The sequence below is a fragment of the Sinohyriopsis cumingii genome, chromosome 8 (assembly GCF_028554795.1).
Source record: "Sinohyriopsis cumingii isolate HCF-2022 chromosome 8, ASM2855479v2, whole genome shotgun sequence".
Classification (NCBI taxonomy): domain Eukaryota; kingdom Metazoa; phylum Mollusca; class Bivalvia; order Unionida; family Unionidae; genus Sinohyriopsis; species Sinohyriopsis cumingii.
In genome coordinates this window covers 6,102,991-6,175,079 of record NC_142968.1, presented here as the reverse complement: position 1 = coordinate 6,175,079, position 72,089 = coordinate 6,102,991, and the positions used below count along the sequence as shown (strand labels likewise).

The window sequence follows — 72,089 nt, the reverse complement described above, 5'->3', positions numbered from 1 at the left end:
ACTGTGTCGATAAACGTGCCTACACCTGCCGTGTCAAGTTTCCATAACACGCAAGCATCCAGATGAGTATTCTTGGCTTCTTTTCCGTACGTCAAGAGATTTTCCAGGTAGGCACGATATGGATAAATATCCATGCTGCTGATGACCAGTTTGTTATTCAAGTACAAGTCCACTTCGCTGAAGAAGGAATGCTTGAAATTGTTGACAGGAGCTACTCTAGCATCGCCTCCTGGATTGGTGTTGTCCGTTTTGATCACTTTGACTTTCAAGTACAGGTAACTGCTATTCAGATCGATGTAATCTTCGGGCTGTCCTTTGATTTCAAACTCGATGGGAGCGGAATCCGTCAAAGAGGAGACGGGATGAAATTCCACCCACTGGGATTCTTGCATGGTCATCATAGTGGGGGGCATGGCAAACAGATCCAGTTCCGACCTGGAACAAGCGCAAGACTCTTGGTGCATCATTTTTTTCTCTTTCTCAATAATCGAAAACGTCTAAGTCTCGAACGGTTCTTCTTTTCTTTGCCTTTCTAGCTTTAGACGTGTGAAGTCTGGTGTAAAGGTGTTTTCTTCGTCGTCTCTTTCTGCCTTGTCCTTGCTGAATGCTTGAATCGGTAGCGCGCAGGGCATTTATAGGTGTGTCTCGTCGGCCCAAAAGGTCTTTGTACGTTTGCAGCAAGACATTTTTGCCTGCCCTCATGAAGGCTCCTCTAGGATTTTGTTTGTCGATGATGACATTTTGGAGAAATTCTTTGCTTTGTGTCAGTGCCGCATCTTTCAAGGCGTGCAATCCGCGTGTCACCATCGGTTTCAACACCGGGGCCACCGAACGAAAGGCCAATTTTAGCATACCTCCTAAACCGTGCCCTCGCTGTTGAGCAACCCCTCGGTACACTGGATACATGACTTACGAATCGTGAGAGAACCGTTTTCGAAAATGGAGTTTCACCGTGACTTTTCCTTTGGTGAATGGAATATTTTGTCCCAGATCTCCTTTTATAGCAATGTTGACCGTGTCCAATACGACTTGCTGACAGGCAAATAGTGGGGATGTACAAATTCGCGGTGAACGTGGTAAGTGTTTCCACCTTCCTCGTCAGTTGTCGTGGCAGAATCCATTTTGAAAGGAATGACACGCAGTAACGCCACAGATGTGTGTCCCACCACGTTGTACTCCACCACATCGGAGTACACAAACATCAAATTGAGTCACTGGTTCAGTTCTACCGGGGCACGAAATAACTTGCTAAAAGACTCGTTGTCGTAAATGATTGGTAATTCGTTTTTCTTGAGCATGGCCTTTCTCATGTCCATGTCTCCGCCCAACATGTCAAACAATTCAGGACAAAATAAAATGGACACGATTTTACCCCCGTCAAATTTCATCAAGAAGCGACGAGCTGCTTTGTGGTATTCCATGGTGACACTTTCCAAAGCTTTCAGAAACACGACATTAAACCTGGAGGTTATGGTGCTCACCAAATGTTGACCACTAAAATAATAGCCTTGGGGAACGAACAAGTGATAGGTGGTGTACTTTTGATTTTGTGTGCCAGGGTTTTTGATGTTATATTTGCCATGGGTATCCAAGTACAGCTGCATTTGCTCGTCATAAACTTCCATATCAAAAGAATTTTGATTGGGAAGGACATTGAGGACTTGGGTCGGGTGAATGATTTCTGCTAAAGCCACTTCCCAATGGGCTTCGTGATCTAATGGGATGGTCTGAAGTAATTTAGCCGTGTAACAGCACAACGTGTTCTTGGGAAACACCTCCATGGAACTGTCACTGGGTAAGGTTAAGTAAAATTGGTTTTGGTGACTCATAATTCCAGAGTTCTGTGGCTGTCCGAGGGGTTACTGGACGTCAGAGGCGTGTCTCCGCCCATAATAGGGTTGTGGTTGTTGTTGTTATTGGAGTGGTAACTGACACTGGCACTGGACACAAGGTTCCCCTGGTTCCCGTTCGAGGAGAATTTCAGGGAGGGATTGGGAAGCAGGTAACCGATGCAACTGCTCAATAAAATGGTCCACAATTGTTTGTCTCCTCGTTGCAAACTTAAATTGGCGATGGCTGCCCCGATGACACAATACACCACGAAGATTTGACAGAAAAAGACGATTTGCGTTTTAGGCACACGTTCTCCACACCACACCCACAAGGGTTGTTTCTGTAAATCTTGCAGAGAAGAACTGGGTGAAGGCGTGGTCGACGTGGCTGCGTCTGTGTGAAAGGGCATGATGGTCAATTCTTTTTATAGTCGATGACTTGCGAAGCGTCGATCCAAGAATCAAAACTGGGTGGATATCCTTTCCAACGTACTTTGACTTCTTTGACACATCGTTTACCCACTTTACGGGTTCTGCGTTCGAGAATGCTTTCGATGTCGTACACGTCGTCTTCTTTTTTGGTGACACGTTGTAACTCGGGTAAGTAAAACGTTCCTTTCAGCACTTCTCCGTTCATGTCGTCCAGTTTATAGACGGCAGGATGACGGCCATGCACTCGTCCAGTGACACGAAACAATTCGGTCGTCCAGTTAGGTAAGTGACCTTTGTCGAAAGTGCGTACCCAATCTCCTACGGTCAACAGTCCACTTTTCTTGGGGGCAGCCCTCGTCGGGGACGTACCAAACAGGCGCTCAAACACAAGCACTTCGTTCTCGGGAGTCACTTCTTGCGGGGCACGTCCGATGCTTCGATGGTAAGATTGGTTGTACGCTTGCACCAGGTGCGGTAAGATGTCGATGTACTTCAGAGTGTGGTGATGCGTAAAATATTTCCACATACGTTCTTTCAAAGTGCGTTGAAAACGTTCCACGATGCTGGCTTTGGTTTCGGGATTCTCGGTGGTAAAAAAATGAATGTCACGTTTCTTTAATTCCTTTTGGAAAGCTTGGTTCAGAAATTCGGTGCCTTTGTCCGTTTGCCATCGAAGAGGGTGACGACCGCTTTGTTTCAACACTCGTTGCAGGGCTCGCACTAACTCGCTGCTCGATTTGGAAGTCAAGGGCACGACCCAGGCAAATTTGGAAAAGACGTCGATGACACAAAACAAATATTTGTAGCCACGATTGTAGCTGGCCAAATGAGAAACATCGGCTAAATCGGCTTGCCATTGATGATCGATGCCTTCCACTCGGGTGCGACTTCTGGCAAACTTGCGTCGAATGGGTTTGTGTAAAGTGTACGTAGCTTGTTCTTGTAACCATCGTTGCACTTGAGGTAAACGGAGACTTTTCAGTCGCATTTTGGCAGCACGATACAATTTGTGAACTCCTGCGTAACCTGCAGGATGCGAGGGATCGTAGTAAATGCTGGCTAACACTTTTTCCATTTTGTGTTTGTGTGTTAATAAGGCACCCACTCTTGGAAGATGCTACTCTTTTCCTCTTGGGGTACTTTCTTGGATTGCAATGCTTTGCGTGTGCGACCAGCAATAGGTGTCGCAGAGGAGGATGTCGGAACAGGGGATATCGATTCTTGTTTCACTTCTGTCTTCACTTTCTTTTTCTCTTGTGATGAAGAAGGGGTGGTCATCATCTTTTTAATCCATCCAATTCTGGAGGTAGGTGGTGTTGTTAACTTGTGTACTTTTTCTGGTGGAGTTTGCAACCCTTCTTCTTCTTCTTCTTTTTCTGCCTTGGTCACTGGTAGTGGTGGTACTGGTGATGGTGCTGGACTTTTCATCAAGGTCTTAAAATCTTTCAGAGTGAGTAGAGCTGTTTCGTCTAGAGCTTTCTGGTGAAAAAGTTGTGGTCGTTGCAAGAGTTGACCGTACTTTTGCGATTTTTCTGTTTCGGACAAATCTTGGCGATCCATCAAGGACTGCAATTCGTGTTGTAACTGGGACATTTCGCTCAAATGGGGATTAGGAGGTAAATGCGGGGTGCGTTGTCCTTGCCAACGATGGTATTCCATCCATCGTTTGTAAGGCACTAAAGCTAGTTTTCGTCCTTCCATGGGGTTGTCAAGGGTCGATTCTGAGATCTTGGGACTTCAGAGGGCCTTTTTATCTTGCTCCCACCAGTCCTCCCAACATTGTTCCCAAGACTTCTTTCAGCAATGGGCCTAACAAGTGGGGTAAAATGCCTCCACGTTGGACCAGCATCTTCTTCTTTTGACGAAGGGGGATTTTCTTTTGAACCATTTGGCGAAGAACGTGACAATGTTTGCCTAAGCATTGTTTCTGGTGTTTGGACAAAGGGATCGTACCTTTCAAGACGTTCAAACAACATTCGCACACGGTATCGATGACCTCTCAGGAAGCTGATTGAATGAGTTTTTTCTGGAAGGGGTGAAGAAGCTTCGGATAGGACAGATAACATGTCCCCATGTTTGACTAAACGTGGTGGCAGTCCTTTCCTTTTCTTTCCTTGGGGTTGTTTAGAAGAGGGATGTTTTCTGGAGGGTGACATCTTCAGGAGCACCACAACACTGATACCCCGACTTGGTCACACACCTTTTTTATACTGAAACGCGTCGCCACTGATTGTCTTTACGTCGTATCAACTTCAGGACAGGCATGACACGTCGTGCAGAGGTACGCAACGGACTAAATCGAGCCAGTTCTTGCTTGGACAAATCCAGTAAACTTTGTAACATTCCCGATCTTTCTTGGACTTTGATTTTGGGAGCAGATACTTTGTGAGCAGCAGCCACAGCCACTAAATTGGAGGGTCCTGCCACTGGGGAAGTTCTTGGGGTCATCATCGGAGAAGTTCTTGGTGTGATCAACGTCTCCAAGTACTTCTCAGTTCTTGGTGTCATCAACGGAGAAGTGGATGAACTTGAGGCTGCCGGAGACGCAGTCACCGCCGTGGCAGGTCGTGGTTTGCGAGTGTAAGGTTGCGTCCTAGCCGAAGTACCTCTCTTGCGACTAGTTTTCTTCTGTGGACTTTTCTTTTTCTGGGGGCTTTTTCTCTGTTTCTTTTTCTGGGGGCTTCTTTTCCTTTTACGGGGTGGTGTCTGGTAAGAGGAAGGTCCCGCCACTGGATAAGTTCTTGGAGACACGGGTCTCCTTGGGGACCTGGTCTTTTTCTTCTTCTTGGAACTTCGTTTGACTTTTTTCTTGGGGAGAACTTTGGGGGAATTAGGATCCCATCTTAAGAGAGAGCGAATGATGACCCCTCTTAGAGTACCGCTCCCTCCAGGTTTCAAAATTATTTGATTTTTGGTTTGAGTGTCGATGCGGGGATCGGCCAGTTGGGTCAAAGAGACTTTGTTTCGATCAAAAAAGCGTTTGGTTTGATGAGGAATCTGAATGATCCCTTGTAGTAATTGACGTGCCGTCACCGTGAACCATCGTAAGACTTCTTTGAGACTAGCTTCTAAGACACGAGCTCGTATTTGTGGATTTTTTTCTCGACTGATGCCATACAAGGCACGAATCAATTTGACGGGAAGATGCGACTTAAGGGACGTCATGTTCAAAATGTGTGTGAGACAGACGAAAAGAATCTGAGGTTTTTATAGATTTTTTTTGTGGAATGAAGTTAAGTCGAGGACGGAGACGTGTACAGGACAGGCCCTCCGTCTTGGCACCAGTGGTGAAACAAGTGGGTACGAAATCGCAAATCATCGGGGGTCGTAGGTTTCAAATCGACGAGGAAATAGGCGTGTGGAGTTTGAGTGGCATCGTCGTACGCCTGAGTCAGCCAAGGTGTCCCTAACTGTTTGGCTAAGACTTGCACTTGCGATTTATCTCGAGGGCTTTTAAACAAGACCACGTAATGCGCATTGAGACTGATGGTGCGATGGGCTTTACTTTGTTGAAACAAATTTTGAGTGATGTAAACGACACTGGCATTACGATGATGCCCTTTGCGCGTGAACCACAGTTTAATTTCTTCTTCGTCTTCTCCTAACATGTCGTCAAAAATGATCAAATGGGGTTGACGGGAGTCAGAGACGATGCCGTCGTCTTCATTAGGAATGCCTTCCACAAACACGATGGAATCGCCTTGACTTTCTCTCAAGAGGCTGTACGCCGATTGCCACTCTTTGTAACACCACACGATGCGTTGAGGTGGACGATCGATGAAATGTTGCTTATGTTCGATCAAGCGTTTGACGAATTCGGTTTTGCCTGAACCGCTAGGTCCAGCAATGAGCATGTTAAAAGGATGGCGAAGATACAAAGCCTCCCAAATGGCACGATCTAAGTGTTCGTCGATGACTTTGACAGTGGAGGAAGAGGGAACAGAGACAGCAGAGGTAGCCATAGTGTCAGGAATGTCACTTGTGACACGAAAACAAACAAGACGAGAGTTTATATACTTTTTTCAGGACACGTTTATTGACTCTTTTAAACATGAATACGAAAGACAAAAATATATAAAAGCCAAAGGCTTAAGTACAACGATAAAAGGCACATGATAACCATCAACGTGGAATAAAAACAAGTGTCTGTACAACATGTTTTGGGTAATGTTCTGACCAATTCTATAAGGGGTAAGGTCACACAAGTGTCCTCCCGAAAGGGTCTTTCAGAGATATCCACGACAGTCCTGTCCTGGGTCACGGGTTCTTCTGGTACTGTCACTAACACATGTTGAAAAGTCGCAAGGCTCACAATCGCATTCCACTTCAGAAGGCCCAAACTTGAATTGTGCCTTTCTAGACTTGTTTTGTGTTTCTCTGAAAGTATTCATCTTGTTCACTTGGTCTTGGTAGTCGCAATGAACTATCGATCTCGCCTAGGGTTCCTTTTTATATACAGACCAATACCGGCGTGTCCATACGGCAAGGTGAAATGATTGGGAAGTCGAACTCGCTTCTGGTACACGATTTGATAGACTTTTTCCAAGGGTAGACTGACGATTTGGTGAGTGGGTAAACGTACAATCTTGTTGGGTTGATAGGTGGTCACATTAAAGTGTTCATCCTCTCCAGATTGCAAGGCTTCTTTCAATACCCCAAAGGTGACCACACGACTGGTACGATAATTCAGAGTCAATCCTTTCACTTTACACTTCGTGTGCACTTCTCCTTGTGGGTCCCGGTATTCGTAATTTTTTGGACCGCCACTGACGAAACTTAGAATCTTGTCGTCGGGATGCTCGTCTGTCCAGGCTCCTAAACGGTCTCCTTCGATGTCAGGGTGCTGTTGACTCGGGTGATGGATGTAAATGCAACTGTCCGTGTCAAAGTACAGGACGCGTTCCCCTAACAGTTCTAAAGCTTCGCACAATTTTAAGCGAGCATGAGCTGTCACGTAAGCCGCAATGATGACATTTCCAAAAGGGTCGTCTTGTACAAAGTTCAGATCTTCTTCGGAATTGACTAAGATCAAATCCTCGCGAACGACGTCCACGTGTTTCATGAATTTGGTTTTGTCGTGAATCATCTGAAAGTAGCGGGAAGGTTCTGTCAAATACTCCGTCTTGGGTAAACACGGACGTTGTGCCATTTTAGCCCACAAGCAATTTAACATCACTTTGGCAAACGATCGCCTGCCTTCGTTTTTCTCGATGTGATCTAAAGTAATGCCTTCTTGTGCCCAGTATTTCTCTTTGAATGTCTTTTGGTCTTCGGGAGTGTGACACCAGGAAGGATAGCCACTGGCTTCTTGTTTCAATTTCAAAAAGGCATCCACGTAGTCGGCGAAAATGCCTTTCTACGTGGGGTCACCCTTGTGGTATTGTTGTGTCTTGGGAAAGTGACAAATTTCGTACACTACTAACAGTCGATATCCCATGTCCAGAGCTTTGAACAATTCTACGCTAACCCAGGTTCCCGTCAAAGCCCGTTCTTCCTGGGTGTGCTGACAAGGTTGGTCTTGGTTGCACGTTTCGGCACAAGTACGGCACAAAGGAAACATCAGTTTGCCTTGGCAATGGTGAGGTAAGACGGGATGGTACAAGTCCTTGGGAGGCAAAAGTTTGCACTTGATCAAGCGTTCGTATTGTCGAATGTTTTTCAGGACGATTTGTTCCGTGAACAATTGCGGGTGCCCAACAGGAAAATGACAATATCTGTACACGAAAGGATACAGCGAACACACGTCCAAGTATTTGATTTCTTCTCTTTTCTCTTCGTCGGCTTGGTATAGCAAACAGGTGGCATTGGTCCTTCCTCCGTACAAACTATCCCTCGGGTTCAGGGGGTCCATGAACTGGTAACTTTCCACGAGCGTTTAGATTCGGGATCAGTTTTCAAACGGTGATCGTATTCGTGTTCCCACATTTCCACCACTTGGTATCCTTGCTGTTCTAACTTTAGGCGTCGCTGACAAGTGGCCTGGTACAAGTCTTCCATGGTTCGTTGTAAAAACTGATTTTTAGTGCCACGGTCAGGGTAACAGACGGGACATCCGTGAAATAAGCAACCGTTAAACTCGTACACGATCTTGGGGTTTTCTAAGTCCCAGCCATCGACCAAATGCGTTCCAATGGTCTTTTCGCCCCCTCCGTTGCGGGCATGCTGAATCCATTTGTTTTCCTTTTCACACAAGTAATGTAACCAGCGTAGGGCTTTGACCGAGTATTGACGTTTGACATAGTTGGTCGGTTGAGGACTGATGACAGCCACGGTGTTTTCAGGCATGAATCGTTGCCGGTACACTAAGGAACACGCTTTGGCAATGGTGCAAGCTTCTTTCAAAGCATCGACCCCTCCGTGTTCCGTGAACAGTTCTCGAAATTTTCCACAGTAACGTCGTAAAATGTCTACGTCGGAACGACAATACTGTAACATTTTTTCCTGAAAGTCGAAAGGGTCGGAGGCGTGAGCCTGGTACCAAGCGTAGAAAGCTTCTCGTTGTTCGATACGCATGTTGTCGGGGTCGTAATAGTGAGCCTCAGGTAAATGGGGTCGAACGGCATGTTGATTGGCTTCCGTATTGAAAAAGTGTGGAAAGTACCCTTTAGCCATTTCTGTCATTCCAAACGTTTTAGGCATTCGGCTCAAAAGAATGGCCAAGTAACTCATCGAATCTTTAAACTGTACTTGTCCCACTTGCATGAAAATGATTTTGGCTCCGTTCAAAGTGACTTTAGGACACTCGGTGCCTTGTTCCGTATAGTATCTCAAAAGAAACTGTCCATCGTATCCGGATAAATTGTGAGCCATCACTGTGGCATGACGATGACAATCTCGGTAACGTTCAATGTCCTCTTGGCTCCACGTCTTGTCGATGGGGTCTAAGACCCATTGTGCAAAATCGGCTAACGTGTTCGGTCCTCGAAAGATTTTTTCACGCCCTCCGGGAATCTTACTGCAGTGAGGGCAATGGCTGAAGATAGGTTCCTGAATGCACTTCTCGCACGCTCGATGAGCCACGCAGAAATTAGGAATGTGAATACCGGTCTCTTGCATGCATTCGAAATCGAAAAAGATGAAATTGCCTTTCTTCTTCTTGTGACCATCCTCTTTCTCTTGTTGGGGTTGGTATTTTTGCATGTAGCATTGATGTTCCAAGTCCACGATGTGGTGACAAATGTGACATTTTTTTCTTTCCTCGACATATGTGTGCCTTGGCAGTATTGGTACATAGGCCTTGTCCACACGTGGGGCACAATCTCAGCAGTTGACAAGCACATTTCTGCTGTGAACCTTGCATCTTCAAATGTTGTTGGTAACAGGTAGGGCTGACAAACGTGCGCAGACAAGCTGAACAATGCACTGGTCCTTCGCTCTGACAGGGTGGAGAGGCTAAACATCCTGAGCATTTCGATCCGCAATGCTTGTGTTGCTCTCGATTTTTATAGCCATAGTCACATTTCTCACAGTAATAACCGTATCCCAGGAATTTAGTGATACTGGTAATGGTATCGAAATGGTCATCGTGATGATAGACGTGAATGTATTTTCCATCCTTAAAGTCTTTCCCTCGAAACAACAGAGGCCCACGCATTTCTTGATAATGCACTTTCAAGGTGTAGCGTGGAGCTAGGGCATCTTGCAATTTTTGCATTTCAGGAATGACACAGGGTTTGTCTTTGGGCAAGCCAGCTTGCTGTAACAGGAGTTCTGCTTCGTTTCGTTGTTTGGCTCGATCCGATTGCGAATAGTTTTCCAGGCTTTTTCCATTCTACCGTGTCGTTCTTGTTGACACAGGTTCGTCCCACCACGATGGCCCTGGCTAAACACATCTGGTCTTGAGGGTTGTGAATTTGGATGAGACTTGTTTTGGTGCTGCGAAGCTCGTCCACCAATAACATCTTTTTGCGTCCAATCCCTTGAGGAGGAGAGACGTGGGTCATGTCCAGTGGGGCTTTACCAAACTGGTCATTGGATTGTTGTACGTGTTGAATTTTGTCCATGACTTTGGAAGCAGTCAATTCTGCAGGGGTGCTAAACTCGATCCAAACAGGGGATTTCAAACCGTCGGGATGCATGGAAAGTCTCAAGCGATCGTCTTCTTTGGGTTGACATTGTCACTTGAGTGTGGTGAGGAAAGAATCCCATACCCCGGTGATGAACCCTTCTGCTTTCTCTAACGGTACTTCGGACTTGAAATCTTTAAAATTCACCGTGTATTTGTAAGCCGTGGTTCTAAATTTTCTAGAGGAGCGCTTTTCTGTTTCTCGAATGGAATAGTACTTTTCAGGGTTAACTAAGGGTGGTGAACTTTGTTTAGAGGGTTCGGATTCTGGTTCACTCATGTCCTCTTCAAAATCACTGGCATGAATTTGTGCCAAGACTTCAACTCTGGTACGAGGCGATAGATCACGTTTCTGCCTCTTACTTTCTTCTTCTTTCTTCTCAAATGATTTGGATCGTTTCATCTTGAGTGAAAAAAGTCAAATGACTAAAATTTAAACACCATGGACTAATTTATAGTCCTAGCAGACCAGTGTATATAAAGGGTATGTGTCTTGTCCTTTCACTATTCATTTCACTCTCAAACCGAGCACAACGATGGAAGAGACTACCCAGATGGAACGTTTCATCAGAGCGTTGCGAGGGGTCATTAGAAAATTTTCTTCAGACCAGCCGACGGACTAGTCTCCTTCCTTTCGAGATAAAAGCGAAGACACTTGCTATATCTGTCAGAAGAAAGGGCGTTGGTCTTCAGAGTGTCCAGACCGTCAAAAAAGAAAAACGGGTTAAAAGAGACAAAAGTCAAGATACCTGTTATTATTGTCAAGAAAAAGGACATTGGTCTCCAGATTGCCCAAAAATGAAACAAGAGGAGTCAGAAGAAGAGAGGGATTCTTCAGAGGAAGAAGAGGAGGAAGATAGTAGACAGGTGAAGAAAAAGAAACAGGAGAAGAAAAGAAGAAGGGAAGAAAGTGAGGACGAAGAGGAGGAAAAAACTGTGACGGTGAAGAAATTTAAAAAACAGAGAGACTAAACAGTGAGACAGAAGAAGTGAATGTACTTTTTAAAGTGCTCTGTTGTGAATTGTGAATTGGATTGTAACTATTTATAAAAGAACAAATTAGGTATAAAAAGGTAAGTGTCTTTGAGTTTTGATTTTAAATAAGAAGCTACACTCACGCACTCATATACATGTACTATAGGGGTAAAATGTTTATTTTTTGTTTTTTTTGAGTTATTGGCAATTGAAAGTCTATCTCTTTTCGAGAGAAGTGGGTGGCCCTGAAAAGGGCCTTTGGTTTTTGGTGTAGGGGTGAGTTTAAGCAATCAACTTTAACTGCCTTAAGCCTTTGCCGCGGCTGAGGCCTACTTCTGATGATGATTGGGTGGAAATCACTAAGGGTGGTACGGTAGGCTTAGTCACAGGGTTGGCGTGTTTAGCTCGGGAAGGTCGTATTCTCTTCGGTCATGATAAAGAAGTCTGATACATTTGTTTCAGACTTCTTAACTCTGCTAAAATGTCTAACAGTACCGTGACTGTTTGATTTTCACCCTCTTGTTTCTTTGCTGCTGCTTCTTGTTGTTGTTGTTGCTTTTATCTTACCTCTTCTTGCTGTTGTTGCTGTAAAAGAAAAGCTTGTTCCGCTTCCTTTTGTCGTTGTATAAATTTCTCCAGTTCTTCTTTCTGTCTCTGTCTAAAATTCGCCACATGTGGTAATGAAGGTGACGAAGTTTCCGGAACAAATCCTTGCGAGGTAAGAAAATCCACAAAATCCCAATTCACCTCTTCTGAAAGTAAGTCTGGGTTCCCTTGTGTAGTCTCCACTGCTGGTACACCCCAATGGATCATTTTCTGAGTTTCCGTCATGTTGAATCACTGTCTCGCATCAATTGACTGCACACAGGCGGTAGCGAATCTATATAGACCACGTGACGTCACAGACTGTTCTCTTCAGATTGGATGCGAGCTGACTAAATTTTGTAACGCGTGTTTGGATTGGTGAATGAACTCAATCCGTTTCAATCCTTCCTCTACCTATAAATAAGCACAGTTCACTGCATTGATTTACCTGTTCTCGCCTCAGCATGTGGACTAACGTTGAATCTTCCACCCTTGTGTCAACGATGATGTTCAGGACGGACATACCGATGTATGTCCGATCCGAATGGACAGTTGTCCATAGGACAGCCAGCAACCTATGGATACGTAGGATTTACATGGAGAGGCAAGGATGCCTCAAAAGAGTCCTGATTTATGGTCCTACAGTGAGACGAAGCCCAAGGACAAGAAGAAGTCACAGATGCCCTTCATGTTAAGGGCATATATAAATCCAAAGGCCCTTTTCAGGGCCACCCACATCTCTCGAAAAGAGATAGACTTTCAATTGCAATCCCCTTTTTTTTTAATATATGTGTGTGTGTGTGTGTGTTCTATCCCTCTCCCCTGTTCCCTTTCCATAGACCCCTCAGGGTCCCGACCCTGTTCCATTTTGTCGCTCAACAGACCCACAATCTATTCCCATGTTAAATTTACACAGTCCCCAGATTGTCCCTTGATTTTTCCCCATGTTAAATTTACATAGTCCCCAGATTGTCCCATGATTTTTCCCCATGTTAAATTTACATAGTCCCCAGATTGTCCCATGGGGTCCTGTAATGGTAATTCCCATTGAGGCTAGAGTTGCCCAAGACTTTTTCCCATGTTAAATTCCCCTTGAGGCTAGAGTGCCGGGCTTGTATTCCTCATGTTAAATTTCCATTGAGGCTAGAGTGCTGGGACCCTGTCTGTAATGCTAATTCCCATTGAGGCTAGGGTGCCCCAATTAACAGGTGGCATTGGTCCTTCCTCCGTACAAACTATCCCTCGGGTTCAGGGGGTCCATGAACTGGTAACTTTCCACGAGCGTTTAGATTCGGGATCAGTTTTCAAACGGTGATCGTATTCGTGTTCCCACATTTCCACCACTTGGTATCCTTGCTGTTCTAACTTTAGGCGTCGCTGACAAGTGGCCTGGTACAAGTCTTCCATGGTTCGTTGTAAAAACTGATTTTTTACTAACAATGCTAGATTGTCAATTTGACAATGACATAATCAGGTACTCCACTGCATTTAAGAGAGATAACTCTACTGGAACTAGACAGGGGTAAGAGTTATCTAGTCACAACAAGCACATTTTCAGCCATGTGTACCATATTTTAAAAAAATCATAAAAAATACAAAATATGATCTAGATAGAAATTAACACAAACTCACATGTTGCCAAGAGGCTCAACTTTTTGAAAGCCAAACACAAAATACAACTCTTACATAATGCACCAATCACAGCTAGTGTTGTTCTTTAATTCTGAATACAATGTTCCCTACACCTTAAGCTCCGCCCACCTGGACTTGCGCAATTGGTACCGTTATACCTATAGGAAACCTTAATTTTTCCAATAATCTGTGAAATAGTTCAGGGCTGTATAGGTAACAAATATACTTAGTCTCACTTGTGAAAAACAATTTGATGAGGTACTAACCTATGTCTTATATGAATGTGTATAGAAATGTCATTGAGCTGTTTGAACTATTGTTTTCATACTTTTGCTTCACTACCAAATCATCTTTTGAAATAAAATGAATTTTTTCAACTATGAGTTGTATCTTATTCGTATCAGCACTTATTGAACTTCACATGGGTGATACGAGATAAATCACATTATGCCGTATTATGTAATAACTAGGTCAAAGGTCAATGTACCCAATAGTATGTACCTGTCCTACTTCAAAATGAACAAGTCACCTAAAAGAAAGGAATTTATATTTGTTTGGTAGGTGCAGAACTTAACATCGGAGACAGGTGGACATGACCCAATCTTATTATAAAGTACAAGCTTTGAACACTTTACACTGTCTGCAGATACATGTGGTCACTAACCACCAGTCCTCACACAAAGGTCCACCTACCCATCCTCTTTGTAACACAAATAGTAAGCTTTCCTACTTTGTAATGTGAATAAAATTGTTTCAATAAGCCAATCAGTCACCAAATATAGTAAATCACAGCTTCTAAGTGGTTATGTTACTTTGGGGGGTGAAATTAGGGGAATAAAATACAGAAAAATGCCAAATATAAACACTATGTATAGCACATCAAATGGAGTTAAAAACAGGAGGAAAGTCTATATCTAAAATGGAGAGGTAGCTTATGATAAAGGAATTAAAGGAGGCAAAATCAGCAATGCGAAAAAATGAGAAGTGAAAGTTTGATGACCTTACCTTGGACAAATATATGGGGCAGGGACCAACAGGTCCAAGGACAGCCCAAAGGCAACTGTGCTATAACATCCCTTACAGGTACCCAAATTTCAGGTGAAGTTGTCTTCATTTCCATCTAATATAAAAGGGTGAATAATTTAGATAATATAGATACATATAAAGTACATTTCTTCTACATAAGAATTTAATAATAATTGGCCTAAGATAGACAGGAACTTATCTCAGAACCAAACAGAACACACCTTATCGGTTTTTAAACTTGTAAACTTTACTGTGAGAAATTATTAAATTGCTTCTACTTACATCTGCATGAATATTGAGGGCTAATATAATACTTCACAAATCTCTTTATTTTCATAACCAGTCACTAAAAATTTGAGATTTTATTTCCTTGAAAAATTATGATGGGTGTAAGGGAGATAACTGAATGATATACATAAAGTGTGGTAACCTCTAATACATTATCCATGTAATATAGATGAGTTCAAGAACAACCTGTATTAACTTCATTGCAATTAAATTATCTCAAAATACATTACTGATAAAGTGGGAACCTAACATTCAGACTTCTATATTTAGTGGAGACCTCAAAAGTCATGTAATTTTAATTTCTAAGATGATGCAGCTCTTTCATATCACATAGTTCATATTTTCTACAATGCCAGCATGCAGAGTGCAGCCTTTCATAACCATGCAGATATGATCTCATGCCAATTTGGATTCTTGTGATGGGATGCAAAGTTTCAAGAACAGTGTGGATTTGAATGGAATGGATGCGCACTGTGTGACTAAAATGGTTATCATTCTGTAATGTTGGACCAAACATGGAAATTCCACAAGAAAAGCTTGACAGACAGAAGTAAATAGAATTAATTGAAAGTCAGTAGTAGATTATAATTGGGCTTATACAAGTGCCAATGGGAAATGCTGACTTAAAGAAGCTGTTCTTGTTTGTTGGTATTCACTGCTACTTCAACAAAAGGGAATGCAAGAAAACTGAACTAACTACATGAACAATTTCAAAGCAGGAAAGTATATAAAAAAAATGGACAATTAGAGCAGGACAATTCAAATCAAAGTGGGAAGGAATACCATATCTTTAATAAATTACCTAAAATTACTCATGCCAGAACATCCTACATGGTACAAGTGATCTATCTACAAGTGTACTTAGTGTTCTCTATCCTGGTTTATGGCATGCCTTACAAGAACAAGATAGCTGTTTTTGTACACATGATTTTTCATCTTTTGCAGTTAAAATAGGCAATATTTGGCCAAAATCAACTATATTATGTTTACATAACTTATTTTGTTGCATGTATTCCAATCTAGGAGGTAACAGCACATACATAAAGGCATCATGTAACACTAGTCTATATCTATCATAGCTATAATTATCCAATGTCCCCATCCAAAGCCAACTTGTGCTATTTTCTGAAGATTTCATACATTTTATTCTTAAAGAACTTTCAATATTTGACCAAAACTGTTCAGCACACATTTGTTTTCCTACATCAAACTAGTATAGTTCATCAATGCCGCCCACATGTATGCATTTCAATGGATACACTGTGAGGCCATTCTTTCCTTTAGCAAACCTTAATTTTTCCAATAATCTGTGAAATAGTTCAGGACTGTATAACTAACAAATATACTTAGTCTCACTTGTGAAAATCAATTTGATGAGGTACTAACCTATGTCTTATATGAATGTGTATAGAAATGTCATTGAGCTGTTTGAACTATTGTTTTCATACTTTTGCTTCACTGCCAAAATCATCTTTTGAAATAAAATGAATTTTTTTCAACTATGAGTTGTGACTTATTCATATCAGCACTTATTGAACTTCACATGGGTGATATGAGATAAATCACATTATGTCATATTATGTAATAACTAGGTCAAAGGTCAATGTACCCAATAGTATGTACCTGTCCTACTTCAAAATGTACAATTCACCTAAAAGAAAGGAATTTATATTTGTTTGGTAGGTGCAGAACTTAACATCAGAGACAGGTGAACATGACCCAATCTTATTATAAAGTATAAGCGTTGAACACTTTACACTGTCTGCAGATACATGTGGTCACTAACCACCAGTCCTCACACAAAGGTCCACCTACCCATCCTCTTTGTAACACAAATAGTAAGCTTTCCTCCTTTGTAATGTGAATAAAATTGTTTCAATAAGCCAATCAGTCACCAAATATAGCAAATCACAGCTTCTAAGTGGTTATGTTACTTTGGGGGGTGAAATTAGGGGAATAAAATACAGAAAAATGCCAAATATAAACACTATGTATAGCACATCAAATGGAGTTAAAAACAGGAGGAAAGTCTATATCTAAAATGGAGAGGTAGCTTATGATAAAGGAATTAAAGGAGGCAAAATCAGCAATGCGAAAAAATGAGAAGTGAAAGTTTGATGACCTTACCTTGGACAAATATATGGGGCAGGGCCCAACAGGTCCAAGGACAGCCCAAAGGCAACTGTGCTATAACATCCCTTACAGGTACCCAAATTTCAGGTGAAGTTGTCTTCATTTCCATCTAATATAAAAGGGTGAATAATTTAGATAATATAGATACATATAAAGTACATTTCTTCTACATAAGAATTTAATAATAATTGGCCTAAGATAGAGAGGAATTTATCTCAGAACCAAACAGAACATACCTTATCAGTTTTTAAACTTGTAAACTTTACTGTGAGAAATTATTAAATTGTTTCTACTTACATCTGCATCAATACTGAAGGCTAATATAATACTTCACAAATCTCTTTATTTTCATAACCAGTCAATAAAAATGTGAGATTTTATTTCCTTGAAATGTTATGCTGGTGTAAGGGAGATAACTGAATGATATACATAAGGTGTGGTAACCTCAAATACATTATCCATATAATATAGATGAGTTCAAGAACAACCTGTATTAACTTCATTGCAATTAAATTATCTCAAAATACATTACTGATAAAGTGAGAACCTAACATTCAGACTTCTATATTTAGTGGAGACCTCAAGAGTCATGCAATTTTAATTTCTAAGATGACGCAGCTCTTTCAAATCACATAGTTCATATTTTCTACAATGCCAGCATGTAGAGTGCAGCCTTCCATAACCATGCAGATATGATCTCATGTCAATTTGGATTCTTGTGATGGGATGTAAAGTTTCAAGAACAGTGTGGATTTGAATGGAATGGATGCGCACTGTGTGACTAAAATGGTTATCATTCTGTAATGTTGGACCAAACATGGAAATTCCACAAGAACAGCTTGACAGAAAGAAATAGAATTATTTGAAAGTCAATAGCAGATTATAATTGGGCTTATACAGGTGCGAATGGGAAATGCTGACTTAAAGAAACTGTTCTTGTTTGTTGGTATTCACTGCTACTTCAACAAAAGGGAATGCAAGAGAACTGAACTAACTACATGAACAATTTCAAAGCAGGAAAGTGTAAAAAACAATGGACAATTAGAGCAGGACAATTCAAATCAAAGTGGGAAGGAATACCATATCTTTAATAAATTACCTAAAATTACTCATGCCAGAACATCCTACATGGTACAAGTGATCTATCTACAAGTGTACTTAGTGTTCTCTATCCTGGTTTATGGCATGCCTTACAAGAACAAGATAGCTGTTTTTGTACACATGATTTTTCATCTTTTGCAGTTAAAATAGGCAATATTTGGCCAAAATCAACTATATTATGTTTACATAACTTATTTTGTTGCATGTATTCCAGTCTAGGATGTAACAGCACATACATAAAGGCATCAGGTAACACAAGTCTATATCTATCATAGCTATAATTATCCAAAGTCCCCATCCAACGCCAACTTGTGCTATTTTCTGAAGATTCCATACATTTTTTCTTAAAGGACTTTCAATATTTGACCAGAACTGTTCAGCACACATTTGTTTTCCTACTTCAGACTAGTATAGTTCATAAATGCTGCCCACATGTATGCATTTCAATGGATACACTGTGAGGCCATTCTTTCCTTTAGCAAACCTTAATTTTTCCAATAATCTGTGAAATAGTTCGGGACTGTATAAGTAACAAATATACTTAGTCTCACTTGTGATAAACAATTTGATGAGGTACTAACCTATGTCTTATATGAATGTGTATAGAAATGTCATTGAGCTGTTTGAACTATTATTTTCATACTTTTCCTTCACTACCAAAATCATCTTTTGAAATAAAATGAATTTTTTTCAACTATGAGTTGTATCTTATTCATATCAGCACTTATTGAACTTCACATGGGTGATATGGGATAAATCATATATTATGTACTAACTAGGTCAAAGGTCAATGTACCCAATAGTATGTAACTGTCTTACTTCAAAATGTACAATTCACCTAAAAGAAAGGAATTTATATTTGTTTTGTAGGTGCAGAACTTATCATCAGAGACAGATGGACATGACCCAATCTTATTATAAAGTATAAGCTTTGAACACTTTACACTGTCTGCAGATACATGTGGCCACTAACCACCAGTCCTCACACAAAGGTCTATCTACCCATCCTCTTTGTAACACAAATAGTAAGCTTTCCTCCTTTGTAATGTGAATAAAATTGTTTCAATAAGCCAATCAGTCACCAAATATAGCAAATCACAGCTTCTAAGTGGTTATGTTACTTTGGGGGGTGAAATTAGGGGAATAAAATACACAAAAATGCCAAATATAAACACTATGTATAGCACATCAAATGGAGTTAAAAACAGGAGGAAAGTCTATATCTAAAATGGAGAGGTAGCTTATGATAAAGGAATTAAAGGAGGCAAAATCAGCAATGCAAAAAAATGAGAAGTGAAAGTTTGATGACCTTACCTTGGACAAATATATGGGGCAGGGCCCAACAGGTCCAAGGACAGCCCAAAAGCAACTGTGCTATAACATCCCTTACAGGTACCCAAATTTCAGGTGAAGTTGTCTTCATTTCCATCTAATATAAAAGGGTGAATAATTTAGATAATATAGATACATATAAAGTACATTTCTTCTACATAAGAATTTAATAATAATTGGCCTAAGATAGAGAGGAACTTATCTCAGAACGAAACAGAACATACCTTATCAATTTTTAAACTTGTAAACTTTACTGTGAGAAATTATTAAACTGCTTCTACTTACATCTGCATCAATATTGAGGGCTAATATGATACTTCACAAATCTCTTTATTTTCATAACCAGTCACTAAAAATGTAAGATTTTATTTCCTTGAAATGTTATGTCTGGTGTAAGAGAGATAACTGAATGATATACATAAAGTGTGGTAACCTCTAATACATTATCCATGTAATATAGATGAGTTCAAGAACAACCTGTATTAACTTCATTGCAATTAAATTATCTCAAAATACATTACTGATAAAGTGAGAACCTAACATTCAGACTTCTATATTTAGTGGAGACCTCAAAAGTCATGTAATTTTAATTTCTAAGATGACGCAGCTCTTTCATATCACATAGTTCATATTTTCTACAATGCCAGCATGCAGAGTGCAGCCTTTCATAACCATGCAGATATGATCTCATGCCAATTTGGATTCTTGTGATGGGATGCAAAGTTTCAAGAACAGTGTGGATTTGAATGGAATGGATGTGCACTGTGTGACTAAAATGGTTATCATTCTGTAATGTTGGACCTAACATGGAAATTCCACAAGAAAAACTTGACAGACAGAAATAAATAGAATTAATTGAAAGTCAGTAGTAGATTATAATTGGGCTTATACAAGTGCCAATGGGAAATGCTGACTTAAAGAAGCTGTTCTTGTTTGTTGGTATTCACTGCTACTTCAACAAAAGGGAATGCAAGAAAACTGAACTAACTACATGAACAATTTCAAAGCAGGAAAGTATATAAAAAAAATGGACAATTAGAGCAGGACAATTCAAATCAAAGTGGGAAGGAATACCATATCTTTAATAAATTACCTAAAATTACTCATGCCAGAACATCCTACATGGTACAAGTGATCTATCTACAAGTGTACTTAGTGTTCTCTATCCTGGTTTATGGCATGCCTTACAAGAACAAGATAGCTGTTTTTGTACACATGATTTTTCATCTTTTGCAGTTAAAATAGGCAATATTTGGCCAAAATCAACTATATTATGTTTACATAACTTATTTTGTTGCATGTATTCCAGTCTAGGAGGTAACAGCACATACATAAAGGCATCATGTAACACTAGTCTATATCTATCATAGCTATAATTATCCAATGTCCCCATCCAAAGCCAACTTGTGCTATTTTCTGAAGATTTCATACATTTTATTCTTAAAGAACTTTCAATATTTGACCAAAACTGTTCAGCACACATTTGTTTTCCTACATCAAACTAGTATAGTTCATCAATGCCGCCCACATGTATGCGTTTCAATGGATACACTGTGAGGCCATTCTTTCCTTTAGCAAACCTTAATTTTTCCAATAATCTGTGAAATAGTTCAGGACTGTATAACTAACAAATATACTTAGTCTCACTTGTGAAAATCAATTTGATGAGGTACTAACCTATGTCTTATATGAATGTGTATAGAAATGTCATTGAGCTGTTTGAACTATTGTTTTCATACTTTTGCTTCACTGCCAAAATCATCTTTTGAAATAAAATGAATTTTTTTCAACTATGAGTTGTGACTTATTCATATCAGCACTTATTGAACTTCACATGGGTGATATGAGATAAATCACATTATGTCATATTATGTAATAACTAGGTCAAATGTCAATGTACCCAATAGTATGTACCTGTCCTACTTCAAAATGTACAATTCACCTAAAAGAAAGGAATTTATATTTGTTTGGTAGGTGCAGAACTTAACATCAGAGACAGGTGAACATGACCCAATCTTATTATAAAGTATAAGCGTTGAACACTTTACACTGTCTGCAGATACATGTGGTCACTAACCACCAGTCCTCACACAAAGGTCCACCTACCCATCCTCTTTGTAACACAAATAGTAAGCTTTCCTCCTTTGTAATGTGAATAAAATTGTTTCAATAAGCCAATCAGTCACCAAATATAGCAAATCACAGCTTCTAAGTGGTTATGTTACTTTGGGGGGTGAAATTAGGGGAATAAAATACACAAAAATGCCAAATATAAACACTATGTATAGCACATCAAATGGAGTTAAAAACAGGAGGAAAGTCTATATCTAAAATGGAGAGGTAGCTTATGATAAAGGAATTAAAGGAGGCAAAATCAGCAATGCGAAAAAATGAGACGTGAAAGTTTGATGACCTTACCTTGGACAAATATATGGGGCAGGGCCCAACAGGTCCAAGGACAGCCCAAAGGCAACTGTGCTATAACATCCCTTACAGGTACCCAAATTTCAGGTGAAGTTGTCTTCATTTCCATCTAATATAAAAGGGTGAATAATTTAGATAATATAGATACATATAAAGTACATTTCTTCTACATAAGAATTTAATAATAATTGGCCTAAGATAGAGAGGAATTTATCTCAGAACCAAACAGAACATACCTTATCAGTTTTTAAACTTGTAAACTTTACTGTGAGAAATTATTAAATTGCTTCTACTTACATCTGCATCAATACTGAAGGCTAATATAATACTTCACAAATCTCTTTATTTTCATAACCAGTCAATAAAAATGTGAGATTTTATTTCCTTGAAATGTTATGCTGGTGTAAGGGAGATAACTGAATGATATACATAAGGTGTGGTAACCTCAAATACATTATCCATATAATATAGATGAGTTCAAGAACAACCTGTATTAACTTCATTGCAATTAAATTATCTCAAAATACATTACTGATAAAGTGAGAACCTAACATTCAGACTTCTATATTTAGTGGAGACCTCAAAAGTCATGCAATTTTAATTTCTAAGATGACGCAGCTCTTTCAAATCACATAGTTCATATTTTCTACAATGCCAGCATGTAGAGTGCAGCCTTCCATAACCATGCAGATATGATCTCATGTCAATTTGGATTCTTGTGATGGGATGTAAAGTTTCAAGAACAGTGTGGATTTGAATGGAATGGATGCGCACTGTGTGACTAAAATGGTTATCATTCTGTAATGTTGGACCAAACATGGAAATTCCACAAGAACAGCTTGACAGAAAGAAATAGAATTATTTGAAAGTCAATAGCAGATTATAATTGGGCTTATACAGGTGCGAATGGGAAATGCTGACTTAAAGAAACTGTTCTTGTTTGTTGGTATTCACTGCTACTTCAACAAAAGGGAATGCAAGAGAACTGAACTAACTACATGAACAATTTCAAAGCAGGAAAGTGTAAAAAAAAATGGACAATTAGAGCAGGACAATTCAAATCAAAGTGGGAAGGAATACCATATCTTTAATAAATTACCTAAAATTACTCATGCCAGAACATCCTACATGGTACAAGTGATCTATCTACAAGTGTACTTAGTGTTCTCTATCCTGGTTTATGGCATGCCTTACAAGAACAAGATAGCTGTTTTTGTACACATGATTTTTCATCTTTTGCAGTTAAAATAGGCAATATTTGGCCAAAATCAACTATATTATGTTTACATAACTTATTTTGTTGCATGTATTCCAGTCTAGGATGTAACAGCACATACATAAAGGCATCAGGTAACACAAGTCTATATCTATCATAGCTATAATTATCCAAAGTCCCCATCCAACACCAACTTGTGCTATTTTCTGAAGATTCCATACATTTTTTCTTAAAGGACTTTCAATATTTGACCAGAACTGTTCAGCACACATTTGTTTTCCTACTTCAGACTAGTATAGTTCATAAATGCTGCCCACATGTATGCATTTCAATGGATACACTGTGAGGCCATTCTTTCCTTTAGCAAACCTTAATTTTTCCAATAATCTGTGAAATAGTTCGGGACTGTATAAGTAACAAATATACTTAGTCTCACTTGTGATAAACAATTTGATGAGGTACTAACCTATGTCTTATATGAATGTATATAGAAATGTCATTGAGCTGTTTGAACTATTATTTTCATACTTTTCCTTCACTACCAAAATCATCTTTTGAAATAAAATGAATTTTTTTCAACTATGAGTTGTATCTTATTCATATCAGCACTTATTGAACTTCACATGGGTGATATGGGATAAATCATATATTATGTAATAACTAGGTCAAAGGTCAATGTACCCAATAGTATGTAACTGTCTTACTTCAAAATGTACAATTCCCCTAAAAGAAAGGAATTTATATTTGTTTTGTAGGTGCAGAACTTATCATCAGAGACAGATGGACATGACCCAATCTTATTATAAAGTATAAGCTTTGAACACTTTACACTGTCTGCAGATACATGTGGCCATTAACCACCAGTCCTCACACAAAGGTCTATCTACCCATCCTCTTTGTAACACAAATAGTAAGCTTTCCTCCTTTGTAATGTGAATAAAATTGTTTCAATAAGCCAATCAGTCACCAAATATAGCAAATCACAGCTTCTAAGTGGTTATGTTACTTTGGGGGGTGAAATTAGGGGAATAAAATACACAAAAATGCCAAATATAAACACTATGTATAGCACATCAAATGGAGTTAAAAACAGGAGGAAAGTCTATATCTAAAATGGAGAGGTAGCTTATGATAAAGGAATTAAAGGAGGCAAAATCAGCAATGCGAAAAAATGAGACGTGAAAGTTTGGTGACCTTCCATTGGACAAATATATGGGGCAGGGCCCAACAGGTCCAAGGACAGCCCAAAAGCAACTGTGCTATAACATCCCTTACAGGTACCCAAATTTCAGGTGAAGTTGTCTTCATTTCCATCTAATATAAAAGGGTGAATAATTTAGATAATATAGATACATATAAAGTACATTTCTTCTACATAAGAATTTAATAATAATTGGCCTAAGATAGAGAGGAACTTATCTCAGAACGAAACAGAACATACCTTATCAATTTTTAAACTTGTAAACTTTACTGTGAGAAATTATTAAACTGCTTCTACTTACATCTGCATCAATATTGAGGGCTAATATGATACTTCACAAATCTCTTTATTTTCATAACCAGTCACTAAAAATGTAAGATTTTATTTCCTTGAAATGTTATGTCTGGTGTAAGAGAGATAACTGAATGATATACATAAAGTGTGGTAACCTCTAATACATTATCCATGTAATATAGATGAGTTCAAGAACAACCTGTATTAACTTCATTGCAATTAAATTATCTCAAAATACATTACTGATAAAGTGAGAACCTAACATTCAGACTTCTATATTTAGTGGAGACCTCAAAAGTCATGTAATTTTAATTTCTAAGATGACGCAGCTCTTTCATATCACATAGTTCATATTTTCTACAATGCCAGCATGCAGAGTGCAGCCTTTCATAACCATGCAGATATGATCTCATGCCAATTTGGATTCTTGTGATGGGATGCAAAGTTTCAAGAACAGTGTGGATTTGAATGGAATGGATGCGCACTGTGTGACTAAAATGGTTATCATTCTGTAATGTTGGACCTAACATGGAAATTCCACAAGAAAAGCTTGACAGACAGAAATAAATAGAATTAATTAAAAGTCAGTAGTAGATTATAATTGGGCTTATACAAGTGCCAATGGGAAATGCTGACTTAAAGAAGCTGTTCTTGTTTGTTGGTATTCACTGCTACTTCAACAAAAGGGAATGCAAGAAAACTGAACTAACTACATGAACAATTTCAAAGCAGGAAAGTATATAAAAAAAATGGACAATTAGAGCAGGACAATTCAAATCAAAGTGGGAAGGAATACCATATCTTTAATAAATTACCTAAAATTACTCATGCCAGAACATCCTACATGGTACAAGTGATCTAAGTACAACTTAGTGTTCTCTATCCTGGTTTATGGCATGCCTTACAAGAACAAGATAGCTGTTTTTGTACACATGATTTTTCATCTTTTGCAGTTAAAATAGGCAATATTTGGCCAAAATCAACTATATTATGTTTACATAACTTATTTTGATGCATGTATTCCAATCTAGGAGGTAACAGCACATACATAAAGGCATCATGTAACACTAGTCTATATCTATCATAGCTATAATTATCCAATGTCCCCATCCAAAGCCAACTTGTGCTATTTTCTGAAGATTTCATACATTTTATTCTTAAAGAACTTTCAATATTTGACCAAAACTGTTCAGCACACATTTGTTTTCCTACATCAAACTAGTATAGTTCATCAATGCCGCCCACATGTATGCGTTTCAATGGATACACTGTGAGGCCATTCTTTCCTTTAGCAAACCTTAATTTTTCCAATAATCTGTGAAATAGTTCAGGACTGTATAACTAACAAATATACTTAGTCTCACTTGTGAAAATCGATTTGATGAGGTACTAACCTATGTCTTATATGAATGTGTATAGAAATGTCATTGAGCTGTTTGAACTATTGTTTTCATACTTTTGCTTCACTGCCAAAATCATCTTTTGAAATAAAATGAATTTTTTTCAACTATGAGTTGTGACTTATTCATATCAGCACTTATTGAACTTCACATGGGTGATATGAGATAAATCACATTATGTCATATTATGTAATAACTAGGTCAAAGGTCAATGTACCCAATAGTATGTACCTGTCCTACTTCAAAATGTACAATTCACCTAAAAGAAAGGAATTTATATTTGTTTGGTAGGTGCAGAACTTAACATCAGAGACAGGTGAACATGACCCAATCTTATTATAAAGTATAAGCGTTGAACACTTTACACTGTCTGCAGATACATGTGGTCACTAACCACCAGTCCTCACACAAAGGTCCACCTACCCATCCTCTTTGTAACACAAATAGTAAGCTTTCCTCCTTTGTAATGTGAATAAAATTGTTTCAATAAGCCAATCAGTCACCAAATATAGCAAATCACAGCTTCTAAGTGGTTATGTTACTTTGGGGGGTGAAATTAGGGGAATAAAATACACAAAAATGCCAAATATAAACACTATGTATAGCACATCAAATGGAGTTAAAAACAGGAGGAAAGTCTATATCTAAAATGGAGAGGTAGCTTATGATAAAGGAATTAAAGGAGGCAAAATCAGCAATGCAAAAAAATGAGACGTGAAAGTTTGATGACCTTACCTTGGACAAATATATGGGGCAGGGCCCAACAGGTCCAAGGACAGCCCAAAGGCAACTGTGCTATAACATCATTTACAGGTACCCAAATTTCAGGTGAAGTTGTCTTCATTTCCATCTAATATAAAAGGGTGAATAATTTAGATAGTATAGATACATATAAAGTACATTTCTTCTACATAAGAATTTAATAATAATTGGCCTAAGATAGAGAGGAATTTATCTCAGAACCAAACAGAACATACCTTATCAGTTTTTAAACTTGTAAACTTTACTGTGAGAAATTATTAAATTGCTTCTACTTACATCTGCATCAATACTGAAGGCTAATATAATACTTCACAAATCTCTTTATTTTCATAACCAGTCAATAAAAATGTGAGATTTTATTTCCTTGAAATGTTATGCTGGTGTAAGGGAGATAACTGAATGATATACATAAGGTGTGGTAACCTCAAATACATTATCCATATAATATAGATGAGTTCAAGAACAACCTGTATTAACTTCATTGCAATTAAATTATCTCAAAATACATCACTGATAAAGTGAGAACCTAACATTCAGACTTCTATATCACTGGACAACAAATTTTTACAAAAGTCATGTTACTGAAATAAAATTAGTGAATTCTTATCAATTTTTATGTGCTGAACACGAATATGACAGTCAAATTGCAAAATTGGCTCTAGTTTTTTTGTAATCTGCAAGAAATTAATGTTTACATAACGAAATGCATTCCAATAGTAAAAGGTCAACTGTAATAGCCTACCTATAAAAAATCAAGTCATTGACTACATCTTAGATTTCTTCGCCTGTCTCTTGTACAGCTGTTCGGGAGCATCTCTGAGGAGTGTCCAGCAGTAGTCAGCCAGCATTGTAGTGGACCATTTTGCCTGGTATCTTTGTTCCATTGTTGCGATATCTTGATGAAAACGTTCGCCGTGTTCATCACTAACAATACCACAGTTGCTAGGAAAGAAATCCAAATGGGAATGAAGGAAGTGAATCTTTAGAGACATATTGCAGCCAAGTTTCTTATACTTCATCAACATGTCTTCTACTAGTTCCTTATAGTTTTCTGCCCTAACATTTCCGAGGAAGTTTGTAGAAACTAGGCGAAAAGCATTCCATGCTTGTTTCGCGTCACCTTCCAGCAAGTTGTTGAACCGGTCATCTTTGAAAAGCTCTCGAACCTGAGGACCCACAAAAACTCCCTCTTTAATCTTTGTTTCGCTGAGTCGAGGGAATTTTTCATGCAGGTATCGGAATGCTGGCAAAGTCCGGTCAATGGCTTTCACGAAGTTCTTCATCAAACCTAGTTTGATGTGAAGGGGTGGTAGCAAGATTTTCTGAGCCTCAACCAGAGCTGGGTGTTGGATATTCTTCTCTCCAATGGCTACATTCTGCCTGTGAGTCCATTCCTTCCTCATGTAGTGCATTTCCCTTGCTCGGCTATCCCACTCGCATAAGAAACACATGTATTTTGTATATCCTTGCTGCAGTCCCATTAAAAGGGCAACTACCTTCAAATCACCACAGAGGTGCCAGCTGTACTTGTTATACTCAATGGAATTCAGTAGCTGCCTTAAGTTATCGTATGTCTCTTTCATGTGGACAGCATACGCTACTGGAATAGATGGAAGAATGTTTCCATTGTGCAAAAGCACAGCCTTGAGACTCAGTTTCGAAGAGTCCACAAATAGTCTCCATTCTTGTGGGTCATGAGTGATTTTTAAAGCATTCATGAGGCCCTCAATATCGGAACAGAATATCAGATTACTTTCCTTTCTGAAGAAAGGCTCCAATTGCTGGTGGCGCTTTCGATATGCAGTAATTGTGACATCTTCTTCTAGAAGATTCCATTGTTGGAGTCTTGATCCTAGCAATTCTGCCTTGTTCTTTGATAAGTCCAAATCACGAATCAGGTCATTTAGTTCTTCCTGTGTTATTCTGTGTGGGGTTGATGATGCACCACAGTGAAAATCTGGATCACTGCATGCTGATGGACCAGGAGAAGAACAGGTCGACTCACCTTTGTCTTCGTCAGATGAATCAAGAGAATATTCTGCTGGAGGTTCTGGAATAGGAAGTCCCTCACCATGTGGAACTGGTCTCAATGCAGACGGAATGTTTGGGTAGACTATTCTCGACTTCTTTCGCTTCGTTATTCCGCCGGAAAGAGGAGGAACCAAGCAGAAGTAACAGTCATTTAGGTGGTTGCTTGGCTCTCTCCACACCATTGGGACTGCAAACGGCATTGATGACCTTTTGCAATTCAACCACTGTGAAAGCTGTGTTGTACATGTAGCACAGCATATATGCGGAGCCCAAGGCTTGTCTTGGTCACCAACCTTGCATCCGAAGTAAAGATGATATGCCTTCTTCACTTGAGAATTGATACTTTTCTTCTGGTTGGCAAATGTCACTTCCCCACAAATATAGCAAAAATTGTCCGCGGTATTAACACACTTTCGAGGCATTACTGTTCTTTATTGTACGTAAATGGATAAAATAATAAGTTTTATGTAACAGTAGCTTGAACTGTCTCGCACAACGTCTAAAATATTTTAAATGCTGAACCTATCTGATTGGGCTTTATATAGTACACTGCTTACGTCAGCTTCAGCAGCCGCCTGGCATTAGTATAATAGGCCTACACATGTATAGTACACTGCTGACGTCAACTTACTTCAGCAGCCGCATGGCATTAGTATTGCATTGCATCAGAAAATGATGCAATCAACTGTGGATGATGTGAGCATGATGGTATTATGCAATGTTACATCATTATTCCGGATGTTGCTGCAGTCCTACTGGAGAAATTTACACAGTGAAACATAGAAAATGAGGTATATGAATATCTTCAAAACGAGAGCCAATACAAATTTTTCACGGTTATATTCGTGTTCGGCACACCAAAATACTACAGATTAGGGCCTTTTCAAGTCAGTAATGATTTCACTGTTGACCAGTGTATTTAGTGGAGACCTCAAAAGTCATGTAATTTTAATTTCTAAGATGACGCAGCTCTTTCAAATCACATAGTTCATATTTTCTACAATGCCAGCATGTAGAGTGCAGCCTTCCATAACCATGCAGATATGATCTCATGTCAATTTGGATTCTTGTGATGGGATGTAAAGTTTCAAGAACAGTGTGGATTTGAATGGAATGGATGCGCACTGTGTGACTAAAATGGTTATCATTCTGTAATGTTGGACCAAACATGGAAATTCCACAAGAACAGCTTGACAGAAAGAAATAGAATTATTTGAAAGTCAATAGCAGATTATAATTGGGCTTATACAGGTGCGAATGGGAAATGCTGACTTAAAGAAACTGTTCTTGTTTGTTGGTATTCACTGCTACTTCAACAAAAGGGAATGCAAGAGAACTGAACTAACTACATGAACAATTTCAAAGCAGGAAAGTGTAAAAAAAAATGGACAATTAGAGCAGGACAATTCAAATCAAAGTGGGAAGGAATACCATATCTTTAATAAATTACCTAAAATTACTCATGCCAGAACATCCTACATGGTACAAGTGATCTATCTACAAGTGTACTTAGTGTTCTCTATCCTGGTTTATGGCATGCCTTACAAGAACAAGATAGCTGTTTTTGTACACATGATTTTTCATCTTTTGCAGTTAAAATAGGCAATATTTGGCCAAAATCAACTATATTATGTTTACATAACTTATTTTGTTGCATGTATTCCAGTCTAGGATGTAACAGCACATACATAAAGGCATCAGGTAACACAAGTCTATATCTATCATAGCTATAATTATCCAAAGTCCCCATCCAACGCCAACTTGTGCTATTTTCTGAAGATTCCATACATTTTTTCTTAAAGGACTTTCAATATTTGACCAGAACTGTTCAGCACACATTTGTTTTCCTACTTCAGACTAGTATAGTTCATAAATGCTGCCCACATGTATGCATTTCAATGGATACACTGTGAGGCCATTCTTTCCTTTAGCAAACCTTAATTTTTCCAATAATCTGTGAAATAGTTCGGGACTGTATAAGTAACAAATATACTTAGTCTCACTTGTGATAAACAATTTGATGAGGTACTAACCTATGTCTTATATGAATGTGTATAGAAATGTCATTGAGCTGTTTGAACTATTATTTTCATACTTTTCCTTCACTACCAAAATCATCTTTTGAAATAAAATGAATTTTTTTCAACTATGAGTTGTATCTTATTCATATCAGCACTTATTGAACTTCACATGGGTGATATGGGATAAATCATATATTATGTAATAACTAGGTCAAAGGTCAATGTACCCAATAGTATGTAACTGTCTTACTTCAAAATGTACAATTCACCTAAAAGAAAGGAATTTATATTTGTTTTGTAGGTGCAGAACTTATCATCAGAGACAGATGGACATGACCCAATCTTATTATAAAGTATAAGCTTTGAACACTTTACACTGTCTGCAGATACATGTGGCCACTAACCACCAGTCCTCACACAAAGGTCTATCTACCCATCCTCTTTGTAACACAAATAGTAAGCTTTCCTCCTTTGTAATGTGAATAAAATTGTTTCAATAAGCCAATCAGTCACCAAATATAGCAAATCACAGCTTCTAAGTGGTTATGTTACTTTGGGGGGTGAAATTAGGGGAATAAAATACACAAAAATGCCAAATATAAACACTATGTATAGCACATCAAATGGAGTTAAAAACAGGAGGAAAGTCTATATCTAAAATGGAGAGGTAGCTTATGATAAAGGAATTAAAGGAGGCAAAATCAGCAATGCGAAAAAATGAGACGTGAAAGTTTGATGACCTTACCTTGGACAAATATATGGGGCAGGGCCCAACAGGTCCAAGGACAGCCCAAAAGCAACTGTGCTATAACATCCCTTACAGGTACCCAAATTTCAGGTGAAGTTGTCTTCATTTCCATCTAATATAAAAGGGTGAATAATTTAGATAATATAGATACATATAAAGTACATTTCTTCTATATAAGAATTTAATAATAATTGGCCTAAGATAGAGAGGAACTTATCTCAGAACCAAACAGAACATACCTTATCAATTTTTAAACTTGTAAACTTTACTGTGAGAAATTATTAAATTGCTTCTACTTACATCTGCATCAATATTGAGGGCTAATATGATACTTCACAAATCTCTTTATTTTCATAACCAGTCACTAAAAATGTAAGATTTTATTTCCTTGAAATGTTTTGTCTGGTGTAAGAGAGATAACTGAATGATATACATAAAGTGTGGTAACCTCTAATACATTATCCATGTAATATAGATGAGTTCAAGAACAACCTGTATTAACTTCATTGCAATTAAATTATCTCAAAATACATTACTGATAAAGTGAGAACCTAACATTCAGACTTCTATATTTAGTGGAGACCTCAAGAGTCATGTAATTTTAATTTCTAAGATGATGCAGCTCTTTCATATCACATAGTTCATATTTTCTACAATGCCAGCATGTAGAGTTGCAGCCTTCCATAACCATGCAGATATGATCTCATGTCAATTTGGATTCTTGTGATGGGATGTAAAGTTTCAAGAACAGTGTGGATTTGAATGGAATGGATGCACACTGTGTGACTAAAATGGTTATCATTCTGTAATGTTGGACCTAACATGGAAATTCCACAAGAACAGCTTGACAGAAAGAAATAGAATTAATTGAAAGTCAATAGTAGATTATAATTGGGCTTATACAAGTGCCAATGGGAAATGCTGACTTAAAGAAACTGTTCTTGTTTGTTGGTATTCACTGCTACTTCAACAAAAGGGAATGCAAGAGAACTGAACTAACTACATGAACAATTTCAAAGCAGGAAAGTGTAAAAAAAAATGAACAATTAGAGCAGGACAATTCAAATCAGAGTGGGAAGGAATACCATATCTTTAATAAATTACCTAAAATTACTCATGCCAGAACATCCTACATGGTACAAGTGATCTATCTACAAGTGTACTTAGTGTTCTCTATCCTGGTTTATGGCATGCCTTACAAGAACAAGATAGCTGTTTTTGTACACATGATTTTTCATCTTTTGCAGTTAAAATAGGCAATATTTGGCCAAAATCAACTATATTATGTTTACATAACTTATTTTGTTGCATGTATTCCAATCTAGGAGGTAACAGCACATACATAAAGGCATCATGTAACACTAGTCTATATCTATCATAGCTATAATTATCCAAAGTCCCCATCCAAAGCCAACTTGTGCTATTTTCTGAAGATTTCATACATTTTATTCTTAAAGAACTTTCAATATTTGACCAAAACTGTTCAGCACACATTTGTTTTCCTACATCAAACTAGTATAGTTCATAAATGCCGCCCACATGTATGCGTTTCTATGGATACACTGTGAAGCTATTCTTTCCTTTAGGTATCACGGTACCAATTGTTTTTCCATAAACCTCAATGCTAATGTTTTGTGAAATAAATATACTTTCTGTCCTACTTGAGCATGCATGTCACACACTGTCATATAGAACGATGCTAGATTGTCAATTTGACAATGACATAACCAGGTACTCCATTGCATTTAAGAGAGATAACTCTACTGGAACTAGACAGTGGTAAGAGTTATCTAGTCACAACAAGCACATTTTCAGCCATGTGTACCATATTTTAAAAAAATCATAAAAAATACAAAATATGATCTAGATAGAAATTAACACAAACTCATATGTTGCCAAGAGGCTCAACTTTTTTAAAGCCAAACAGAAAGTACAACTGTTACATAATGCACCAATGACAGCTAGTGTTGTTCTTTATTTCTGAATACAATGTTCCTACACCTTAAGCTCCGCCCACCTGGACTTGCGTAAATGGTACCGTTATACATACACATTCGCTGGTGTGTTGTATGTTGCATACGAGGTTGTCGTAAACAGTTTCTAGTCTATCGATCTGCATCGTCAAGATTTTGGTTGCAGAGGAAAGTATGATTCACTGATGTATGACCGTACATAGCTGACACAGACACGCCGCCCACATAATTTAATATAAAACAGGAAATATTAAGGAAGATATGGTGGTGTCTAGCATGGATTGTATTGAATAGACAGTAAGGAAATATGCGAATCCAGAAAATCTGAAAAATCTTGATTATGAACACTAATGCATACATTTCAACTAAGAAGTGATGTTAATTTTCAGTTTTACCTTCCGAGACAACGGTTCTGTCAACCTTTCCCTCGAGTTCACCTGCCCCAATGTATATACGGCACACAAAAATCCATTTAGCACTCGCAATAGGTCTAATGACTTCGTTAGACATGTTTGAAAGTGATAAAATCGCTATTTTTAGATCACAATACCTAGAATGCTTTTTTAAAAAAACAAATTCGCAACCAGTCATCTGCTTACCATTATCTCTTGCCAGCAACAATGTGTGTCTGTCTTTGTACAGATATCAATATATATATGTCATAGTAGCTCATTAGGGGGAGAGGTTTGACTTCAGTTCTAGTCAACTACAAGGGTTTGGACATTCAAAAGGCATTTCCTAATCATGATACACCAATAGTGTTTAAAGTGCCGTTAGAAAGCCAACAGAAGAGATAGAGAGAGAGAGAGAGAGAGAAATATAGAGCGAGACAGAAAGAAGTAAGGGAGTAAATGATGGAGTGATTGAAGTATTGTGTCATTAATGTGTTGTTTGACCATGGCCGGGGTCAAGTGTAATGATGTAGCCATTTAAAAAGTACTTAGTTCATATTTCCAACGCATGCTATAGCCATTAGTGATTATAAAATGCTGTTAAAATGTGATCTGTGTGTGTGATTTGGATTTTAACGTACCTTTAACAATTTTTCAGTCATATCGCTACGATGTCTGCAGTGTGGCAGTTTATAGTGATGTCTAGCACTGGTGCATCATCCCACAGACACGTAACATGATGTCCCATCCTATGGAGGGGGATTACCGCCATAATTATATGCTTGCATTTTCTATTTTTCCTTGATGCATTATTGTAAATGACTGCTTGCAAGTGCTACTTTCATAATTCTATCCATGCATATTGTATTCTTCATTGGTGCAAACTGTACGTGGCAGTTTGCAAATGCTACTTTCCTTCTGCGTTATTGTAAATGGTTGCTTGCAAGTGCTACATTTGTAATTCCATCCATGTATATTGTATTCTTCATTGATGCAAACTGTAAAGGGCTAGTTGCAAGTGCTTAGATCTACTTTCCTTTTGCGTCATTGTACCTCGCTTTTTGCCAAATGCTGAATTCATTCCATAGTTTGTCGAATGGCAAATGCTGTATCAGTTATTACAAGTTTTTAATATTCTATTTATAAACTTGCTATATCGCAAATTACATCGTTCCAGCTGTTGATTTTGTTCTGCATTTTACAAATTTTGCCTCGCAACACCGTAACTTCAAATTATTCTCCTATCGTCCATGCTTTATGAAAAAATGTATGTTGTAAAATCGTGATTATAATGAGGCATCAGGCATGTTGCAAGTTAGCATCAAGGAAGTTGGCATGAAATAATGCCTCATTATGACAACAGATGGTGATGTGAAATGTCAATTTCTTTCAAAACGACTACTCCCTGACTCTAGCAACATGAGATTACACCATTTTATGGGATTGTTTGGCATCAAATTTAAAAAATCATTCGAGTTATTTTGCTGCGGGTAATGGCATATTACAGTCAGCTCGTTTCCCAGAGTATTAACACTCAGAAACGATGTTGTATACAATTAGATATATCTACACAATGTTATATATTCGCTGACCCTTCACACCCCCTTTTGATTGGGACATTTTGTAAAAGTTATGTGTAACTTACTGCAACCAGTATCATAGGGTAATAGCCGAATACAAATAAAATTTAAACGATATTACATCTTGTCATACCTGCATGAACTACAATTGGCCGAGTCATCTTTCCGATTGTTCTCAAAATAAATATATTGAGAATTATATGGCCTAAATTTTTGTAGACGTTTATTTTTGGAATTTGGACGCATGTGTTTTAGTTTTCCGATATTATTCGTATTTTTTTAATTGAAAGGAAAATATTAAATATATTTTGCCCAATTATATATATAATGGCTTTTAAAGTATTGGCATAAAACAATTTGATATACCAATACTATTGGTATATCAAATTGTGATCCACCCATGGTGCAATAATACGCATATATATACATTCTTGGAACTGTGCACTGTCAGTTCGATTCTGATAGATCAATGATGAATTTCCACTCATTAATCATTAATGATGTATGACAATAATGACAAAAAGTAATAATAATCCCCATTTTCCAAATGAATTTAACATGGTACACAATTTCATTGCAATCCTTTCTTTTTGTTTCCCCCTCCCCTCATGCATAAGGAACATAATGTGCAGAAATTTGGAGTGAGAGAGAAGAAGAATTTGGGCTGGATGAAAACCTTGAAACTAAACTTGCACCAAGTAACTTACAAGAATATGGTTCAGCATGTGTATACATCCCTTGCAATCTATCTTCAGTGTTTATATAATCAATTATACAAAGTTGCAATAGCCTCATTATGTAAGAAAATAAATTCTAAGAATATGGATCTATTTTCTATATCTAAACATAAAGATCATTTCCAATTTTGAGATGCTTTTTTCCTCAGATTCAAACTGGAAACTAAATTTTGTATCATTTAAAATCATATGCATCCATATATCTGCCTTGGAACAATGAATAAAGTAAATTCCATAATTTAAATGACTTAATCGCCCAGAAGACGGAGAGTCATAAGCAAATTTCTTCATAGAATAATAAAAACCACTAACCAGTTTCTGACTACAGTTGTAAGAGGTCTTAGAAGTAACAGTTACTTTATAAGCATGAAATACATTTAATCTAAGTTATAGGCCCCAAGTACTATTAATCAGACAAGATAAAAGACTGGGTCTCGGAAATTGAAGCCACACACGTATCAGTTCATTACTTTGTGAAAAATGGGGTCATTATGAGAAAATGGAGATGTATCTGCTGGTGATGAGTGGTCATTGAGCAATCAAATTGTCGTTCCAAAGTTGTATAGACAGGAAATTCATAGTCGAGACCATGAAACTCCTAAGCTGTCATTGTCAATAAGACTTGTCAGAAGAACTTGAACCATTTTATTGGCTGAAAATTGAAAGTGATGTTTACAAATGCCATAGATCTTGTCACACTTGTTAAATGGTAGGAGGCCCCAATCAAAAGATATCTAAGGCACATCTGCAACCTATTCCTGCATTTGACCATTTGACGAACCATTTAGCAGAAAAATGGTAAACTGTCGGATTTTTACCGGATATCAAGTCAGGCAACCAATACTTGTTCACCATAATGGGTGCATCCACAAGATTTCCACAGGCTATTCCTTTAAAGAATGATAAAGCAAAAACTATTCTAAAAGTTTGGGGAATTTTGTTAACATTTGTTTGTCTCCCCAAATCTGTCCGGTCTGGTCAAGGGTCAGATTTTATGTTTGGATATTTCCGACAACTTGTGCATGAATTAGACATCCAACAGTTTAATTTTTTTGCCTATCAGAAAGTCAAAGGGATATGGAAAGATTTCATCAAATTTTGAAGAATGGTACTCAGTCATATTACTTTAATAAAGAAAGGGATTGGGATGATGGTCTTCATTTTCCGTTATTTGCTGCTAGTCATTCAGTTTAAGAATCATTGGGTTTTAGATTTTTTGAACTAGTATTTGGACATACAGTCCGTGGACCAGTTATTAAAATAGAAACTTCTTTCAAATGAAGATTCCAAGATTAATCCTTTTGACTATCTTTCTTATTTCAAATTTAAGTTATTAAACACTTGTTAAGTAGCAAGAACTAATTTTCACTTTACTCAATCAAAAATGAAATTTAGGTGTGACAAAATTACACAAGGAACTTTAAGCCTGGTGGTAAAGTTCTGGCTGTCTTGCCCATACCTCAATATCATCTTCAGGCTAAGTATTCCTGCAGTCATGAAAATCCTGGAAAAGTTTGTAAATTACAGAAAAGCACTAAAAGAGCCTTGAAAAGTTTTGAAATTTTTATAAGTCAATTCAGTGTTTTGGAAAAGTCATGGAATTTGGTTATTTTGCATTATCCGGTCACATTTATTTGCTGACACAGAAGTTTTACCAACCTAACTTCTTCAATGGATTTTGTTAAAGTAGGTTCCCCATAAACTTAAGTTACACTACATGTGGGGATTTTACCAACATTCAAAATCATTGTACTCATGGCATTTAAAAGAGATTGATCTGTTTGGATGAAGTATGTCCAAAAGCCAACTGTAAAATGTTTTTGTGTTAAATTTACATGTTAGGTCAGTATTAGAGGTCATAAATTTGCATAAACAGTGCTCTTTAAATTGGTAAAAAGGTCTTGTAAAATTGTGGAAAAGTCATGGAATTATATTTTTTTAAAGATTGCAGGAACCCTGTTATACTTCTGAAAAGAAAGTAGACTTAATTTATATCATTAAGAGCCCTGGGAGGCAGAAACATAAACATCTGTTTGGCATGTTAAAGGAGTATTTTGACAGAGAACATTCAATGATTCATTCAGTTTAGCTGTAGTTATCCTATACAGTGAGAATGTAAACGATGCCATGATGGAATGCAATATGTCTAGTGACTTTAGTTTAACCAAAATTTGGAATTCAGACATATTAAACAATCTGGACCAAAAATTTTCATATCTAGAATAATAGGAAAGGAGTGAACTAGAACAATTAGTACATGATTATGAACATGTATTTCCTGATGTTCGAACATAAATAAATAAAATCTATCGAAATGTAACTCTATCAGGACATCGATGTAGTAGATTCTACATCTGTGGAGCAACAGTCCTATAGGATGAATCCTCTCAAGCAGGAATATTTGAAAAAGGAAAGTCACTTTTACTGGAGAATGATTACAGAGATCATAGAATCAAGTAAAAGTAATTGCAGCTCACCATGTATTCTTGTGCCTAAACCAGATAATACATGTACTTTCCACATGTGTACTGACTAAACAAAAGTCAACACTGTCACTAAAACAGATTAATTTCCAAAGTATGAAGTACTGTCCTTTGGAACAAAAAAAATATCTGGCAACATTCCCGTGTCAAATGAATGTTAATATCAGCTCTATATAATCAGAATGCATACATGGATGATGTCATTATCTACAACACCTGGGAAGATCACTTGGAAACCATTCAGAATTTTTTTAATTAACTCTGTGAAGCAAATATGACAATTTATGTACAAGTGAGTTTTGCCAGGTTTATTTCACATTTCTAGGACATATTGTGGGACAAGGTTAAGTTAAATATATAGAAGTTATGGTCAAAGTCATCACAGTTCCCAGTGCCCATTAAAAGAAACTTATGTGATTTTTGGGTATGGACGGTTATTGTCAGAAATTTTGCTATGTTTTTCTATAATTGACGAGCCTAGGTCAAGTTTGTTAAGAAATTTAAGTTTCATTTGTCTGGAATTTGTTTTGAAAAATTAAAAGCAATGCTTAAAAGTGCACCAGTTCTTTCAGCATCAAATTTCAATTACTTAAAAAGTCTCTTGATGCAAGTGATGTAGGGGTTGGAGGAGTATTGATCCAAGAAGATACAAATGTACATCATCAAGTACGGCTATTATAAAAAGTGAAAAATCATCAGAGAAATTGTTCCACAACTGAAAAGGAATGTTTGTCTTTGACGTTGTCTTCGCAACATTCTGAAGTGTATATTAGTTTATTTCTTTCTCTGGTTGTTGTATTTAGTGATCAGTCCCCTCATTTTCATTAAACAAAAAATGAAAAGTAGAGGTTGTGGAGGTTGAGATAATACTACAAGATTACAGCAATTATATTTGACGTCAGGAAAAAAGATATTAAGGATTGAAGATGAACTTTATGTGAATAGAAGTAATATATTGCTTTATTCTGTGTAATTCATACAACATTTAGTTTTAACTACTATAATATCAGATGCATATTTGAGTTTGATGTAAAATAAAGCATTATTGTGTATGATGATACATGTTCTTTGAGCATTCCAACAACAATCATCTGCCCACATGTCAAATATTCTTCTTTCTGTGCATCTACCTGCAAATGAAAAATAAGAAAGTTTACGAACAATTACCATAAATTCACTTTTATAGATATTAATTTGTGGTTTTAAAATAAATGGACTTTCATGAGTACTCAAATCTGTGAATGTGTTATGATGTTTTTGAAACAAATCAAAACTTATTTAACAGCATGAAAGAAGAGAATTCACAGCAAATGCACAAAATAAACATGACAAACTTACATGTACATATTTAACTAAACAATACTGATTTCATCACGTGATTTTTAGATGTTACTGTTAATGAACCCTCCCCCCAATTTAAGAAATTAATAATATGAGCTATTTCTAGTATTACAGTTTTCAGTTTTGATTTAAGATGATGAAATTTGTATTTACAGTAACAGTCAAAGTTGCAGTATAATATAACTACTGACGTAAAAGATACACATCTTTCAAACACTATTCATAATGATACAACTACATGTCTGCTTAAGCATATCAGTGTACACGTTTTGGATATGAAAGAAATATTATACCAAAGTTTCGTATGAATACGGTAAATGATGTTGATAACATAATTTAAAAACTATGACAAAATTTTAATACTGTTGACAATGTTATTGCCATTGGATGTGACTACCTTGCCACAGTTGTGCAGGTGAGGTAGTTAAAATTGTATGAAGGAAATTTGAGAACAATGTTAATGCACTGCAGTGTTATGCATTTTTAAATATAAACAACAAACCTGTGCTTCCTGGCGATTTGTCAACGCTGATAAATCAAGGTCTGTTTGAATGGGTCATATAGAGCACACAGCTTGCCCCAAGTTGCTTTCATCTGCCGGGTAAGCACTGGTGTATCCACCATGTGGCATCCAAATCCTTTCTAAGAACACAAGGCTGCTAATGCTTGACCTTGGCAATTCAAATCCCCCTTCCAGATTTTAATCTGGGAAAGCTTTATTCAAGTTTGGTCCTGAAATATGCGGGGTCACTGTCCTTACAAAAATTTATCTTTTTATCTCCTAGACCAGCATAATAAAGGCGCTTTTGTTCATCTCTGCTGGGAACACTGTCCTGAAGAAAAGATGGAAAATAATTTGTTAGTGTTTGTGAAAGCACATAAATAACCTGACCCTCACTATCACCCAAAATGAAGTCCAATGTGGCATCAGCAGCAAAGATGAGAATGGTAAAGATCAGCCATATCCTTGACATTTAGTACCCACCAGCCCCAATTAGTTACAAAATTACTACATGTCAATAGTGAGTAAATCTGTCCTGTCTATCATTCCATTACAGATGATACTTATCTTATGATGTGACTGTGGTACTGAAACCACCTTCTGACAATGTCATGACAATATTATGAGTTTCACCATATTAAGCTTCTACCACAGAAATAATACATGCATGACAATATGCACACTTCTGTGTTTACAGTCACAATACATCTTGGTGTGTCCAAAAATATTCTCTATATTTTCACTTAATGTTGCTACTACAGTGTGACCCCGCTATAACGCGGTAGTTGGGAGCCATAAAACCCGACCGCGTTATATGCCGAACTGTGTTATATGCAACCAAGTCAGTTAGCTGAAGAAAATGTACCCCCCTCAACAATAAAAAAAAAAAATGGTGTGTGTGTGTGTGTGTTAATAAATGTGGGCGGTTTTTTGTCGGCAGTTACCATCTTCAATTGATACATATTAAACGAGAAATACACCTGTAGTGAAAACATAAGACATAATATAATAGTTTATTTAGAGAACCATGAATTGGTACATATACATGAATCCCATTTATATATAAATGTCTAATGTATAGCATGAATAGCATCAAGACCGTGTACTCACCTGCGAACCTCATCATATACATTGAATCCACAATACACATGATTCCATCGAAAATATCCACACACAGCTTTAAAATATTCATTAATTTTGTAACAGGTCATATTGGTCTGAATTCAGTGGAAAAACATAGCACAATCATGTAATGAATGACGAAGCACATTTACTCTAAAGTACGTTCCAAGTCGGTAAAAGTTAGTTTGCGTTTTAAGCCGCCAGAAACTTTTTCCCTACAAAAAGGAAACTTTTACGGCACAGTTAACGTGTTCCAGTCACATTGGAAAGTGCAAACATCCATCAGATTCAATCACTTTTATTTAAGTTTGGTACTGACTTCCTTTGAAGAAAAGTTCTTTGCTGTTATTGAAAGACTGTAGTCGGCTTTCTTTGATGAAGGGTGCATGCACTATTGAAGTCACCACTAAAGGATAGCTTTGGAGAACCAAATGAATGCCCCATTTCTTATAGTGGAGGCAACATCAAATAATTGAGAATGGTATTTTTTCCATTTGCTGAGCACGTTTTCATAACAGTTGGTGCTTCAAAGGTAATCTGTTTCCTTTGAAATTTCAGCAAACTATTTTATCTGGGTACATTTTTAAAAAGGAATTAGCTGTCGTTTAGACTATTCTAGTTACTGTCCCTCCATGCCTACTGAATAAACCAGTAAGTAAGATGTATTGTTTTTTTCCCTTTATGGTAGCAGTGTGATGCTGCCTTCCACGCATGCGTCTGAAAATTAACAAAGGGTCAATGGACGATAGAGACACAGCTGTTATTACAGAAAACGTGAGCATTCTGAAGAATTTAATTCTGAGTGAAACGAAGAGGAATTTTACTTACCATCCACATACAAAAGTCAGTCTTTGTAAATATATTAATTACTAGCGAGTGGCCGAAAATCCAGTGGAAGATAGATTACGAGACAATGCCTCGTCCGGTTGATCTCCGTTATCAGAAATGTCAACAACAAAAAATTGGATATTTCACAACATACAGAACTCATGCTAGATGTCAGGATTAGCGGATTATGATATAATAATGCACTGTTTAGATGGTTTGTCAGAATAGACAAAGAATATGTTTATGTAACAACTGATAAATTTCAGTGCATTTTATATCCTTTCATGGGGCCTCTGAATTTCTGCACTCCAAACCAATGGTTGTATATGAAAGTTTAAACAGCCAACAAAGTCGCCAACAAATAAAACAAGTCACATGGTATGTTTTGCAGCCAATAAGGAAAAACAATCCAAGTTTGCGACATTGGCGAAGACCTATGCGATCCCAGAATTAACTTTTTATGCGTTTGTTCTTCTCACTTTTAAGAAGAAAAAAAAAATTATTTTTCGTGTACAAGAAAAATACATATAAAATTTCAAGAGCCAAGCCACAATCGTCCTGTATTATTCATACGCGATCTCTTCCCCAAAATGAGAAGCAAATTTTATGTTTTTATCGTACTTTTTAAGAATTTTTTTCTGCACAAGAAAAATACATGTATATGAAATTTCGGGAGCCATGATATGACCACGTTATATCCGAATTCACGTTATAACAGGATCACACTGTATTATCTGACAGTGAACACAGTTTAGGTGTGAACACAGTTTAGGTGTGGTGAAATAGGTCAGAGTGTTTAGAAACCTGGGTCTCTTTTTTAATGTGGATATTCCTTTGGTGTTCCTTTAGTCTCAATTGTACACTACTAGGACTAGACATACTGCATTGGATGAGAGCAGACCTGCCAACTCTTACAATTTTTCCATAAGTCTTACAAAAATTACCTGTAAAATACAGACTTACAGCATACTAGCAAAATCTATGGAAAAATGATCATTGCCGAAGAATCTAGATAATTGGTTCATCTGTGTTTTATTTGTATTCGGGCTTCATCTAAGAATTAGTGTAATTAGTCAGGAAACTAGACTAACTTTACAGCAGCACCCTAGATGCTTTAAACTGCAACTATTTGTTCATGCGAAGCGTCTGCATGATCAAACTGTTGATTATAGAATTTTTAATAATGGCATCCAGATAGTGATGTATGTTGAAGACAAAAGGGAAAATATGCTTCTAGAAAAGTATTAATCAACACAGAAGAATAAGAAGGAGTATTCATATTCTTGTGTATAAAAGCTGAAAAGGACACAATTATGTCTATTGGACATGTTGTGCCAATTTGAGTATGTCTTGTCGCAGGAGGTATCATTGCCATCGTCATGTGAAATGGAAAAGAATTTCCAAGAATGATGTAAAGTTGAGAGATAGCAAAAAGCCAATGAGCTGCATAGGGTTTGGAACTAGAGTTTGTGCAACTGTACTGGTGGTAAATAAAGTCTACGCACACTTTACAAACTTTTCAGTTGAATATAATGTTCATTGTTGATACGTCGAACTGATAATGACATTTTCCAGCTGCGCAATAGCAGTTATTAATATTTTGTTATACCTTACTGAAAACTAGTCAAACTTGTGGCAAAAAAATCAACTGCCTTACTGAGATGGTCTCATCAGGGTTGGCAGGTCTGTGAGAGACAAACTTAATGAGTCAGAGATAGAACATAGGTCATAACAGTTCTCATGCTATATTCTTTCTGGTATCTCCATCACCCAAAATTGGATGTATCAACAATGGTTCATTGGTTAGCATGCAGAACTCATGACCAAAAGGGTTTAGGTTAGAATCCTACCAATGGACCAGCCTAAGTCAGCTACTGTGGTGTGTCCTTGGGTAAGGCACTTTACTCCAATTGCCTTTTCACTAAATAACCAAAATGTGTTGCTGTACTGATAAACACCAAACCAAACCAAACTTGATGGGACTACTCCAGTGGCCTAACTGGTTAGAATATCTGCCTCTGATGCAGTAGGTCACAGGTTCGAACCCTGGATGAGTCATACCAAAAACCTAAAAATATGTTGCTAACAGCTGCCTCACTAGGTGTTCAGCATTAAGAGGATATATAGCATGATACCCCAGTGCTGGACATCACTATAACCTGCCACACTGCAGACATCATAGTGATATGACTGAAAATAATTTAAAGCTATGTTAAAAATCCAAATCACACATACGTGCACGCACACACACTGGATAATTATACCTAGTTAAGTGTCATACAGAGATGCTATGAATTGTTGCCAAAAATATTAAGGGACATTCAGAATTTGTTTTTTCCATATAAACAAAAAGAGTTTGTTCAAAGTGAAAAAATCTATGATTGAAAAGAAAGCTGGATTTTTCTTTATACCTCAGATGTGCTTGCTAACAAGCTGTGGGTCCAATATGACATGGGTTCCATGGCCCTGCCTTTACTGTTACCCCATCTTGGATTGGGGAACATTCCAGCAGTTCTGCGATGGCTGTATGGAGCAAATATATTGTGTAAATTTTTGTTAATCTCTGAAATATGTCTTGGTGTTGAGCCACCTGTGGTACTTGCTGCACATAGAACTGTGGTAGCTGAAGACAGGGCATCGGCAGCCTTCCGTTGCAAGCTGCTGATTGCTCATCTAAACCTAAAACAACAATAAACTGGCTATATTATTAGTAAAAAAGGAAAATAAAATAATGGCCAAAAAATAACTATTTGCTTTTAGGTGAAAACTTGAATGCAAGAAACCCTGTCAAAAATCATCAACAACAATTTATTGTACTAATTAGACTGCATAATGTTTGATTTACTTGTAAACATTAATTGTATCACAACTTTAGCATATGGACTACTTGCAAATGAAATAGAGGTAATGAATTGATTGAATTATTGATATGTGATTACACTGGTCAACAGTGAAATCATTACTGACTTGAAAAGGCCCTAATCTGTAGTATTTTGGTGTGCCGAACACGAATATAACCGTGAAAAATTTGTATTGGCTCTCGTTTTGAAGATATTCATATACCTCATTTTCTATGTTTCACTGTGTAAATTTCTCCAGTAGGACTGCAGCAACATCCGGAATAATGATGTAACATTGCATAATACCATCATGCTCACATCATCCACAGTTGATTGCATCATTTTCTGATGCAATGCAATACTAATGCCATGCGGCTGCTGAAGTAAGTTGACGTCAGCAGTGTACTATACATGTGTAGGCCAGCTATTATACTAATGCCAGGCAGCTGCTGAAGCTGACGTAAGCAGTGTACTATATAAAGCCCAATCAGATAGGTTCAGCATTTAAAATATTTTAGACGTTGTGCGAGACAGTTCAAGCTACTGTTACATAAAACTTATTATTTTATCCATTTACGTACAATAAAGAACAGTAATGCCTCGAAAGTGTGTTAATACCGCGGACAATTTTTGCTATATTTGTGGGGAAGTGACATTTGCCAACCAGAAGAAAAGTATCAATTCTCAAGTGAAGAAGGCATATCATCTTTACTTCGGATGCAAGGCTGGTGACCAAGACAAGCCTTGGGCTCCGCATATATGCTGTGCTACATGTACAACACAGCTTTCACAGTGGTTGAATTGCAAAAGGTCATCAATGCCGTTTGCAGTCCCAATGGTGTGGAGAGAGCCAAGCAACCACCTAAATGACTGTTACTTCTGCTTGGTTCCTCCTCTTTCCGGCGGAATAACGAAGCGAAAGAAGTCGAGAATAGTCTACCCAAACATTCCGTCTGCATTGAGACCAGTTCCACATGGTGAGGGACTTCCTATTCCAGAACCTCCAGCAGAATATTCTCTTGATTCATCTGACGAAGACAAAGGTGAGTCGACCTGTTCTTCTCCTGGTCCATCAGCATGCAGTGATCCAGATTTTCACTGTGGTGCATCATCAACCCCACACAGAATAACACAGGAAGAACTAAATGACCTGATTCGTGATTTGGACTTATCAAAGAACAAGGCAGAATTGCTAGGATCAAGACTCCAACAATGGAATCTTCTAGAAGAAGATGTCACAATTACTGCATATCGAAAGCGCCACCAGCAATTGGAGCCTTTCTTCAGAAAGGAAAGTAATCTGATATTCTGTTCCGATATTGAGGGCCTCATGAATGCTTTAAAAATCACTCATGACCCACAAGAATGGAGACTATTTGTGGACTCTTCGAAACTGAGTCTCAAGGCTGTGCTTTTGCACAATGGAAACATTCTTCCATCTATTCCAGTAGCGTATGCTGTCCACATGAAAGAGACATACGATAACTTAAGGCAGCTACTGAATTCCATTGAGTATAACAAGTACAGCTGGCACCTCTGTGGTGATTTGAAGGTAGTTGCCCTTTTAATGGGACTGCAGCAAGGATATACAAAATACATGTGTTTCTTATGCGAGTGGGATAGCCGAGCAAGGGAAATGCACTACATGAGGAAGGAATGGACTCACAGGCAGAATGTAGCCATTGGAGAGAAGAATATCCAACACCCAGCTCTGGTTGAGGCTCAGAAAATCTTGCTACCACCCCTTCACATCAAACTAGGTTTGATGAAGAACTTCGTGAAAGCCATTGACCGGACTTTGCCAGCATTCCGATACCTGCATGAAAAATTCCCTCGACTCAGCAAAGCAAAGATTAAAGAGGGAGTTTTTGTGGGTCCTCAGATTCGAGAGCTTTTCAAAGATGACCGGTTCAACAACTTGCTGGAAGGTGACGCGAAACAAGCATGGAATGCTTTTCGCCTAGTTTCTACAAACTTCCTCGGAAATGTTAGGGCAGAAAACTATAAGGAACTAGTAGAAGACATGTTGATGAAGTATAAGAAACTTGGCTGCAATATGTCTCTAAAGATTCACTTCCTTCATTCCCATTTGGATTTCTTTCCTAGCAACTGTGGTATTGTTAGTGATGAACACGGCGAACGTTTTCATCAAGATATCGCAACAATGGAACAAAGATACCAGGGAAAATGGTCCACTACAATGCTGGCTGACTACTGCTGGACACTCCTCAGAGATGCTCCCGAACAGCTGTACAAGAGACAGGCGAAGAAATCTAAGATGTAGTCAATGACTTGATGTTTTATAGGTAGGCTATTACAGTTGACCTTTTACTAGTGGAATGCATTTCGTTATGTAAACATTAATTTCTTGCAGATTACAAAAAAACTAGAGCCAATTTTGCAATTTGACTGTCATATTCGTGTTCAGCACATAAAAATTGATAAGAATTGACTAATTTTATTTCAGTAACATGACTTTTGTAAAAATTTGTTGTCCAGTGTTATATTACACCAATGCATGAAATATTAGATAGTACCTTAAAATGAGGGCTGAAAAGTTAATTAAGTCTGTTTAGTTTAGTTAATCTTGTTCATTACATTTTAAAAATTAAAGGTGAAACAATGTGCAATATACTGAAGGTGCAATGAACAAAAAGGCTGAATATACAAAGGTATCTAAAGCATGACAAGTAGGATACAGTGATCTTAGTTTGGTGGCCAAGTCACTTTTAATATGTAATGTATCCCAAGAATGCACTCCAGGATATTAAGTGTAACACAAGTTGATGAATGAATTAATCAATACTATATGAGCAAAATGATTAATGTCTTGCTCCATTACTGGAGTTTCCTTAACATTACTGTATTATCATCTTAATTACTGTACATTATTATCACCAAGTACTAGATTCAAATTTCAGGATGAAATGCAAGAAAGATTGTCTGAGATACTATGAAAAAAACACCTGACACAAAATCAGACCAGCAGATGGTTCCATGATTTATTTCAAATAAAATTGGCGAATACCACATGAGTTGGCAAACTTAACTGGCCAAATTTCAACTCTGGTTCAGATATATATATGGTATTTTTGTAATGGTCAAAACATCAGAAATTACAAATTGTAATCCTTTTCATGGTTTCTGCCAATATTAAGTGCAAAAAAATTATTTTATCACCTGCAAAAAATTAGATTCTTCAAAACAACAGTACTTTTGTACAGCGAATACAATGAATATGAATCGGGTAATAAAATGTTTAATTTACAAATTTGTTTGGCACATAGGAGGTTCTGTATGGAGATATTACTGAAGTAAATGGACTACAAACACACTTCTATCTTTTCAAAACAGAAGACTGCATGAGATAAACATGCATAAAACATTCAAATGAACAATATAACAAAAACAACAAACAAATAGTTAATATCCTTCCTATGATATCGCTGGTGCTATTATACTGCAGTATTCCAAGTTTTCAGTATTTTACTACCAAGCACCACCTATCACACGCTTATCACCATACACTGGATGACCATTGTTCTGCATCATCAGTTGGATCTATCAACATCAGTGTTTCCAATAATGGTCATATCCCATATTCTCAAATAATATCTATATCTTTTTAAAATCTATAAAACTGTAAACAATCTGTTAGCCAGTTGTCATCTTAAATATCCTGTGATGTCATGCAAGAGTCAGATGACGTGATTATCATATTCGTCAAGAAACAATAGATTGAATCTAAACATATGAGTCAAAATGTAAAGTATGTTAATGTTGTTTTCTGTAAGTTCTGATAGCTTTTTCAATTGACAGGTGTTGACTTTAAAACTTTGTGTTACTTTATCTCTTAGCACATTAAATGTGCATTTAAAACTTATTACTGGTATACTTTTGTTTAAAAATAGAACCATTTCTTAAGCATTATCGAGAACTGATTAAATAATGTGCATTCTCAAAAACACATTTATACATAAATCATCAATAAATCTACATGAAGAAAACAAAAGAAGAATGCTCTGGTCACAAAATCTTATAAGAGCAAAATACAACAGTAACAGTGTAGGAGATGACAGCATCTGTGAAAGAAACCAGGCTACAAAAAATTCAAAGAGTAAATTTCTGACATCAACATTAGAGTCTAGTCTTCAATTCATTTTGGACATAATTATTAGGTAAAAAAACAAATGTGTACTTCCAGTTGCCTGACTGTCCCAGTCTTTTTGTTGCTGACCATAGCACTTTTTCCCCCAGGGTAAAATCAAAATTCCCAAAATATATTTGACCATTTAATTGAGCTGGTTTTGCCCAGTACTTGTAGTGCTTAGTATGTATATATATCTGACCATAGCACTTTTTCCCCCAGGGTAAAATCAAAATTCCCAAAATATATTTGACCATTTAATTGAGCTGGTTTTGCCCAGTACTTGTAGTGCTTAGTATGTATATATATATATATATATATATATATATATATATATATATATATATATATATGTGTGTGTGTGTGTGTGTGTGTGCGTTTTAAAAATATAAAAAATACATACTACCCTAATTTTAAACCAGTGCAATAAGTAACACACATTTCTTTTTTTTTATAAATGCTAAACTTAAATATTGTTAAATATTTAGGTCAGTATTTACAGGCATCATCAATATCTAAAAAAAGAATTCAAGAGATGTTCACGTAAATAATATACTCATTAATATTCTCAATATATCACTCTGCTGGGTTTTCTTAACATACTTCCTCAACTTTCATGTGAATTTTAAGCAACATATACATCAGGATCCCAACATTAGGATACATATAAGCCATCACAGATATTTTCCCGTATTAATGAGGTATCGGAGTAACTTGTCTTTCACAACCTGGAATCTACATGGTGTCTGTTTAACAACCTTTTCCCACAATCATCTTTTTGAAACTGGAAATTAAATGCAATTAAATCATAATCAAAGAACAGTAAATAGACATATACAATACCTTTAAGTGTCTTTAATTACTTGTTTGCTGAATGCTAATATTAAGACCCGTAATACCTGAGTACTCTGGGCGAAACACTTCATTCAAGTTCATGAACATTTGGCCTCTTGTTTCCAAGTCTGACTAAAGACCCCAAGACAAAGACTAACCCAAAACACCACTAAACTGTCCGAAAACACTCTCACCTACCCAAGGTACATGTTATACAATTATAGTGAATTGAAGAAAAAAAAAATGATACTGATCAGTAAAATTCTGAATTATATAATTAAGAAGTAAGATCAAGAGCTTTTTCCCCCATGTTTTTAATCACCAAATGAAAGAATCCATGACTACCCTAAAACAGTAAAAGACTATCCCAAAACACCATCAACTACCCAGGATACATGTCGGCAATTAAATAAAATCAAACCAAGAAAATGGACAGTGACCAATATAATTATCAAGTAAGATCAATTGTGTTTTTCCCTGTGTTGATAATTATTGAAGGAAAGACCTCAAGACATCGCAAAACTATCCCAAAACACTATAAGACTGTCCCAAAACACTCATCTACCTAGGATACATGTATACAATTACAATAACTTAATGAAATATGCAAGTGTTGGTGCACTCTTTCTGTCTTTTTCTGATCATAGATAATTCTAATTAGACCACTTTTAAATGACAAAGAGCAACACACTTAGTAAGTCAGAATCGTGTATCACTACATTAATATTTCAAGAATTCTTTTCAAGTTTTTGTTTTTATAATCTTTAATGTGACAAAGTGCAGTACGCTGAATAATTAGAACCTAATGATTCTATATTTAGTTTTAAAATTCTTTATGGACAAAATTCAAAATTCATAGCATCACAAGAAATGTTCAGTTGTTATTAAGGCAAAAGGAACAGCATGCAAATCATGACAGTGACAGCATCTATTGGACAAAAGGACAAAAATGCACTGATTGCTTTTTGCAGGACTTTAAATGGGAAATGGTAAATGTATATACATGTAACAGTAATACTAAATGACATCAACAAGGAAAGGAAACAATGACAAAAAGTAATATATAATATATGTGTGTATCTAATAAAAAAAGAAAAAAAAATCCTCCAAATATCAATAAAAATGGGCCATGGAAAGTGTACCTCCTTGTGGTGTGGCCTAGATACATACTGATAAACGAAAATAAAATGAGTATTCAATTACTGTACATTGGATTTGGTATTTATACATCCATACATAACAGAATGATTTTACTCAATGCTTAGAATCAGAAGCACAGTAACTCTTTCATTGCTGTGGGTGACTAGGTAATTGGCTTAAACATTTCTTGGATTTTTAATTTTCAGTTTTGGAGTATTTAAGATTAAAAGATTATCTGTTCAAATGAAATAATTTCAACATTAAAACATAATTTGAAGTGTCCTGGGGGTGTTTTCAAGAGTGTTTGGTGCATCTTGGGATGATTAGTGACTCCCCTCGTTCCCGTCAGTTGACCTTACAAGCTGTTTATTTAGGCAGTGCGATGTACAGAGGTTCATTACAAAGAAAATTATATGTTTCCATCAATGAATAGACGGCTGGGGTGTGTGCTCCAATCTTTATTTTATGTGCATTGATGTTAATCTGAAATATGTTATTTTCTCCGGAGCATATGTGCAATAGGATCACAGGAAAAGATTGACTTCTGTGAGGTGCATCAGGGGCCTACTGGTCCAAAGCACTCTCCATTACAGATCACAGCCATCTCACCTCTGTCTGCATGGGGTCGAGTCTTGGATTCAGCCAATGCTGGTATGTGAGAAAGCTTGCCAGTACCTGTCACCTACTTGTGGGTTGGTGGTTCTTTCCGGGGATTTCCTTTACCATTAATACTGGCCGCCATGTATAGCCTATCGTGTGTTGAAAAATGGCATTAAACCCCACAACAACAACAACTGTGAGGTGTATTAAAATGGGTGACGTACTACACGATCTTTATGACCAGGGCTCGTCTTATAAAAGCTCGTGAAGAAAAGAAGGAATATATCATTGTCATTTCTGAACCGTACTTTTCTAAAATAACTAATATTTCCAAAATAATGAGATATCAATATGAAAGAAGTATATTTATGAAAACGTGAAAGCCAAAGTGCGTCAAAACTGGGGAGTCTATGATATGACAGTACAGTACTATAGTGTAGGGTGGTCCAACTGCAGGCCCGCGGGAATCTTTTGTGTGGCCCGCGCTCATAAAAAAATAAGTTCTATAATTACAGCATATATAAGCATGTATGGCCCGCTAGCTTTACATTTTTGGGTTCATATACCAAGCGGGGTTGAAGATAAATCTGGTCTAAGACCACCTAGTCCTACAGGTAAGACATAGCACATGTTGATTTTGTTTAGGTAAGCCCAAAACATAAATAGCGACAGGTCTTACCTGTAGGACTGATGTAGGACTAAATACCACCCTGCTGCCGTGATGGCGTTTTTGTTTTCTTAAGGTGCTATAAATCACTTAGAGCTTCGAAAAAGCACATGGTTTTAGAGAACGGTTAAAACTTCGTCGCTAACTTACACTTAAAAAAAGACGGGACTGAAAGAATTACAAGTTGTTTTCTTTCCACACGTAGATCTACTAAATTCTTTATAGGCTGTTGCCACACAAAATTAGTGCCGTAAAGCAATCTAACTTCCCGTGAGGAGCATTCATTATTTCATTGAGGAAAAACAACTTGGAAATTTAGAGCGCCACCTGTTGTCATAATGCCATGTTAATACTGTAGTATCCCATTATGACAACAGATGGCGACACCAGTTGAACAAGAAAGACGATACCGACAAAATTAGATTGTTGCAAGGCCAAATTTAAATGAAATCAGGAGTTAGAATGGTGTAAATTGTAATATGGCAAGTTTATAAATAGATTATAAAACTTGTAATAACTGACATAGCATTTGCCATTCGACAAATTACAGAACGAATTCAGCGTTTAGCAAAAAGCAAGATACAATGACGCAGAAGGAAAGTAGATCTAAGCATCTGCAACTAGCCCTTTACAGTTTGCATCAATGAAGAATACAATATACATGGATGGAATTACGAATGTAGCACTTGCAAGCAACCATTTACAATAATGCAGAAGGAAAGTAGCATTTGCAAACTGCCACGTACAGTTTGCACCAATGTAGAATACAATATACATGGATAGAATTATGAAAGTAGCACTTGCAAGCAGTCATTTACAATAATGCATCAAGGAAAAATGGAAAATACAAGCATAGAATTATGGCGGTAATCCCCCTCCATACCATCCAGTCACCTTATCCTGACACCAGGACGACCAGTCCTAACACTGTCCTCTTAATGCTGAGCGCCAAGTGAGGCAGCTGTTAGTATCATCTTTTGTAATTCTTTGGTATGACTCGGTCGGAGTTGGAACACGTGACCTACCGCATCCGAGGGTACTCTCTAACCACTAGGCCATTGGAGCGGTTAATGCCAACGGAAGGGATAGGAGAGAAAGATATAGACAGGTTGAAGAGTATATGTCAGAGACATTGATGTATTAGGCAGTTTACTTATTGACGACTGACACCTTGTTTTAATTTCCTGATAGCTTTGTTTGATGAGTTGTCCATTTTCAAGATCTAGTATATCAACATTATAAATACATCACCTTATATCCACATTAAAACAAAAAACTCACAGGGACACTATTGAATTTTATAGCCAAGGGATACAAATATCATATTCTGTAGTATGTCTCCATGTTGTGAAGTATTTTTCGTGGAAATCCATAACATATGAAATCCAGGAATAATCGTCCTATTGATCTGATATTACTATCTGCTCACATAAACCGTGCGGGCAAATGTAAATATGCCACCGACCCTAATAAAAGATAACGAACATAAGTACAAATAATGTTAAAGAGAAACAAATATAACGGTTCCAAATTTTGTTGTTCTGTAAATATTGGTATCTCTATTATTTGTTTTCTTTTATACAATTAAACAATATTATACAGCCTGCATATCAGGGCAAATACAGGTTTATACCAAGATAGCACAGCTGGACTTAGGCAGTTGTTCTTTAATTCAAGATATGTTAAAGTTTTCGAGTTTCTAAAACAAGACATGTCCTTATGTATGACTCTGAGTTTCTTTGTGCACAGTGAGTTAGGAAGGGGAATTACATTCGGAATGGAGTGAGGTGGTATGAAGTTGTAAATGGTGCTTCTTAAATACTTACTGTTTAAAACATTTCAGCTGATGCCATGTTTACATGCACACGTTGAATATAGTTACTCGCTGGAACCACTTGTATTGTGAGAAAATGCTGTGATCGATAGATAATAGCGGCCGTGTTACACTTGCAACACTTGTACAACCTTAATTACAGCTGCAAAAGTATGTAATAATTACTTAAATATTTTAAACAAGTACACAATAATTGCTGCAAATAAAAGCAAGCTCATTCATATTTGACCTGAATGTAATTAATACATTTTGAGTTGTCGAAGTAAAAATTACTTTTAATTTACTATATTTTACTTTAATATTGCACATATATGCTCGATAAAAGATAAATTCAACCCACAGTATCTGCCACAATATATTTACGTGTAGTGGAATGACTTAAAACATGGGTCAGTAGTGAATAGGGGCGATTCAGGAACTAGGGAAGTACTATGGAAAAAAGTGAAAATTGCATATAGGGACTATGTAAATTAACATTAGGCAAATAACATTAGTTTTCCATAGTCCCTGAGAATTTGTCCTATACAGCATAGGCTTTATAGGGACAAGGTGAATTTAACATGGGAAAAGAACGTTAGTTTTTTCCATTGTCCCTATAACTGGACAAACAGGACAAACATCATAGGAATTATAGGGACAAGGGGAAAATGGAACAGGGTCGGGACCCTATTTTAATAGGGTCCCTACCTTATGGGTCTATGGAAATTGAACATGGGAAATTTAAACAGGGAGGGGTCTCTATTTTATTTTTTAAAAATCCCCCTTAAACCCAAAACTTATATTACCTTGATCATCACTTAAAACGCGCTGACGTGAAGGAAAACATCCCCTACGTTTCTCTTCTCATATTATCTACTATTCACACAATAATGACTAGACAAATAACATAACCATAATCTACTATCCACACACACACACGCAAAGCAGCCAAATCAAACCCAAACTATACTATCACACACACACCAAGCAGCAAAAACATCCATAATCTACCATGCACACAAACCTACTTGAGCACTTACAAAACCCAATAATCTACTATCCACACAAACTTACGTTAGTACTTACAAACACAAACACATACACTCACACTAGGAAAAAAGAGTCAGTGTTTATATTCAGACTACTCTACATACACACATTGGCAAATCGATTACTATTTCTTTTCTAGAGGTTGGGGTAGCCCTGAAAAGGGCCGTTTTTTTTTTCTTCAGCTCCACAGACACCTGTTAATGGTTGAACCTCTCTGGCCTGGCGCCTCAAACGCATCTCCTACTCCAGTCTCCTTTCACTCTTTTCGCTGGGAGTGGCTTCAGAATCCCAATTTTCTGTCTCTGGGATTCTGTAATGTCCTTGTTGTGGCTGTGGTACAGCCATTCCTCTCTCCTTTTCCTCCTCTTCTTTTTTTCTTCTCTCCTCCTCTTTCATCCTTCTTTCTTCCACTATAGCCTCTGCGGCCAGCTCATTCAGTAAGAGCCTGGCATATTCCAGGTGCACATGAAGTTCTAACAGTTTAGCTAGTCTGGTGTTCATTCTCTAGTGTTGATCAATCAACATGGGTAGCTAGACTGCCGAACGATTTTCAATTTATACGAAAAGCGAGAACGTGAAGGAAAACATCCCCCTAAGACCCAAAACTTATATTGCCTAGATCATCACTTAAAACGCGCGGACGTGAAGGAAAACATCCCCTAAGACAAAACTTATATTACCTAGATCATGACCAAACAACGCGCGGACCTAAAAGAAACACTCACTCACTTTTTTATACTACCTATCACTATTCTAAAACATGTTGACAAGCCACTTAAAGAAAATACTTACACACACACACACACACACACACACACACTTTCTAAGCGAGATAAAGAATTCATGTGCTTATACACGCACTTCTATTTTTTAAAACTTATTATAGGCAATCGATTGTTATTTCTTTTCTAGAGGTTGGGGTAGCCCTGAAAAGAGCTGTTTTTTTCTGTGTGAACTTGAAGCTATGGCAGTCTTTTAGGTTCTAAGATTGCGACCTCCTCTGACGACAGGCTTTGTCGCAGGATAAGGTCTGCTTCTTCGGAAAGAGAAGAAGAACTCTTTGGTATCGATACGACAGTCGACAAAGCCTCTGTCAGGTTCAGGTTGCTGCTGCTGCTGTTGTTGTTCCTGTTGCTGCTGTCTCTGCTGTTTCTGAAGTCTGTACTTCTCTGTCCATTCTTCTTTCTCCCTGTTAATTTCTTCTCTGAAGAGCTCTTCTATCAGGTCTTCAGTGACTTTTAACATTCTCACATTCTCTATCTCTTCTGGCTTCGGTATCAGACTGTGTCTGACCCTATGCAAATTCACGTAGGCTTCGTTTAGCTTAGCTAGTCTGGAGCACATCTTCGTAGGAGGATGTGTCGATAATGGATGGTTAGACTGGAGATTACCCCGGTTTTAAGTCAAAGCGCGGACGTGAAGGAAAACATCCCTATACGGTTTTCGAGTCGGAACGTTCAATGAGTGTTATGGGAGGGATAGAGAGAAATCAAAGAGTATGAATTAGGATACCTATAGCCAAACAAACCACAAAGGCATTTTTTTCAAAACACAACATTTTTTATTCAAAATCACTTAACACTAACAAGTAACTATAACATTTTAACAATAATCAAACAATATAACATCAAACATTTTTTTCAAATTACAAACATTTTTTCAACTAACACATTAGTTTGGACAGGGCTGACAACGTTGTGAAGGAAATTGTGATTTCCACTGTTGGAAGTCATTAGGCCATTGATGGACACTACGTTTCCTAGCTTGAGACAAAGATAAGTATAACGGCCACAGAACCATCGATCTACTTTCACATCGTTTCTAGAAGAAGAACTAGGATCAAAATTAGTTGCTAAATGTTCTAAAGAATAGCCCAGACTGCGATGATGCAGAAAATACACACAATATTGTCCACACACCAAGGAATCTGTGCCTTGTAATTTCACATTATTGAATCGTGTGGTCTGAGCATTTCTTATCATAAAGCCAATGATATCGTCTTCCAAAGGAGGCAATCCATAGGAATGAAAATATTCCACACATCCTTCTTGAGGAAAGTAGACGGCTACCCAGTGGGTTCCTGGGAGATGACTGTCGTCCGTGTTGATCACATAAGATTGATGGTCTTGAGGTTTGCGATGAGGGAGTTCATCTTTAGCACAGACGACAGGATTCCAAGAAGCAGTATACGAACTGTGGTTAAAAAAATAATAAAGTTCCCAGGTATCCATTTATTTGTGTGGTCTTTTTATTCTTTTTCGCAGGTAATGATAAGTGATCAATTCTATCCTGACTTTTTGCTTGAAAATGTCTGATAAGTAGAAGGCGTTTAGCTCCGACTTCTTACTCTGGTCAAAGAGAGATTCGATGCGACGGTACTCCAGAGACGTTAATGGAGGAGAAGAATGTTTATCCAAGCCTTTATGCCATTCATTCAACATGAATTCTATATCGATGAGACCCCAAGCTTTGTCCAGATATTCGTCCAATTTTTCTTCTTGACTCAACATCAGCCATTTGTCGTGTTGAATTTGACTGGGATGATCGTTGTGACATCCATAGCACTCTTCCTTGATCAGTTCTTTCATTTTATCTGCCAGGATTGTAGCAAAACAGGAGACTAAATGGGCTTCTTGTTCTGGCCATCTTGACTTCATCATGACAACTTCTTCGTCTTTGTCTTGGGATTCTTCTTCTTCCACAGTCTCTTCACATTCCATGTCCAAAGTTTCTCCACTAGGTAAAGAGGGATAACAGTCTTCCATAGCTTCTAATAGTCTAGACTTCTCTCAAACTGTTGATTTCTATCGTATTGTCAAATTCTACATACAGGAGGACGTTCACTGTATCAGGTAGAAGATTAGTAAACTGAAGTTCCACTCGAATCTGACCGGATTTTATCGGGTGGAAATGACTCTCGTCGCTGCCTTGGTCTGGAGTGAAATCAAACACCCACAAACCGTAGCCTCCAGTATAATCCTCGTACGATATGCCGTGACTGGTTTTGGTTCCTAACTGTCCGGTGGCTTCGTACAGGGACAAGTACGACCTCAAGTAATTCCTGTCACCAAACTTAGGCTCAAAGGGTCGGGTACACAGTGTCTTGCCATCGCGACTGACTTCGATCTTGGCTACGTTGTAATGATGAAACAGGAAAAGATTTTTGTTGTGGACTCCGTTGAAAGCTAAATTCTTGACGATACCAATGATCAAACGCTTGGGTAACTGGCCTTGGAACAGATGATCTTCGATCATGGATCACTGTTCAGCAGGAATGGTGAACGTTTTTACTTCCACGCGTCGTATCGGATACTTGGCGGTCGTCCTGCTCAACGTGTGACTAATGTCGTTTCCCACTTTGGGTAACACTTCCACGCGTCGCACGTAGAGCCTGGCTTCTTGGATGATGGTTTTGTACTTGTTAGCATGGGCCATCAAATGGAAAGTGGTACTGCTACGATTCAGTCTTAAGCGAATATCCACTCCCTTCAGTAAATACTTTTCTTGTAACCACATGTCCAAATGCAAACGATCCATCAGTTCTACACTACGTCCTTACATAATTTTTTTTCTACGTGTGTTAAACCCTACATTGTGAGGATCGACATCTGCTGTGAGGGCTGTATCGTTAAACGTGTTATCACCTGCTGTGTCAGGTTTCCATACCATGTAAGCATCCAGATGAGTATTCTTGGCTTCTTTTCCGTACGTCAAGAGAATTTCCAGGTAGGCACGATAAGGGTAAGTATCCATGCTGCTGCTGACCAGTTTGTTATTCAAGTACAAGCCCACATCGCTGAACAAGGAATGCATGAAATTGTTGACAGGAGCTCCTCTTCCATCGCCTCCTGGATAGATGTTGTCCGTTTGGATCACATTGACTTTCAAATACAGGTAACTGCTATTCAGATTGATGTTATCATCGGGCTGACCTTTGATATCAAACCCGATGGGAGCTGAATCCGTCAAAGAGGAGACGGGATGAAATTCTACCCATTGGGATTCTTGCATGGTCATTATGGTGGGTGGCATGGCAAACAGATCTAGTTCCGACTTGGAACAAGCGCAAGACTCTTGGTGCATCATTTTTTTCTTCTCTTTCTCAATAATCGAAAACGTCTACCTCTCGAACGGTTCTACTTTTCTTTGTCTTTCTAGCTTTAGAAGTTTAAAGTCTGGTGAAAGGGTGTTTTCTTCTTCGTCTCTTTCTGCCTTGTCCTTGCTGTCTCGTCAGAGAATTTGGAATGCCTGATTCAGTAGGGTTCAGGGCATTTATAGGAGTTTCTCGTCGACCCAAAAGGTCTTTGCCCGTTTGCAACAACACATTTTTGCCTGCTCTCAAGAAAGCTTCTTTTGGGTTTTGTTTGTCGAGGATGACATCAATGCATGCAATCCGCGTGTCACCATCGGTTTCAACACCGGAGCCACCGAACGAAAAGCCGATTTTAACATATCTCCTAAACCGTGTCCTCGCTGTCGAGCAACCCCTCGGTACACTGGATACATGACTTACAACTCGTTAGAGAACCGTTTTCGAAAATGGAGTTTCGCCGTGACTTTTCCTTTGGTAAATGGAATATTTTGTCCCAGATCTCCTTTTATAGCAATGTTGACCGTGTCCAAATAAGACTTGCTGACGGGCAAATAGTGAGGATGTACAAATTCGCGGTGTACGTGATAAGTGTTTCCACCTTCCTCGTCAGCGTTCGTGGCAGAATCCACTTTGAAAGGAATGACACGCAGTGACGGCACGGAGGTGTGTCCCACCACGTTATACTCCACTACATCGGAGTATACAAAGATCAAATTCAGTCCTTGGTTCAGTTCTACCGGGGAACGAACTAACTTGGTAAAAGAATCGTTGTCGGAAATGACTGGTAATTCGTTTTTCTTGATCATGGTCATTCTCATGTCCATGTCCCCGCCCAACATATCAAACAATTCAGGATAAAATAAAATCGAGATGATTTTTCCCCCGTCAAATTTCATCAGGAAGCGACGAGCTGCTTTGTGGTACTCCATGGTGACACTTTTTTTGACACTTTCCAAAACTTTTAGAAACACGACATTAAATCTGGAGGTAATGGTGCTGACCAAATGTTGGCCACTAAATTAATAGCCTGGGGGAATGAACAAGAGGCAGGTCCACTTTTAAGTTTAGTCATCATGGGTTTTGTGATCATATTTGACATGGGTATTCAAGTACTTTTGCATTTGCTTGTCATGAACTTCCAACGTAAAAAAAATTTGATTAGGAAGGACATTGAGGTCTTGGGTCGGGTGAATGATTTCCACTAAAGTCACTTCCCAATGGGCTTCGTGATCTAATTGGATGGTCTGAGGTAATTTGACCGTGTAACAGCACAACGTGTTCTTGGGAAACACCTCCATGGAACTGTCACTGGGTAAGGTTAAGTACAATTGGTTGTTATTGCTGATAATTCCAGAGTTCTGTGGCTGTCCGAGGAGTTACTGGACGTCAGAGGCGTGTCTCCGCCTAAAATGGGATTGTTATTGCTGTTCGAGTGGTGACTGGCACTGGCACTGGACACAAGGTTCCCGTTGTTCCCGTTGGAAGAGAATTTCAGGGAGGGATTGGGAAGCAGGTAACCAATGCAACTGCTCAATAAAATGGTCCACAATTGTTTGTTTCCTTGTTGCAAACTCAAATTGGCAATGGCTGCACCGATGACGCAATACACCACAAATATTTGGCAGAAAAAGACTGGGTGAAGGAGTGGTCGCAGTAGTTGCGTCTGTGTGAAAGGGCAAGATGGTCACTTCTTTGTATAGTCGTTGACTTGCGAAGCGTCGATCCAAGAATCAAAACTGGGTGGATATCCTTTCCAACGTACTTTGACTTCTTTGACACGTCGTTTACCTACTTTACGGGTTCTGCGTTCGAGAATGCTTTCGATGTCGTACACGTCGTCTTCTTTTTTGGTGACACGTTGTAACTCGGGCAAATAAAACGTTCCTTAGAGCACTTCTCCGTTCATGTCTTCCAATTTAAAGACGGCAGGATGACGGCCATGCACTCGTCCAGTGACACGAAACAATTCGGTAGACCAGTTAGGTAAGTAACCTTTGTCGAAAGTGCGTTTGGTTTTGCCAATGCGTACCCAGTCTCCTACAGCCAACACTTCACTTTTCGGGGACGTACCAAACAGGCGATCAGACACCAGCACTTCGTTCTCGGGAGTCACTTCTTGTGGGGCACGTCCAATGCTTCGATGGTAAGATTGGTTGTACGCTTGCACCAGGTGCGGTAAGATGTCGATGTACTTCAGAGTGTGGTGATGCGTAAAATATTTCCACATACGTTCTTTCAAAGTGCGTTGAAAACGTTCCACGATGGTGGCTTTGGTTTCAGGATTCTCGGTGGTTAAAAAATGAATGTCACATTTCTTTAATTCTTTTTGGAAAGCTTGGTTCAGAAATTCGGTGCCTTTGTCCGTTTGCCATCGAAGAGGGTGACGACCGCTTTGTTTCAACACTCGTTGCAGGGCTCGCACTAACTCGCTGCTCGATTTGGAAGTCAAGGGCACAACCCAGACAAATTTGGAAAAGACGTCGATGACACAAAACAAATATTTGTAGCCGTGATTGTAGCTGGCCAAATGTGAGACATCGGCTAAATCGACTTGCCATTGATGATCGATGCCTTCCAATTGGGTGCGGCTTCTGGAAAACTTGCGTCGGATGGGTTTGTGTAAAGTGTAAGTAGCTTGTTCTTGTAACCATCGTTGCACTTGAGGTAAACGGAGACTCTTCAGTCGCGTTTTGGCAGCACGATACAATTTTTGAACTCCTGCGTAACCTGCAGGATGGGATGGATTGTATTAAATGCTGGCTAACACCTTTTCCATTTATTTTGTTTCTTAATAAGGCACCCACTCTTCGAGGATGCTACTTTGGGTGGGACGAAAGGGTGGTTTGGAAACGGATTTACGTGTCCCATGGGCTACGGGAGTTGAAGTCGAAGGTAGTGGTGGAGGTGGCAATGGAGCGGCTTTTTTCATCTTTTCTTTTTTCACTTCTGGTTTTTCTTCTTTCTTTTTCACTTCTGTCGAAGGAGGAGTGGACATCATCTATTTAACCCAAGCTTTCATATCTTCTCGTTGGGGTGTGGGGGACGGGGTCAACAAGGATGCTGAAATCTTACTAGACATAGGAGCTGCCGACGGTGTTTGAAACACTTCTCGTATATCTTCTTCCTCAGGCCTTCGTGGGGTAGCGGCTCTAGTGACCCCTGGAGATGTCAGTAGTGGTGGTGGTGGTAGTGTGGTGGATGGACTTTTCATCGAGGTCTTAAAAACTTTCAGAGTGGGAAGGGCTGTTTCGTCTAAAGCTTTCTGGTGAAAGATTTGCAGTCGTTACAAGAGTTGACCGTACTTTTGCGATTTTTCTGTTTCCGTCAAATCTTGGCGATCCATCAAGGACTGCAATTCGTGTTGTAACTGGCACATCTCGCTCAAATTGGGATTAGGAGGTAAATGCGGGGTACATTGTTCTTGCCAACGATGGTATTCCATCCATCGTTTGTAAGGCACTAAAGCTAGTTTTCGTCCTTCCATGGGATGTCAGGGGTCAATTCTAAGATCTTGGGACTCCAAAGGGCCTTTTTATCTTGCTCCCACCAGTCCTCCCAACACTGTTCCCAGGACTCCTTTCAGTAATGGGCCTAGCAAGAGGGGTAAAATTCCTCCACGTTGGACCAACATCTTCTTTTGTCCGATGGGAATTTTCTTTTGAACCATTTGGCGAAGAACGTGACGATGTTTGCCTAAGCATTGTTTCTGGTGTTTGGACAAAGGGATCGTGCCTTTCAACACGATCAAACAACATTCGCCCACGCTATCGATGACCTCTTTGGAGGCCGTTTAAATGATTTTTTTCGCAGGGGTGGAGAAGCTTTGGACAGGACAGATAACATGTCCCCATGCTTGACTAAACATGGAGGCAGTCCTTTCCTTTTCTTTCCTTGGGGTTTAGAAGAGGAATGTTTTCTGGAGGGTGACATCTTTGCTTGTGGGTTCCGGGACATTCACCAAACATACACTAACGTCGATGACTTAACACACGCCCTTTTATCTTTTTTTTTGGGCTATCGCTTTGTCATAAAGGTGACAATGTTTTTTCCAAAATCGCCAAGGAATCCCCCCTTTGTTGACGCCTCTTTTTCTTTCAAAGACTGTATCTTTTCTTAGGGTAACGTCGATGCTTGGCTAAGCGCTTTGTCGGATGACGAGTCTACCTTTGTCTCTTTCTTTTTTGACGATAGTGACGGTGTGCACTTCTTTGAGGTAACATCTTTTGGAAGTTCACTGTTAACCCTACTTTGTCGCAGGCCTTTTTTATACTGGAACGCGTCGCCACTGATTGTTTTTACGTCGTATCAACTTGAGGACAGGCATGACACTCGTGCAGGGGTACGCAACGGACTAAATCGAGCCAGTTCTTGCTTGGACAAATCCAGTAAACTCTGTAACATACCCGATCTCTCTTAGACTTTTATTTTGAGAGAAGGTACTTTCTGAGCAGCGGCCACTGCGGCTAAATTGGAGGGTCCTGCCACTGCAGAAGTTCTTGGGGTCATCAACGGAGAAGTTCTTTGTGTGGTCAACGTCTCCAAGTACTTCTCAGTTCTTGGTGTCATCAACGGAGAAGTGAATGAACCTGAGGCTACCGGAGACGCGGTCACCGTCCTTGCAGGTCGTGGTTTGCGAGTGTAAGGTTGCGTCCTGGCCGAAGTGCCTCTCTTGCGACTAGTTTCTGTGGGCTTTTCTTTTTCTGGGTACTTTTTCTCTGTTTCATTTTCTGGGGGCTTTTCTTTTTCCGGGGTGGTGACCGGTAAGAGGAGGGTCCCGCCACTGGAGAAGTTCTTGGAGACACGGGTCTCCTTGGGGTCCTGGTCTTGACACCGTCGCTCTTTTTCTTCTTCTTGGAGCTTCGTTTGCTTTTTTCTTGGGGAGAAGTTTGGGAGCATTAGAATCCCATCTTAAGAGAGAGCGAATGATGACACCTCCTAGAGTACCGCTCTCTCCAGGTTTCAAAATGATTTGTTTTTTGGTTTGAGTGTCGATGCGGGGATCGGCCAGATGGGTCAAAACGACTTTGTTTCGATCAAAAAAGCGTTTGGTTTGATGAGAAATCTGAATGATCCCTTGCAGTAATTGACGTGCTGTCACTGTGAACCATCGTAAGACTTCTTTGAGACTAGCTTCTAAGACACGAGCCCGTATTTGTGGATTTTTTTCTCGACTGATGCCATACAAGGCACGAATCAATTTGACGAGAAGATACACTGAAGGGGCGTCATGTTCAAACTGTGTGAGAGAGACTAAAAGTGTCTGAGGTTTTTATAGATGTTTTTTGTAGGGGTTAAGTCGAGGACGGAGACGTATACAGGACAGGCCCTCCGTCTTGGCACCAGTGGTGAAACAATTGTGTACGAAATCGCAAATCATCGGGTGTAGTAGGTTTCAAATCGACGAGTAAATAGGCGTGTTTAGTTTGAGTGGCATCGTCGTACGCCTGAGTCAGCCAAGGCGTTCCTAACTGTTTGGCTAAGACATGCACTTGCGATTTATCTCGAGGGATTTTAAACAAGACCACGTAATGCGCATTGAGACTGATGGTGCGATGGGCTTTACTTTGTTGAAACAAATTTTGAGAGATGTAAACGACACTGGCATTGCGATGATGCCCTTTGCGCGTGAACCACAGTTTAATTTCTTCTCCTAACATGTCGTCGAAAATGACCAAATGGGTTTGACAGGAGTCAGAGACGATGCCGTCGTCTTCTTTAGGAATGCCTTCCACAAACACGATGGAATCGCCTTGACTTTCTCTCAAGAGGCTGTACGCCGATTGCCACTCTTTGTAACACCACACGATGCGTTGAGGTGGCCGATCGATCAAATCATGTGTATGTTCGATCAAACGTTTGACGAATTCGGTTTTGCCTGAACCGCTAGATCTAGCGATGAGCATGTTACAAGGATGGCGAAGATACAAAGCCTCCCAACTGGCACGAACTAAGTGTTCGTCGATGCCTTTGACAGTGGAGGAAGAGGGAGCAGAGGCAGCAGAGGTAGCCATAGTGTTAGGAATGTCACTTGTGACACGAAAACAGACAAGACAAGAGTTTATATACTTTTTTCAGGACACGTTTATTGAATGTTTTAAAGATGAACACGAAAGACAAAAATACATAAAAGCCAAAGGCTTAAGTACAACGATAAAACGCCCATGAAAACCATCAACGTGGAATAAAAATAAGTTTATGTACAACATGTTTTGGGTAATGTTCTGACCAGTTCTATAAGGGGTAAGGTCACACAAGTGTCCTCCCGAAAGGGTCTTTCAGGCATGTTCACGATAGTCCTGTCCTGCGTGACGAGTTCTTCTTCTGGTACTGTCACTAACACAGGTCGAAAAGTGACTTTTTTCTTTGGACGTTGAAAAGAAGGATCACAACTCTCGAGCATACTGGGTCACTTCTTGGGTCCAAGCCTCAAAATCCCCTTTTTTCCAGGCACGTACATCTGTCCAATCGGTGTGTAAGTCACAAGCTACACACACGTCTTCGGTAGCTAAAAGTTGACGAATCTTTATTCCCCGCAGAGGTCGAGAAGTATCCAGATGAAAACGCAAGGCTTTGAGCAAAAGGAGTCTTTCGTGACCATTTAAGGCCATTTGGTTGGTAAGTACTGTTCGTAAAGAGTCCACAAGGAATCGGCTGGCAAACGAAATCACAGAAAACAAGTCACTAAGACACACACCACTTGTTCACCCAAATTGAACGGAAACAGTTCTTGTAATAATTGATGGTAATGATCCACGGTTTGAATATGGTCATTGAGTTCTTTCCACGGAATCTGTTCAATCATATGTGATAAAAGTCGTGGCATGGCAGCCTGTTTTTATACTCTCTTTGTTTTGGAAGCAATATACGTACTTTCTACCCAGAGATCTTCGTTCTCCAGTTTAAAATTTAAATGCTCCAAACTGTATCCTAAACTTCAGAGTTCGATTAGAAGTTTCCTCTTCCTCTAAGTAGATTCCACGCAAAATATGCTGATAATCCTTCAACTTCTCTTCCTCAATGCGCTGCACTAGGTGAATCTCGAAGTAACCAAAATCACAAACATGTCGATCATTGGAGACCTGGAAGTGTTGAACAAGGTCTGACCACTGAAACAATTTCTGACGAATCAGTTCTCTTATATCATTTAGGTGCCAGTGGTTTAACGTTTGGTGACGTAACGGGTGCAATTGTTCTTTACGTTTGACTTGTATTTTGACCAGCTCTCGATAAATGCGTTCTCTCAACTCCACAGACAAATCAAGAATGTTCTCTTGTAAAGTATCCATAAACAGGTCATACTAAAAAACTTTTTTGTTGTCGTAGACAATAAGTGTACTGCCTGGTCAGAGATGGTTTTATTCCAGTAGCAAATCTAAATGGTTTAGTCACTGACTTGCACTTTAAAGTTCGTTTAGAAGTTTCCTCTTCCAATAAGGTGACATTCTGTAAAAGATGTTGGTATTCCTTTAACTCTTCTTCCTCTGAAATTTGTTGCAGTAGGTCTACCTGGTAGCAAATAGAATCGTCAGTAACAAAACATTTCATTGAACGACGGGATAGTTCATAAAGGTCTGACCAATGAAACACTTTCAGACGAATCAGTCCTTTTATAGCATTCAGGTACCAGTGGTTCAACCACCGGTGACGTAACGGATGCAATTGTTCTTTACGTTTCACTTGTATTTTGACCAGTTCTCGGTAAATGCGTTCTCTCAACTCCACAGGCAAACCACGAAAGTTCTTTTGTAAAGTATCCATGAATAGGTCAGACAGTACAATTCACAATCTTCTCCTAGAGCAAAAGTAATCCACATAGTAAGTAATTTCTGACCACTGCCATTCAGGGTAATGTCCAAGAATCTCATTTAATCCTTTTGATGTAAACGGTCTAAAGCAATATAATAGGACGAATGCACACTTGACCCAGAGAAATCTAACACACTGGTTGACTTTTTCACTTTCCTCTTGTGAATTTCTCGGCACAAAAGTTCTACAGTTACCCATTGAGATTTCACTCTGGCAAGCCCCTGCCAAACTTCCTTGTAAATCTTCTCTTGCAATTCTTTAGGTAATGATTCAATATCATTTTTGAAATGAAGTTTAAATACTGGTCTCGGTGATGTCCAACATTTAACTCCTAGCCAATCTGGTTTCTTCTTCAACGACATGGTAAGTTACTTCAGTGTCTCGGTCCCACTAAGGGTAAGTAATGACAATTCGGTGACCATCGAGTATGTTTTAGGTAGGCCGAATCTTGTGGTTCCCAGTGATGAAGTGACACACCGCAACTAAAGCACTTAACTTTATCCCCTTCGCCCAAGTAGAAAAATCCGTCTCTGGCTAATTCCTCGGGGGTCGTTCCTCCCAGATACTGAGGCCATTTTCCTTTGAACGATTGAAGACGATTTTCAAAGTCGCAGTATTCCGACAAACACACAGGAAATGAATATTCGTCTTTCACAGGATCTCGATGAGGGTTGGGTGACATGGATATGAGTTTGCTCAGGGCTGGATGACATCCGTAGGGGGGTAGACATGAAGGTTGACATCCACCTTTAAAATGAAACCAAGTAAAGTGTCCAAGAGGACGAGTGACATCACTTTCGCATCCCTCAGGCTTGACACGCACATCATCACTTTCCATGATAGGGGTAGTGAGAACAAAGTTCCCATGATGCTTTACGGCATCGCAAAGGTCACAACGTACAGCATGTGTCCCATCGCAAGGCTCACAATCGCACTCGTCTGCAAACTCTGTTACGCAATTACAATGGTAACCGCATAGATACTTGCAGTTTCCTTCCGGACATTTTCCGTCGCAATGCATGGGTCTTATCCATCCAATATTAGTCACTATAGGGGAAGGTAAAACGTTTTTACAATCCACAAACTGGAATGTTGTCTCTTTCAAAGGATTCATCTTGTTCGCTTCGTCTTGGTAGTCGATTTTGGACATTGTCCCTTTTTATATATAGATCAATACCAACATGTCCTTACGGTAAAGTAAAGTGGTTGGGAAGTCGCACTCGCTTCTGGTACACGATTTGATAGACTTTTTCCAAGGGTCGACTGACGATGTGGTGAGTGGGTAAACGTACAATCTTGTTTGGCTGACAGGTGGTCACTTTAAAGTGTTCATCTTTTCCAGATCGCAAGGCTTGTTTCAATACGCCAAAGTTCACCACTCGACTGGTACGATAATTCAGAGTCAATCCTTTCACTTTACACTTCGTGTGCACTTCTCCTTGTTTGTCCCGGTATTCGTAGCCGTAATTGTTAGGACCGCCACTTGCGAAACTTAAAATTTTCTCGTCGAGGTGCTCGTCTGTCCAGGTTCCTAAACGGTCTCCTTCGATGTCATGGTGCTGTTGACCCGGGCGATGTATGTAGATACAACTGTCCGTGTCAAAGTACAGGACGCGATCCCCTAACAGTTCTAAAGCTTCGTACAATTTTAAGCGAGCATGGGCCGTCACGTAAGCCGCAATGATGACATTTCCAAAGGGATCGGCTTGTACAAAGTCCAAATCTTCTTCGCAGCTGGCTAAGATCAAATCCTCGCGAACGACGTCCACGTGTTTCATGAATTTAATTTTGTCGTGAATCATCTGGAAGTGGCGGGAAGGTTCTGTTAAATATTCCGTCTTGGGTAAACACGGTCGTTGTGCCATTTTTCCCTACAAGCAATTTAACATTACTTTGGCAAACGAGCGCCTACCTTCGTTTTTCTCGATGCGGTCCAAAGTGATGCCTTCATGTGCCCAGTATTTCTCTTCGAATTTAATTTGGTCTTCGGGAGTGTGACACCAGGACAGATAGCCACTGGCTTCTTGCTTCAGTTTCAAAAAGGCATCCACGTAGTCTGCGAAAATGCCTTTCTGAGTGGGGTCACCCTTGTGGTATCGTTGTGTCTTGGGAAAGTGGCAAATTTCGTATACTTCTAACAGTTGGTATCCCATGTCCATAACTTTAAACAATTGTACGCTGACGCAGGTTCCCGTCAAGGCGCGTTCTTCCTGGGTGTGATGACAAGGTTGGTCTTGGTTGCACGTTTCGGCACATGTACGACACAAGGGAAACATCAGTTTGCCTTGACAATGGTGAGGTAACACAGGATGGTACAGGTTCGTGGGAGGCAAGACTTTGCACTTGATCAAACCTTCGTATTGTCGAATGCGGTTCAGGTCAGTGTGTTCCGTTAACAATTGCGATTGTCCTGCAGGAAAGTGACAATATTTGCACACGTAAGGATATAGCGAACACACATCTAAGTATTTGATTTCTTCTCATTTCTCTTCGTCGGCGTGGTAAAGCAAACAGGTGGCATTGGTCCGTCCTCCGTACAAACTGTCCCTCGGGTTCAGAGGGTCCATGAATTGGTAACTTTCCATGATGCGTTTAAACTCGGGATCAGTTTTCAAACGGTAATCGTATTCGTGTTCCCACACTTCCACCACTTGGTATCCTTGCTGTTCTAACTTCAAACGTCGCTGACAAGTGCCCTGGTACAGGTCTTCCATGGTTCGATGTAAAAACTGATTTTTAGTGCCACGGTCAGGGTAACAGACGGGACATCCGTGAAATAAGCAACCGTTAAACTCGTACACGATCTTGGGGTTTTCTAAGTCCCAGCCATCGACCGAATGCGTTCCGATGGTCTTTCGCCTCCTCCGTTGCGGGCATGCTGAATCCATTTGTCTTCTTTGTCGCACAAGTAATGTAACCAGCGTAGGGCTTTGACCGAGCATTAACGTTTGACATAGTTGGTCGTTTGAGGACTGATGACAGCCACGGTGTTTTCAGGCATGAAACTTTGACGGTACACTAAGGAACATGCTTGGGCAATGGTGCAAGCTTCTTTCAAAGGATCCACCCCTCCGTGTCTCATGACCAGTTCTCGAAATTTTCCACAGCAACGGCGTAAAATGTCCACGTCGGAACGACAATACTTTAGCATTTCTTCCTCAAAGTCAAAAGGGTCTGAGGCGTGAGCCTGGTACCAAGCATAGAAAGCTTCTCGTTGTTCGGTACGCATGTTGTCGGGGTCGTAATAGTGGGCCTCAGGCAAATGGGGTAGAGCAGCATGTTGATTGACAATCCGTATTGAAAAAGTGTGGAAAGTACCCATTAGCCATTTCTGTCATTCCAAACGTTTTAGGCATTTGACTCAAAGGCATGGCCAAATAGCTCATCGAATCTTTAAACTGTACTTGTCCCACTTGCATGAAAATGATTTTGGTTCCGTTCAAAGTGACTTTAGGACGTTCGGTGCCATGTTCCGCATAGTACCTCAAAAGAAACTGTCCATCGTATCCCGAGAAATTGTGGGCTATGACTGTGGCATGACGAGGACAATCTCAGTAACGTTCGATGTCCTCTTTACTCCATGTCTTGTCGATGGGGTCTAAGGCCCATTTGGCAAAATCGTCTAGCGTCTTGGGTCCTCGAAAGATTTTTTCACGTCCTCCAGGAATCTTGCTGCGATGAGGGCAATAACTCAAGATAGGTTCTTGAATGCACTTCTCGCACGCTCGATGAGCCACGCAGAAATTAGGAATGTGAGTGCCAGTCTCTTGCATGCATTCGAAATCGAAAAAGATGAAATTGCCTTTCTTCTTCTTGTGACCATCCTCTTTCTCTTGTTGGGGTTAGTATTTTTGCATGTAGCATTGATGTTCCAAGTCCACGATGTGGTGACAAATGTGACATTTTTTCTTTCCTCGGCATATGTGTGCCTTGGCAGTATTGGTACATAGGCCTTGTCCACACGTGGGGCACACTCTCAGCAGTTGACAAGCGCATTTCTTCTGTGAACCTTGTGTTTTCAAATGTTGTTGGTAACAGGTAGGACTGACAAACGTGCGCAGACAAGCTGAACAATGCACTGGTCCTTCGCTCTGACAGGGTGGAGAGGCCAAACATCCTGAGCATTTCGATCCGCAATGTTTGTGTTGCTCTCGATTTTTATAGCCATAGTCACATTTCTCACAGTAATAACTGTATCCCAGGAATGCAGTGATACTGGTAATGGTATCGAAATGGTCATCGTGATGATAGACGTGAATGTATTTTCCATCTTTAAAATCTCGGCCTAGAAACAACAGAGGCCCACGCACTTCTTGATGGTACACTTTCAAGGTGTAACGTGGAGCTAGGACATTTTGCAATGTTTGCATCTCAGGAATGCCACAGGGTGTGTCTTTGGACAGGCCTGCTTGTTGTAACAGAAGTTCTGCTTCATTTCGTTGTTTGGCTCGGTTCGATTTTCGAATGTTCTCCCAGTCTCTTTTCCATTCTACCGTGTCGCTCTTGTTGGCATAGGTTCGTCCCACCATGATAGCCCTGGCTAAACACATGTGGTCTTGAAAATTGTTAATTTGAACGAGGCCCTTTTTGGTAATGCGAAGGTTGTTGACCAATAAGGTCTTTCTGCGTTGTCCAGTCCCTTG

The 72,089-nt window shown here is 38.8% G+C and overlaps 1 long non-coding RNA gene across 1 annotated transcript; it reads right to left on the bottom strand.

Annotated features, from left to right (window-relative positions):
• Positions 1-39,605: 39,605 nt before the first annotated feature.
• Positions 39,606-52,961, bottom strand: LOC149792896 (uncharacterized). Its single transcript, XR_016422662.1, has 4 exons — positions 52,835-52,961; positions 44,868-45,135; positions 40,507-40,837; positions 39,606-39,793 (listed from the first exon to the last, which is right to left on the bottom strand). It is a non-coding gene; the product is annotated as an uncharacterized LOC149792896 (long non-coding RNA).
• Between the last annotated feature and the right edge of the window lie 19,128 nt (positions 52,962-72,089).